Source organism: Solanum dulcamara, chromosome 7, assembly GCF_947179165.1.
Source record: "Solanum dulcamara chromosome 7, daSolDulc1.2, whole genome shotgun sequence".
NCBI lineage: Eukaryota > Viridiplantae > Streptophyta > Magnoliopsida > Solanales > Solanaceae > Solanum > Solanum dulcamara.
This window is the reverse complement of record NC_077243.1, coordinates 32,844,672-32,916,760: the sequence shown is the minus strand read 5'-3', so window position 1 is coordinate 32,916,760 and position 72,089 is coordinate 32,844,672. Positions and strand designations below refer to the sequence as shown.

The 72,089-nt window shown below is 36.3% G+C and overlaps 1 long non-coding RNA gene across 1 annotated transcript; it reads right to left on the bottom strand.

The window, feature by feature from the left end:
- Positions 1-46,162: 46,162 nt before the first annotated feature.
- Positions 46,163-47,597, bottom strand: LOC129895182 (uncharacterized). Its single transcript, XR_008767724.1, has 2 exons — positions 47,315-47,597; positions 46,163-46,519 (listed from the first exon to the last, which is right to left on the bottom strand). It is a non-coding gene; the product is annotated as an uncharacterized LOC129895182 (long non-coding RNA).
- Between the last annotated feature and the right edge of the window lie 24,492 nt (positions 47,598-72,089).

Below are 72,089 nucleotides of genomic sequence, written 5' to 3'. Positions count from 1 at the left end.
TCTATTCTAAGGTATGTAAGTCTATCCAAAACATGGGTTGAGTCCACCCATGTGCCCTACTCTTTCTTTGAGGTTAGATGTTCATGAAAATGGAGTTTCTTGGTATGGTTTAAGTTTAAATGAGTTTTGTCCCCTAATTATTTGATTCTATATGTATTGATGTTTTTGAGCTAAGAAGTACCTAAAATGGGCCTTTATGTGAGTATGAGTTGATAAGGATGAATTGTTAAATATGTTTTATTGACTTTTTTAATTATTTAGATTGTGATAAAGGATGTTATTTTCCTAAAAATGTTGTCGATTTTAAAATGTCAATTTAAAGTCTTGAAGTTGTGATGAGTTACAAAGATTTTTTCAAATGGATGGAGGTAATGATTGATTATATCTATATGTTGCTATAAATATGTATTTAATTTTTTTTTGAAGAGATGATTGAGACTGATCGGATAGTGCGATTGGAAGAGATTTGATTGTGATAGAGTTTATGAGTTGACAAGGTTATAATGAGACTTGTCGATATGAGTTGATTGAGTTTATTGGATGGAGTTTTATGGGCATTGAGTCTTGGGAGGAGTATCGAGCACCGAATTGGGCAAGAGTATAGTCCATACTCAAACCCAATACTTGTGTTGCCAAACGTAGGGGGGATTGAATCGTTAAAGTCGGATGCTTCCCCGAGAGGTTTGTCCTGACATTATAGGACTTGGTTGGATTGGATCCATTATTGGTTGACTCGTTCATGCCCTGGCAAAGTATGAACGGATGCGGCAACAACGTCGGCTTGTTGTACTGTCACTGGCTCATAAGTGATGGTTGTCGGATAAGAGAAACTCCCAAATAGGTCTTGATAGTACTCTGAGTCAGACTAAGTTAAATGATATGTGATTGGTCCCGTCTAAATCATATTCTTGTTTAGACTTAGGACATTTGAGTGAGTTGTCCTGTATATATATATATATATATATATATATATATATATATATATATATATATATATATATATATATATATAAGTTGAGATTCCGAGTAGATTGATTCTTCCATGATGTTCGTTGTATTCAGCCATTTTACATACTCGTACATTCTATGTGCTGATGCCAGTTGGCCTGCATCGTTTCATGATGCAGAGACAGGTACTAGAGATTATCAACCGGCGCTCCGTTGAAGATCCACATACACTTCCCGCTAGTTGGTGAGTCCTCCTAGTTCCCGGAGGATGTTGAGCCTTCTTGTATGGTTTTGTTGTCATTTCCCTTATTTTGATTGTTGGTATCCATGGACTTGTCATTGGCACCTTTTAGACTTTGATAGAGGCTTCATAGACTGGAGTGTGGGGAGGTTGAACGGTTATTTTGAGGAGTCTTATTATATTTGTTTGTTGAGTTGATGAATGTTTGGCCTTCGGCCCCCATATTGTGAATAGTATCTCATTAATTGAGTTTCCGCTAAGAGAATGTGATTGAATGAATGTGTGATTGGACCAGGTGGTTTACTCAGAGGTCAGAAATGGCCTTCAGGTGTCGGTTACGTCTAGGGTACCCTCCCAGAGCATGAAAAACCATGTCCCGATCAACATGTTGATATTGATAATAAAAAAGATATTATTATTGATGATGCTCCTACTCTTGAAGTTGTGGACGAATCAGATATTCCTCTTTGGAGGTCCATAAGATTGTGTGTTTCTTCCATTCGTTATTCACCTTATGAGTATGTGCAACTCACTAATGGGGGTGAACCTAAATATTATCAGGAGGTTATGGAAGATGAGTACAAGAATGAATGGGTTGAATCCATGCAAGATGAGATTAAATCTCTGCAGGATAACCACACTTATGATTTGGTGAAATTGCCTAAGGGCATGAGAGATTTGAAGAACAACTAGGTGTTCAAAGTTAAAGTTGAAGAACATAGTTTGAAGCCTAGGTGTAAAACTAGACTGGTTTTTTAGGGATTTGGTCAAAGGAAGGGTATTGACTTTCACAAAATATTTTCTCATATTGTGAAAATGTCCTCCATTTGTACAATTCTAGGTTTGGTTGCTAGTCTTAATTTAGAGATTGAGCATATGGATGTGAAGACGACCTTTCTTTATGGTGACCTAGAAGAAGAGATTTATATGGAATAACCTCAGGAATTTAAAGTAAATGGTAAAGAAAAATTTTGTGTGCAAACTAAAAAAGACTCTCTATGGCTTAAATCAAGATCCTAGACTGTGGCACAAGAAGTTCTAATATGTGATGACGGACCAAGGCTACACGAAGACTTCCTCAAATCATTATATATTTGTTCAAAAATTTTTTGACAATTATTTTATAATCCTTTTACTATATGTGAATGATACGTTGATTGTAAGAATGGATACTTCCAAGATTGATGAGTTGAAGAATGAATTATGTAAGTATTTTTCCATCAAAGACTTGAGTCATTCTAAGAAAAGTTTGGGCATGAGGATTACTTGTCTCAGTGATAAAAGAAAGATTTATTTGTGACAAAAGAAGTACATTGAACATATACTGGAGACTTCAATATGAAGAATGCTAAGCTTATTATCACACCTCTTGTTGGTCATATGAACTTGAGCAAGAAGATGTGTCCTACAACTTGGAAGAAAAAAGAGAGCATGACCAAAGTTCCATATTCCTCTATCATCGAAAGCTTAATATATGTAATGGTATGCATTAGATCTTATATTGCTCACACAGTTGGTGTTGTCAATAGATTTCTTGATAATGTTTGGAAAAAGCATAAGAAATATGTAAAGTAGATACTCAAGTATCTAAGAGAAAGCTCAAATGAATGCTTGTATTTTGGAGGATCAAATCCAATCTTGAAGGGCTATACGAATGTTGATATTGAAGGTGACCTTGATAACAGAAAATCCACTAATGGATATTTGTTTACCTTTTTAAGGAGAGCTATATCATGACAGTCGAAGTTGCAAAAGTGTGTTGCATTATCTACAACTAAAGGAGAGTATCTTATGGCTACTGAAGCTAATAAAGAGATGATAAGACTCAAGCAATTCCTTCAAGAACTTGAATTGCAACAGATAGAGTGTATTATCTATTGTGATAGTCAGAGTGAAATAGACTTTAGTAAGAACTCTTTGTATCATGAAAGGACAAAACATATTGGTCTGACATATCATTTAATTCGTGAAAAGTAGAGAGTGAATCATTTCACATCTAAAAGATTCACACAAGTGAAAATCCTGTGAATATGCTGACCAAGACAATATCAAAAGACTAGTTTGATTTGTCTACAGAACTTGTTGGCATGATCTCTCTCTGATAAGACAAAGATACCTTTTTCAGGTAAATAAAAATAAAGAGAGAGATTAGACCACATTCCAAATGATGAAAATCATAATGCGATTAGGGTCGCCAGATCTGATTGCCTAAAATCTCTGCTATGTTTAAAATCCCACCGAAGGCAATAATGGATTTGCAAATGAAGGTAAAGGCAATGTCCAATCTAGAGTTTCCACAATAGGAATTATCTAACAACACTATAATTAAGAACCGAAATGAAAATAATGCGAATGTTATCGGATGCAGCAAGTTGACAGAGATGATGAGGTGTTTGCAAGATTCGAATAGCTGGACCAAAATGAAAAAAAAACGTTCAATGTTTCGATAGATAAAATTCTAGAGACCCACTAATTTAGAAAGTTCCGGACTCAAAAAGATAATCAATAATCATTCCAACCAAGTGTGGCCTTGAAACTAATTAAAAAGATGTTCAATATGGCGGATATCCCAAAATATGATGGTATATCGGATCTTGAAGAGCACGTGATGGCATACACATGTATAGTAAAAGACAACAACATGGAACCAAATGAGATCAAATTAATGTTGCTAATTTTTATTGAGTAAACCTTATCAAAGAGAGAAATGACATGGTACTCTTTAATATATTAACATTGTATTAAATATTTTGATATGGTTGCATATTCTCTTGTGAAAGAATATATCATAGCAAAGAAAGTATAAGATATGAATATTCATATTTTCAAAATTGCTATAAGAGTTTGTGATTTATTTTCAAAAGGAAAGGATGTCGCTTCCACCAGTTTTGAATGAATGAGAGGTTGAAGCTTTCACTAAGTGGCTCAACCCTAGAAGTTCAAGCCCCATTAAATTTAAAGGATAACTTGTTGGAATTCTCAATAAAAATATAGGCTGATGTTCACAACAAATATGAATTAAAAATTTGAGTTGAACATGATAAGTTGTCTCCACCAATATAAGGGGTCAATTGGCCAAAGTCACTCAAAGAGAAACATAGAATGTGATATAAAGCCTCTGAAGGAAACGTATCAGTCATACATATCATCTGAGAGATCTCATGATCGAATAGACCAAGGATCTAACAACCAATACTCTCAAGCATCAGGTAGGCCAAGGTTTGACATACAAAATGACCGAAGTCAAAATGGCAAAGACATACTAAACCAAGGAGAGGCAGGATCATCAACTTTGGAGATGCCACGATCCGAGTCTATATCCTGGATGTGGACCACACTCAAAATCATTGTTCTTCCAAGCGAACCTTGGTCTGAACTGCTACTAACTAAATACTATGGCACTATGCCGAAGTTTATAAAATATGAGCATGCAATTGCTTTAGAAAATAACTCAAGAAGTTTATGTATAAAAATCTAAAATCTATATAATATGTATATGTTTTAAAATGATGGTAAAAGCTATGATTCGACTGGCACGTCTATGAAGCCTCTCACATATTAAAGATACGTTATCGGGATAAGACCCCAGGCTTCTTGAATACTTTACAAACACCATATACTTACTACTAACACTCAAGATAAACTAGAGACTTATGAAATTAAGGAGGTCTCACCAAAGCTAGATGATGGTGATCCTAATGATGTGTCTGTTGTGAATCCTAAATACCTAAATCTATATTATTAAAAGATACAATATCAAATAACGTCAGTACATGGAATATACGGTATGTAAAATAACTTAATAAAATAACTAGCTCAAAATCGAACATATTGAGCTGAATGAATAAGACTGAATATAGACTGAAATAAAGTCAATTGAGTAGAGAAAAATGTTCTTTTCAACTGAAATGCTAAGACATCTACTAAAATTGATTACCTAAAATATGATATCTAAATATATGAGATTTAGAAGAGAAAAACATAAAATAGTATGCAAGTTGTTTTGTAACACTTTCATCATCTAATGATATAAAAATAATTGTATAACTTGAGCTGAAATATGTTGAATACTGTAGATTTAAGAAATCATCATATCTATGAATGCATAAGTAATCATATTAGTTCAAACTATAAAATGCATATATATGTATATATAATATTTAGGTGAGAGATGATACGCATAAATTACACCTCCCTAAAGAAGTATAAAGCGGTCGATGATCAAATATAGAACCTAACAAAGGTTAGGGTCGATCCCACAAGGAATATGATTTAGACTTATGTTATTCATTTGTTATTTGTTTTGGTAATCAAATTATTTCCGTAATGAAAGGGTTTTTCTTTATATAAAAACTAATTAATAAATCAAATAGCAAGCATCAAGTAACAAAGCAACAGTTTAATATGGTTTTAAATAAATATGAAGTGAAACTAGGGTGTGCGTATTCCCCATGAATTCTTAACTATGTCGACCTCTTTTATTAGTAATTATTTTCTAGTGTGTTACATGTAGAATCAGTAAGTTAAGTTCACCTAAGTCCTTGATCCATCAAATAAGGGAATTTCATTATGCAACTTGATCTGTCTACGAGTGTATACTTTACTAACCCTTACTAGTGATCCCATATTTAGCTATTCCTTGATCCGTTTAAGCTAATTATATGAGGATAATTACCCTCAAATCTCATTATTTAATCCCCTTTTTCCATCTGTTAACTCCTTGATCTAGTAAGTAAGGATAAGATGAGTTCTAACGTTGGCCACCATTAAAGCAATCAAAACAAAGGGAAAAATAATACATGCATGCACACTATATAAGATTTACTTTTTATTAAGTCTATGACGTTAATTCTGCATGGTTCCCACAACCCTAGTTGTGGAATTATCTACTCATAACTATGTGATCACAATCAATGATATTTGGGTTAAAAGAAATCGTGCACTTACAATAACGAATGTGAAAATCCAAAATCTTCAAATAAAATCCAAATGTAATAGTTGATAACAAAAATTGGAATTCAAGAATAAAAGCTCAAAAGTTTCAAGTTATATTCTCAAACTCAAAAACGTGCATAATATAAAAATAAACCTTAGGAGTGTATTTATAGACAGCTAATCCTAAGTAAATATGAATTTGGAAAAATAGGAAACTTTAAGTCGGTTGGGTTCTATGACTCATTTCTACGAGTCTCTTGAGTTTGACGATTCGTAGACCCAACTCGTAATCCAGCACTTTGCACTAAGGAACTCTTCTTCTTCAAGACAACTTTCTACGACTCTTAATATCTAGGACGAATCGTAAACTTCAGTCATAGATCAGGTCCTGGTCTTTACGACTCGTAGACTTTTGAATGAGTCGTAGACTTGACTAATAATCTTCATCTATGCCTTTATTCCTCACTTCTGTTTTGACGACTGATACCTACGACCCGTAGAAGTTACTACGACTCGTAGGATGGACTCATAGACTCCAAAAACTCCTAAAATCAGTGTTGTACTTCCTTGATTAATACTCCGACTTAGTTTCCTGCAAAATAAACACAAATGATATCAAATTTACTAACAAAACTCAAAAGACATGCAAATTCTCAAGTTTAAAGTATTAAAAGCACTATAAATCTATGTCACATCAATGCCCTCAACTTAAAATGGTTGCTTGTTCTCAAGCGAAACTACTATACTAAAACGACATAATGCAACATAAGATCAAGAATCTACAGTAATTACAAGGCTATTTTACTCCCGACCCCTTCCAATTTTCAGTTATGATATCCTTGCAATCAATATTTCAAATCAAACTAACTTATGCGGACAATTATGAGACATTTCAATACTAATAGACAAATTCATATACAAAAATTAATATTCACCATTTTATTGACTATTTCAACAATGTCACTTGTGCCCTTATTGAAAAAAATCCCTTTTTCACACATATTGTTGAATCTCGAGGATGCGAAAAACATTCACGCTTATAAAAGAAATATAGACCTTTATGCACAATACCATAGGCTTGCCCTTATTTTCAATACTTAGACTTTTTCAAAATTTGAATTAGAATCACTATAGGATTGTTTTGGCCTGTAACATAGGATCGGGGATAGGTGTGGTGTATTTGGATTTTAGTGAATTTTGGTCCTCCTAAAACACTACCTTAACCTTGATTCCGCATCTTACAACTCACAATTTGCTTTACTCATATTCTTCACTTTTACTTTGGGTGTTACTTTTTGTTTTTGTGTTTCTCAATATTTTTCTTATGATTCATGCTTTTCATTGATAATGTTTACTAAGTTGTTTGTTCATCTCAGCCACTCACCCTCTTTTTACTTCTTTTCGCTCCTATTTATCGCACATCTCTTTTTTACACCTTTCCTTTTCTTGCTTTTCTTTTCTCATACCCCTTCTCTGCTTGCTTTCCTCTTATAGTAGCCACCCTCAACTTAGGATTTTAGCCTAAGTTGAGGTGCACATTGTCCTAGGAGAGAATAGGTCCTAAAAACAAATGATTACAATTTGGGATAGGGACATTTGAAGTATGCGTTATTACATTAAAAAGGGTCTTTTAAGAGGCTCAAATCTTTGGTTCAAAAGGGTAAAACAATATTGGTTAGTTATTTTAAGTATAAGTGGACTAATTCAATGATGGCCTATGATTCTTTCCTAATCAACAGTTTAATTATTATAGTACAACCAACGGGGCAAATTCTATATTGACACGAATTAGTCAAAACACACAAATACCTCGCACACACTTGGCCTCAAGTTTTATTGTCAATTATCAATCTCTGGTTCATGTTTTAGTCTAAGTAATATGTTATCATATCAGTTTACACCATGTCACACAAGATCATACATAGTCAATATATCAAAAAAATAGTCACAATTCTTCAATTAGATTTTGGAGGGTCTGTTTTTCCATTTTCAAACTTTCTAGCCATCATTCCATAGGTCCCTACTCTTATCTCATAGTTTACATCCTAAACATGTTGGTTCAACATAAATAAAAAGGATCCTATGGGGAAAAATAACACAAGCAAAAAAACCCAAGGATTTAATCGAGTGTCTAGGTTACTCAGACTTTGCCTATATACTTGTACAGTAATACCACCCCACCCCTAATCAAAAAAAATTACATTGTACTAAATAGCATACAAATATAAGTAAAATGTAAGAGGTAAAGGAAAAGAACCTGTGGTGCATAAGCGCCGAAGTCTATATAGTGGCATCCGGGTCCATAAGTGTGGATCCCGATGTGGTAGCATGTGGCACCATGGCAGTCTGTGAGTTATCATAGGTGTCGACTCGTGAGGTCGAAGCTCCAATGACACGCTACCTTTCCTCCCCTTGTTGCAGCTCCTTGATTAGTATAGATGCCTTTGTGGCCTCCTCTAGATCATGACGCTCCTTCTTCTTCCTCTTCCTAGCCTCAACCATGTACAGAGTGTAATCATTAGTATGAGGTCTCTTGTTTCTTGACACCTTATAATCATCATCCTCAAATAAATCAAACAGGTATGGTGGCTGGACAGCTGATACAATAATTGGTATAGGGGATGGTGTAGTTAAGGATGAAACCTCGACACATAGTAGGCCAAACTCTGTGTAGATGGTTGCGATATTAGCAGTCGACGAACATTGCAGCCTCTTATTCACTCTAAGCTCAAAAACATCAATGTTTGCATGAATTTAACGGTCTAGATCTGCCAAGGCAGCCTTGAACATAGCTGCAATGCGCTCCTTCAATTCAATGATAGATTTTTTGACCCACGGTTTGAGTTGTTGAATCAAGTGTCCAAGTTGGGCCTCTGTCTAAGCCTACCGCTGCATCAAGCTATGTAATACTTTAGTAGAGATGGTGACCAATCCATTGGGAAGTTGATGCGGCGTGCTAGTAGATGTGACTGCAGAGATAGTCAAGGCAGCCTCAGATAACTCCATGAAGGGTCTATCATTGTTCGAAATAGTTACAGGGTTAACTTGGGTAGGATGCTGAATTCTCAAAGTGGGGTAGCCTCACCTCCGGATGTGGAGCACGCTGCTGGCCGAGAGGATTTGTATCATCCCGAATGAGCCCAACATCTTGTGTCCTATTCACTCTGATTAGTGGGTCAACCCCTACAAGAAATAGGACTATGACCTCATGACACAATGCAAAAATAAGGCAAGGGAAGGAAATTGTGGTATTCTTCCTAATGGACCACTCATGTATCTCGGTGATAATGATCTTGACAAAATCAACCTCATATCTAGCCATCAAACTAGCAACTATCACGGTTCAGTCCGGAGTTAAGTGATAATCGACATTGGTCGGGCAAAGTTAGTGTTGAACAATAGCCCACCAAAACTTGGCTGTAAAATTTTAGAGAATCTCTCTTGATTGGAGTCGGGTGGGATGTCTAATCCGCAGCTATTCCCTTCTCAACAATGTAACCGGCAACCCATCTCAGTAGTTCTCCACGTTGCACCGGATCTTTCATGGCATTTTTGTCCCAAACTACTTTTATCTTGAGATCAAACTCAGCCATCGGGAATGCCCTTGGAAAGTTTGGGCCGTAGATAACCCATCAGACCATCTTCTTGGAAAAATCAATTGAGATATCCCGAACTAGTACGGTAAACATGATAGGGTGCCCTAATTTTTTTGCCTTGGATTGAGCTGTCTTCTTAATGGTTTACCGATTACGATACATATAACTCACACATCATAGTATTACTATTTCTTTTCAGATACTCTGCCATTCACTCACATCTATGGCATTACAATAGATCAAGGATCTCTAGGACTGCTTTAAGGTCAGTTGTGATGACCCGCGACTCCTCAATAATAGGCCATCTTAAGTTTTGGCAGTCGTTCCTTTCTCATCCCTTCATATAGAAGTCAAACCCCTTCCACACACCATCGTTTTAGTTCCCCGCGGATTTGAAATGGTATGGATGGTTTCTTGGGCGTTAATCCACCTTCGGACATAAACCTAAAGGCATATTGGGCCACCGAATCATCGTCGCTCTCCTCTAACTCAGCTGAATCCCCCTCGTCAAATTGGAGGGATGTGGATGGTACTACTATGTGAGGAGGAGGAGATCCTCTGCTCGAATCCAAAACAGGGAAAATTTGTTTGGAGCAGGTAGATTTGGGCTGTCGAACAAGCAATGTCTCAGAGTCAATGGAGTATTCCTCCTCGAACCCACTGATCTTGGCATCCATCGGTTCATTTCGTATCCATTGTTTCAAAATCTCTATGGACTCCTTCTTTGAACCTTTTTTCTTTCCACCACCCTTCTTTGGGACTTGTTTGGGAGGCATTGTACCAGTGGGAGTTAGTACACATATGTAGCAAAAAGAACCAAAAAGAGAAAGAAAAAAATTAACTAGAAATCTAATGTTTTTGGTTCTACGAGAAGGTATCTACAGGTCATAGAAGAGTCTACGACTCATAGAACCAGACTTGTAATTTTTAGTCTCTAAATCTAGTCTACAAGTTTACTCTATGATTCATAGAAGTTTCTATGGATCGTAAAGTCATTCGTAGACTCGATTCTATGCCAATTGAGTTTGGGTACTTGACTTATACGGGTCAATCATACGATTCGTATAAAACTCTACGACTCAGAGGATATACTCGTACAAGATAAGTGCCCAAACTTGTAGTTATTGGAAATCTACCTATTATATTGATGAGTCCAATTGATGAGGCGTAGAATATTTTACGACTCTTAATTAGACTTATAAAAGTTTTGCTGCTTTTGAAGGTTAAATCACTGATCTTTAGGTATTGTGTGCAAAGGGTAACTACGTATCATAGATTAACCTACGATTCATAGAAAAACCTCGATTGGAAAAAACTTTAAGACCAATAACCTTCACAAAGCTGGCACACAAAACACAAGTTCAATATCCCTCGACTTATTTCAATATCACAGACTTCAATTTATTGATTTTAACCTCAAGTTCAGTTTTCCAATTCACAAATTAGTTCAAAAATTTAATTTCAAAATCAGATAAAACCAAGCTTCTCACCGCAAACACTTACTTTGCCGATTCTGAGAACTTCTATATTCAATGAATGTGGGGAGATAAAACTTACCAAATTTGTGTGAAGAGTGATTGATTGAGCTGGCTTGGGAGTTTTGACTCTGGACTGGTATAGTGAGATGCTTGGGGGAGTTTTGGGAATTGGGAAAATATGCTAGGTTTCTGTTATGGAAGTGGTAGATGATGGTGAAGATGATGAGGTAAAGTTTATGGTAGTGGAAGGAGATAAAAAAAAAGGTTCTTTGGTGTTTGAACGAATTTGGGGGAAATTTGAGCGTTTTGTCATTTTATTCTGTTGGCCGTAGATCAGGTCAGTTTAATAGAATTTAGAATAAAAATAGCTTGTTATGACCCATAGAAGTTACAACGAGTCGTAAACAAGATTCTTCATTTGCCTTTATAATTGAGAAAGTTCAGCAAACATACCTGGAGTCCACGACTATAGGCTACGAGTTGTAAAGGTTTCTACAAGTCATAGAGTACACTCATAGATTTAAAGTTGCTTCATGTCTGACATTTTTGAAATCAACAAGTTGAGTTTATGAGCTGTAGAATTTTCTATGACCCATAGAAATAACTCATATGCCTCTCTGATCTTTTTAGTTTACAGTATTTGCATTTGACATGCGCACGTACTCATCTTTTGGCCTAATATTTTTTTATTTTTTAGTGACTCTACTTTGACATGGACCCTAACAAAGTCTATGCCATCCTAAAAACTAACAAGTGAATTAAAAAAGAAACAACAAAATAAACAAAACAAAAAGAAAAAATAGCTTGGGTTGCCTACCAAGTAGAACTTGATTTGATGTCGAGGAACGACGTAAAGTTTCCTACTTACTCAGACTTCATTAAGATTCCATGCTTCCACAGTTTTGGTCTCATCCTCTGTGCCCATATATGCTTTGATACTTTTACCATTTACTTTGAATTTTATTCCATCCTTCTTTTCTAGCTCTCTTGCTCCATGTGGAAAAACTTAACTCACTCGGAGTGGTCCAAATTATTTTGACTTGAGTTTTCCAGGAAATAAATGCATCCTTGAATTGAAAAGAAGGAATAGATCTCTGAGTGCAAATGTTTATTTTTAAATCTTTTAGTCGTGGTACTTCTTCATTTGCTCTTTGTAAAAGGTTGCTCTCTCATATGCATTTTGGTGGAACTCATCAAACTCATTTATTTAATTTATCCTTTGCTTTGATAAGGCATCCCAATCCATATTCAACTTCTTTAATGCCCATATGGCTTTCTGTTCCAGCTCTATGGGTAGATGACAAGATTTCCCAAAGACAAGTTGATAAGGTGACATATCTATGGGAGTCTTGAATACAGTGCAATAAGCCTATAGAGCGTCATCAAGCTTCTTTGACCAATCCTTCCTATTTGCATTCAAAGTCTTTGCAAGTATTTGCTTGATTTAGCGATTGGATCCCTCGACTTGTCGAACCCCATACTTTTCAAGTAATGTTTTAAACAATCAATTGCAAAAGAGAAAACCTCCACAACTAATTATTTCTCTTGGTGTACCAAATCTTGACAAGATATTTTGCTTGAAGAAGGTGGTGACACTCCTTGCTTCATTGTTGGGAAGTGTGATGACTTCTACCCATTTAGATACACAGTCAACCGCAATAAGGATATACTTCATTCTACTTGAACTCACAAAAGGACCCATAAAGTCAATTCCTCATACATCGAATAATTTAATGACTAGAATAAGAGTGAGTGGGAGTTTATGTTTCCTTGAAATTCCTCCTTCTCTTTGACAACGATTACAAGACTTGGCGATATCATGAGCATCTTGATGAATTGTTGGCCAGTAGTACCCATATTGTAGAATTTTTTAGGCTGTTCGGATACCACGATGATGACCTCCAATAGGCAATGAATATCATACCTCCAAAATACTCATCATCTCATCTTCGGTTACTTAGCGAAGCTCCGCTGCAGGTTGACCTCTAGAAGAATTATAATCCATGTGCAAGCTGCTGCAACCGCCTAGTGGTCGTTTATTCCATGGTCTATTGGATGGTCGGTGCAAGGACAGAAATTAGAATACATTGATTTTGCTTATTCCCGTTCTTCGCTTCAGGGCTTATCCCTCAGTGTGGTCAGTACTCCATACTGTCGGGCAGTTCTAAGAGAAGTGAGGCATTCGGAACCTATTCTAGTAGAGTAACCAACCCTGGAAAACCTAACCAAAATATAGCTAAGTTTCCATCACTAACCTTACTTCTGACTATATGGCGGATCCACTGCGAAAAGATACTTTTTTGCTTTGCACCTTTCCTGCATCTTTCTTTCTATCCATAGGTCAGCTTCTCACAGATAGATCTTTGTCGGAGGAGATTGGTGCCCCTTATGCCCTTATGGTGGGTTGTTCCATTATCTGTCCTTTCCATTCAGTGTCCGCACTGCATCAGAAAATCTTCATCTTCGATCTCTCTTCGCAATGCATTTTAAGGGCTAATACTTTCCCTCGACATCTTTCTTTTATTTAAGTCCTTGATCTCATATCTATAAGAGGAGGGTCTGTGTTCACTATTAAGCTTACGCCCATCCATTCCTTTCAAGCTTGATCCTTCCTTTAGACTCATTACCTTATTTGACTGAACTCGTTGGTTCTGCATTGGTTGTAATTCGGTTCGAGAACCTTATCTCATAGATTCCCTTCATTAAGTCATCGCCAGCAATCAACTCTTATTCCTTGGTGTCAAATAGTGAGTTCCTTTCTTGTCAGGTTAGACTAACTATCGAAATAAGCAAATTTCCCTTTAACCACTCATGAATGGGCATCAAAAAGGAACTCTCACTAAAACCTCAAGGAAGATTGAACCCTCTAGGTGCAAGGTAAATATCAACTCAAGAAAGCGATATGCGAATGAGGATAGGCATGGAAGTGAAGCACCCTTTGAAAATCTTCTATCTGATGGGAGGAAGTACTCAACTAGTGAATGAAAGGAAAGATCACGCCCAGGAGAAGTCAATTTATGAAATAGTCCTCTTTAATTCAGGTAACTAATTAAGCGCATCTACGAATGATCCCATCAGCACAAATACGGAACAAGTATGGTTTTTTCCAAAAGAACTTCTTTACATCAGACATAAACCTGAGGTGTTGGTGAATATTCAATTCAGATGGCACTATATCACTTAACAAGTAGTTAGCAACATTGGAAAATCATAGAATCAAGTCGTGTGATGCTGCCAATATTGTTCATCTGAAAAGGTGTCATCTATCTCAACTCCATCCTGCAACTTTAACATTACCTCTTCTTCAAGTCTAGAAAGATGATCAGCAACCTATTTTCAGTCCATTTTTGGTCTTTCGCTTTGAAATCAAACTTTTACAATAATAATATCCAATAAATTAGTCTCGGCTTAGCATCCTTCATTGCCATGAGGTATCTCAATGCTGCAGATCTGTATGTATAATGAATTTGGTGCTGAGTAGGTAGGATCAAACTTCTCGAAAGCGAATACTACAGTAAGCAACACTTGTTTGGCCACAATGTAGTTTTTTGAGCAATATTAAGGGTTCTGCTAGCTTAGTATATTGGGTGTAGAATCTTCTTGCACCTTTGTCCTAATACCACTCTAAGTGCTACTCCACTTGCATCACATATGATCTTAAACAACTGCTCCCAATTCGGTGCAATGATGATAAGAGCTGATACTAGCCTTTGTTTCAACTCCTCAAATTCTTTTAGATAGGCCTCATCGAGAATGAATGTCATCTCCTTCTCAAGTAATTTGCATAATGAATGTGCTATTTTGGAGAAGTCTTTGATGAAGCGGTAATAAAATCCAGCGTGTCCCAAAAGGCTTCTAATGCATTTGACAGAGATGGGAGGGGAAACTTTTCGATTACCTTAATCTTTGCTCGATCCACTTCTATGCCTTTACTAGAGATGTTGTGACCAACACTATGCTCTTTTACCATAAAGTGACACTTCTCCTAGTTGAGCACAAGGTTGCACTCTTCATACCTTTGGAGTACATCTTAGAGATGGGCCAAGCAATTCTTGAATGAGTCGTCAACCAAGGAAAAATCATCCATGAAAACTTTAATTGTATCCTCCACCATATTTGAAAAGATAGACATCATAAAATGTTGAAAGGGTGTTGGTGAATTACACAATCGAAATGATATCCTTTTAAAAGTGAATGTCCTATATGGACATGTGGTGGTGGTTTTTTCTTAGTCTTCAGGTGTTATAGAAATTTGATTGTGACTTGAATAACCATCAATAAAATAATATCATCTTTTTCCAGTGAGATAGTCCAGCATCTGATCTATGAAAGGCATTGGAAAGTGATCTTTGTTCTTTCCACGAGTTTAGCTTGCGATAGTCCATACACACCCTCTAATGCCTCATTGGAATGAACTCGTTCTTTGCGTTTGACACCATAGTAATACCACTCTTCTTTGGCACATATTGGACAGGACTTACCGAATTACTATCGGTGATCGGATAAACAACTCTAGCATCTAACCACTTAATGATCTCCTTTTTAACTACCTCTTACATAGGTGGGTTGAATCACCTTTGGTGCTCAATTCTTAGTTTGGAGTATGGCATGAGTTGGATTTTATGAGTATATACGCTTGGGGGATGCTTATGATATCAGCTATGGACTATCATATTGCTCATTTGAAACATATCAAGACAAATGTTAGAGCTTCCACTTGCCATTAGTGAAGATCGGCAGCTATTGTGACTGGCAGCATGTTGTTGGACCCCAAGAATGTATATTGCAAGTGAAATGACAGCATTTTGAGTTCTAAATAGGAGGTTCCTTGGTGGATGGTTTTGTAAGCGGGGTTGCTCTATTCTTTAAGTATAGAGCAACCCCGCTTACAAAACCATCCACCAAGGAACCTCCTATTTAGAACTCAATAGGAACCTCCTATTTATGTAATTATCCAATAATAATATCTACTGTTTTTTTGTGTTTTGATTATACTATTGTTTGGACCATTTTCGTTGTTTACTTATTTACTCTAATATTCTTGTCTGACCTTTTTCTATGCTTTTATTGAGCCGAGGGTCTTTCGGAAACAGCCGTCCTACATTGGTAGGAGTCAGGTCTGCGTACACTCTACCCTCCCCAGACCCCACAGTGTGGGATTTCACTGGGTTGTTGTTGTTGTTGTTGGTTGCTCTATTCTTTAAGTCTAAGTGAAGCTTCTTAGTATGTGATTGAACATCCCAAGGCCATTGAGTGCACAAACCATCTCCTCATACTCCCCAATGTGATTGCTATCGAAGTTCATGATGACAATAGCTAGAGCTTCAACACCCAATCTCTCCTCAATGGGTATTTCTGGTTGCATATCATCAACAACATCTATCACGAACACTACTTGTAGCTCATTATGATGCTTCATTTCTCAGCATACATTGAAAAGCACTTTTTTATTATTTAATTGAAGCTTCAGTTGACCAGTTTCCATGTCCACCAAAGCACGTCTAGTTGCCAAGAATGGTCTACCCAGAATGATAGCAACATCAAAATCTACCTCGAAGTCAATAATGATAAAGTCAGTAGGGAATATAAATGATTCTACCTTCTCTAGAACATCATAAATAATGCCCACGGGCTTCTTCATAGTACGATCTTCCGTCAAGATCCGCATTGAAGTCGATTTGGGGTCTTCTAAGCCCAGGTTTCAAAATACTACTAACAGCATTAAATTTATGCTAGCACCCAAGTCACACAATGCTTTTACAAAGTTGAATACAACAATGGTACATGGTATGGTGAATGATCTGAGTCCTTTTTTTTCTGCATAAGTGAGCGAGTAGTTATTGCACTACAATGTTGCAAGTTATTGGCCGGTTAAAAAATTCACCATTCTCTTCTTTGTAATAAGATCCTTCATAAACTTTGCATACCTAGGCATTTTCTCTAACACCTTTATCAAAGGAACATTGATAGAAAGTTATTTCAACATAAAGATAAACTTAAGAAATTTCCCATCTTTGGCTTTCTTTTTCAATCTTTGTAGAAAGGGCGGAGGAGGCCGTGGCATTGCAATTAGAGTTGGAGTAGATTCTTTCTCTTTTATAGCCTTCTCATCATGCTTAGTATCTCCTTTCTTGGGTTGTTTAGTGCTTATCTTTTCACCCACTGTTTCTTCCTCATTTTTTCTTTCTATTTCATCCTCATTAACAACAGAGTCGTGTATATCATCCTCAAGTTCTGGCATTGGAGTATCCCCTGTTTGAATGTCATTTTGAGGGGTCACATCCATGCATTTCCCGTTGTTCTTTGGATAATGGATTATATTACTTGAGAGAGTTCCTTTCTATTATGGATTCAAAGACGATAAAATTTGTCCCAATTGTTACTCAATAAGCTTTATGGATGTAGAATATGACTCAACTTTTTGATTCATTCCTGAAATATCATTGCGTATCTCCTTAAGATTATCCTTTGTTGTGTCATACATTTTCATTATATTTTTCATCATATCTTGGATTCTAGCAAGTTCAGATCCCATCTCGATTTTTGGGTGGGATGTATGCACCACTCTTATTGTTAGCTCTCCTTCCCCAATCACCTTCTTTGTCTTTCATGCGATTGCGATCATTGAAACCATTCCTGATTATAGTTATTCTCATGATTGTAGTTCCCTTCACAATTATAGTTGTTGTCGCAATTATAATTGGCCCTCTCGATTAAAGTTGGTAAAGTTCCGACCTTGATTTCCTTGACCTTGGCGCCAAGAATCCTGATTGGATGGCCATTAGTCCAGAAACCCCCGCTTGATCATTCATATATTATGCATCTTTCTCATATCCATAGTCATCATGACTTGGGGCTATACCTTGATGGTCAATTGCATTGATCTTCTTTAGTTCCAAGTTCTTGAATGCCAGTTTTAATTCAGTTCTTAATTGAGCGATCTCTTGCAGTACCTCTTCATTTGGTATCTTGGAACCATGATTTTACCAACAGTAAGAGAGCCTTTTGAAGTTTTGGTCTCCCTAGTGCTCCAAGCTTGGTTAGTCTTTCCAATATGATCTAGTTCCTCTCCAGCCTTTTGAAAAGTGTTGGCCAAGAGTGCTCCTCCAGTAATGGTGTCTGCAACAACTTTTCCATTATCATCAAGTGCGTGATAGAATAGCTCAATTTTTGACTCATCGGCTATTCTATGATTCGGCACACTTCGTAGATACTTCACAAATCTTTCCTAAGCTCCAATAATTGATTCTCTGGGTATATGTTGGAAATTGTTGATCCGGTCTCTTATCTTCAACTTCTTTGACAATGGGAAATACTTTTCGACGAGTGACTCATGTAATTCATCCCACGTTGTGATTGAGTTTTATGAAAGCTTAGTCAACTAAGTTGTAGCTTCACCAATAAGTGATAATGGAAAAACACGCAGTCAGATGAAATACATGGTTAGCTCTGGGTTGCCAACACTACTCTTGGAAACGTACATCATATTATTGAGATGGGTGTGAAGGTCCTCAGATGCTACGCCAACAAATAGTCCTCGACTATAAAGCATTTGAATCAGGCCGCTTATAATGCAAAACTTAGTTTCAGGCGGCAATAAAGGTAACACGATAGCACCAATAGCTCAAATGGCGTCATGGTTGACCCCATAGTAATTCCATACATCGAATTCAGGTCACTTTCTAACTGGAGGACGTGCTCCTACTATTGGTTGATTGTTAACAACATTCTGGTTGATGTTGCGGAGGGTTTTACGGTAAATTATCTTGTTGCCCTCTAAGACGTTCTGTGTCATCACCAATATCGTGTCCATCATTGTTACTGTTGTTGTTCGCCATCCTACGTAGTTCTCTTTCGATTTCAAGACTAAAGAGACTCAAGAGAATGCATTGACTTCTCGTATTTGGCATGCACTATGAATCAAAACTTCTTTTAGCACAAACAAAAAAATGAAAAGAAAGTAAAATAAAGAAATAATGACTACAAATCAAATAATAAAAATTAATCTAATCTAAAAGCCTTATTCCCCGGCAATGGCGCCAAAAAATTGATACGCCCATAGTACACCTCCCTAAAGAAGTATAAAGCGGTCGTTGATCAAATATAGAATATAACAAACGTTAGGATCGATCCCACGAGGAATATGGTTTAGACTTAGGTTAATCATTTATTATTTATTTTGGTAATCAAATTATTTCTGTAATGAAGGGTTTTTTATTTATAAAAACTAATTAACAAATCAAATAGCAAGCATCAAGTAACAAAGCAACAGTTTAATGTGGTTTTAAATTAATATGAAGTGAAACTAGGGTTTACGTGTTCCCCACGAATCCTTAACTATGTAGACTTTTTTTATTAGTAATCATTTTCTAGTGTTTTATATATAGAATCAGTAAGTTAAGTCCACCTAAGTCCTTGATCCGGTAAATAAGTGAATTTCACTATACAACTTGATCCGTCTACGAGTGTATGCTTTACTAACCCTTATCAGTGATCCCATATTTAGCTATTCCTTGATCCATTCAAGCTAATTAGATGAAGATAATTAGCTTCAAATCTCATTGTTTAATCCCTTTTCCCATCCGTTACCTCTTTGATCCGGAAAGTAAGGATAAGGTGAGTTCTAACGTTGGTCATCGTTAAAAAGAAATCAAAACAAAGGGAAAAAATAATACATACATGCACACTATTCAAGAATTACTTTTATTAAGTCTGCGTCATTAATTCTTCATGGTTCCTACAATCCTAGTTGTGGAATTAGCTAGTCATAACTACGTGATCATAATCAATAATATTTGGGTTATAGGAAATCATGCACTTACAATAACGAATGTGAGAATCCAAAATTTTCAAATAAAATCCAAACGTAATTGTTGATAACAAAAACCAGAATTCAAGAATAAAAGCTCAAAAGTAGTTCAAGTTATATTCTCAAACTCAAAAACGTGCATAATGTAAAAATAAACCTAAGGAGTGTATTTATATACAACTAATCCTAAGTAAATATGAATTTGAAAAAATAAGAAACTTTAAGTCGGTTGGGTTCTACGACTCGTTTCCACGAGTCGTCTTTTGTTTGACGAGTCATAGATCCAACTCGTAATCCAGCACTTTGCATTGAGGAACTCTTCTTCTTCACGACAACTTTCTACAACTCATAATATCTAGGACGAGTCATAAACTTCAGTCGTAGATCAAGTCCTGGCTTTCAACTACGGTAGTCTCTTCTACGGATGGTCTTTACGACTAGTAGACTTTTGAACGAATCGTAGACTTGACTCATAATCTTTAGCTTTGCCTTTATTCCTCACTTCTGTTTTGACGACTAATACCTACGACCCCGTAGAAGTTACTATGACTCGTAGAATGGACTCATAGACTCCAAAAATTCCTGAAATCAGTGTTGTACTTCCTCGATTAATACTCCGACTTAGTTTCCTGCAAAATAAACATAAATGACATCAAATGTACTAACAACCACTCAAAATACATGAAAATTCCCTAGTTTAAAGTATTAAAAGTACCATAAATCCGCAGTACATCAAGAGTTTCTTATGGCCGACATTAAACCATGTGAGCAACATGGAATCCTATGTACAACCCCAGTTAGAAGGGTTTCCTATACTTTGCTAAGGGTATAGATCCTGTCTACTGTGGATCCAATAATTGAGACCATTGGGATAAATGTATCAACCTCAATTGACAAAAGACCCTTATCCTGCAGCGGCAACGTAGTTTTGATAGTTGAGTTATTTGAACCCGTGTCCACTCGGTGCTAAATATTCCTCCTAAAATTGTATTACTATTTGCTCATAATATACTATGAAAACTATAACTGAAATCATAGTATGAGTCGTTGATCAAATATGTAAACCTATACGGTTGGTGAGGCTATGCTCGCAACGATCTGAAACATACTAATGTTATGAGTTTTCATGATAAAAGACAATCCTCTTTGAAAATCATATCTATCTGCAATGAAAAGTTTTAAATATTCGTAATGAATCTTTCAAGTAACTAAACTTTCTTTGAAACATAATCTTTAAAACAGGTATAAAGAAATTTTATTAAAATATACTAGTTTGAAGCACTTTCTTGAAATAATGCAGTTGAAGCTAAATATACTTTCTTGAATTCTTTTATGAAGTTAAAAATGCTTTCTTAAAATACTTCTTGAAAATCTTGAAACTTGTTTTATTTATGAAACTAATGCATGTTAATATTATCACAATATTTTAGATAACTTTAGCAAAATGGGTCTATTAGTAGTATATGCATGAACCATCAATCAAGAATCATCAATGAATAAGAAAAACAAGAGTTTCAATAGTAGAATTTAACAATAAGAAGTTTGAAATAGAGGGAATTTGAAATCATAGAGTTTCAGGTTAAAACCCTAGCTTTGATCTTACTAACTGAAAGGGTAGATACAAGAAGTGAGGAAGAACTAAGTTTCTCACTATGATAGGCTTACATAACTTGAGCTCTCTACAAATCTTGACAAAGAATCGTGACTTGATGAAGAACGATCAAGAAATCTTTTCTTGAAATTCTTGAATTCGCTTCTTGAAAATCCTACGGCCAAGAATTTCAAATTTTATTAATAATTCATGATTAGATGATGGAATTTGATTTGAAAACATGAAATCCTTAGAGAAGGACTTAACTTGATGAAGAACCTTGAAAGAGAAACCCTAACTTGGTGATTCTTGAGAATTCTTGAGTGTTGAAGTTTGGGGGAGAGAATGAGAGGGCTTTTAATAATGAAAATTGATTGTCTAACCCTCCAAAGATGTTTTAAGGTCATTTAGATATAAACCCCAAAGGGTTTAGGACAAAAATGCCCTAATTTGACACAAAATCGGCCATTCTCATAAGAATGAGTGACAACCTCAATTGATGGACCGTCGCTCAAGTGACAGATCATCGTTCTGGCCATCAATTTTGGCATACTCGAGCGTCTTTAGTAATATGATCATAACCTTTTACTTCGGATGCGAATTTACACACGGTTGGTGGCATTGAAAAGAAGACTCAATGACCTTTAATTAGATAGATAATGGAACACATACCTCTTTATATTCTAAGAGATATGCTCATTCACAATTGACCCAAGTAAAAACTTATATCAACACTCAATCGATAAAGGATCTTTCAATTCAACTTTATGCTAGAAGATTGTTATGACCCAAACTCATCTGCTAAAGTCTTCCCACAATAAAGAATTAGACTTAGTCCCTATAAACAATTAGGAATCATCTGGTTCGACCTTTATACGTACACGAAGAATATTTTGGATCTTAGCATATAAATTTTTGAGTTATTACAGGGGTGAACAACATGGGGCTTTGGGTTATCCGTATAGTGTTTCAATGTTAACTTAGTCAAGATAGTAGTAGCAACTAGACAAACTAAGGATGCAAGGTATCCAAAACCTATTAGGTTCGACCCAAACCAATGTGACTACCACTAAACACATGGACACAATACTGGGGACTGCCGCCATTTATGAGAGGAGGTTGCCCAGTTATTAAAATAAGGTGAGTCACCAAAAGTAACTACAGTAGGATCAGAGATGCAAATATATCGGTCAAACTAGCGACACCTAATCATGTGATTAACATGATAGGTGATGGAATGGATGACAACGGGGTAACTTTCACAATAACAATGAAAACAAAGGAGTCAATTACTAGGGAAAAGAGAGACCCTGAGATTTTCAGAGGGAAGAAGAAATACTTATCTTAAACGATGAAGACCTACAACCTCACAACGACGGTCTGGTAATTACTGTTAATATTGTACATTTTCAGTATAAACATGTTTTAGTTGATTCAGGGAGCTCAACCAATGTCATTTGATGAAAAGTAGTCGAGCAAATGGAGATACTTGATAAAATAATCTCGGGAAGTAAAGTTCTTTTCAGATTTTGTATGTAGAGTGAAACTACCAGAGACGAGATCATGTTGCCGAGATAAAGAAAACTCAATTCTACGTGATTGAGGAGATATAAGGTACAAACACGATTTTTGTAAGGCCATGAGTTAACAACATGAAAGCACTACCTTCAACAATTCATTTATTATTAAAGTTGCCAACATTGAATGGGACTAGACAAATTTGAGATGAACAACCCACAACGAAGGGAATATTTGCTATAGATGAAGCGACAAGGATGACAAATATTGAATAAAAACGGTATAAAACTGGAAACTTCTGGTTAAAGTCAACAGTGAAGAGGAAATGGAAATGGTTTAGATTTTGGGGTCATTCATAGTATTGAAAGAATCAGACGCTACTATGTAATACTGTTCGTGTAATCACAAGAAAGGAAAGTATACCTGGGTACTAGATTAATGGAAAAACTAATGAAATTTCTTAAATCTAATGCAGATCCCATTTTAATATTATTCTGTTTGTTTTCTCTTCCATTTCCTTTACTATGAGTAAGTAAATTTCAATTCTAGGGTGGCAAACCAACCCAAGTCTGTGATTCCTAATGGGTAACTAATTAAATGCTTGAATATGATAGTTATTTATCTAATTTCATGCTTAATTTGTAAATTTGTGGTTGCGGGCATATATTTATGTCCTGATTGCCTAAGTTTTTGCTTGAGGAAGATGAACTAAGGTTGGGTTAATTAGTTAACAAGAAATTAGGTGAATCAAGAGATTGATCTTGGGCCACTAATCAATTGCCTAATTTCAACTATTTCGTCTTGAGAAAGTGATTTTGAGAGACAACTTAATATTGACAAATATTCGGTGGGCGTTTAAGTTATTAACGACCATAACTAGACCAATCTCCTATCAAGCTAATTTAGTTTATTCAATTGGAATTACACCTAGGTGAGAGACGCAATTCTAGATCTTAACTCATATTAGTCACAACTCTTATTTTATTAATTACTTAGCTAATTGTTCCTTTCAACTCTTATATATATTTGTGAGGTATTACATAAAAGCGAATTTACCTTGTGTGAATTTTACCGAAAACTTTCAAAGAAAAAGTACATAATAATTCCTTCGTCTGAATTTTTAAAAAAAGAGATGCAATTTGGCCAAGTTGACCGAGTTTGATCCTGAATGTCACTTTTGCAGGCTGCTGCTTTAATTTCAACTAATTTCAGAATCATCCTTTTCTTTCTTTTGGAATCGTCATGTTCTGTTCACAGTAGGTTCCACGTAAGAGTGTTTGTTACTATTACCGCGGAATTTCGTCTGGTATTATTCTTACGCTATTTTTCCTATTATTAAGAGTGATGAAATGGCAAATCATTTTAATTTATTTGTTTTATTTTTCTTCTTGGTCTGTTTCTAAAAAGATTTCTCTCCTTTTTTTTGGCAATTTTTTAGTTTTAATTTACCATATGTCATGTTTAAAAGCTACGAGATTAAATGTCAGACATTTTAATACATTCTACATATTTTTAATTTAAGATCACATGATTTAAATTTTTTTAATTTTTAAAATTCCGTATCTAATAAAAATCAGATCAACATAGTAGATTACGCGGCTATAATATTCCTAAAGTAGCACTTCGAGGTGACAAATGTGTAGAAATATGCTGAATAGTCGGATCAAAGTTCACTGGATTGATACGAACAAGTCAAGAGAGCTAAACACAAGGAGTTTTTATGGTGCAGTCTTTTGAAAGGGTTATCATATCAGAATAACGTTTGAAGTGAGTGATATTGAACTTTAGACATCACTTATTTTATTGAGGGAAAATGGTTAAAAATACCTTTGAACTATAGGAAAAGGTTTTAAAATATCCTCTATTCATTTTTTGGTTTAAAAATATCGTTATATTCATCTTTTTAGTCTAAAAATACCTTTTCATCCATGTTTTTAACCAACTTTAACCCTTGAAACTAACAACCCTCTTTTTATTTTTTAAAATATTTATTATGTGTCATTTTCTTATTGGATGATGTCGAAATGGAAGCTGCAGAGAAGATTGAATCGGAGAAGAAGAGAGGATGACCTAATGGATTTTGGGAGGAACTTTTGACTGCGATTTTATTCTGAAGAAAGAGTAAAGTGAAGTCTTAAACTTTTCCTTCACTACTGTACATATATATATATATAGTGTGTGGTTAGTTTATAATTAACCACAGTTAGCCATATCTAACTACCAATTAACAAACTAACTACTCTTTAACAGAAATTATTAACAGAATAACAACTACACATTTACATCACTAACTACTAACTAATTGTTGTTGTGTTTACTGTTATGTGTCAATACTCCCCCTCAAGTTGGAGGGTGCATAACATCTAGCACTCCCAACTTGTTTATCAAATACACATGTTGCTGCTTGTTCAGTCCCTTTGTCATCAAGTCGGCCTGTTGATCATTTGTCTTTACAAATTCAGTTTTGACGATTCCCTCCTTTATCTTGTCCCTTATAAAGTGACAGTCAATTTCTATATGTTTCGTTCTCTCATGATAGACTGGATTTGCTGCAAGTTGGATCGCTGCCTTGCTATCACTCCAAATAGCTACTGGCTGATGAACCTTTACCCCAAGCTCACTGAACAAGCCTAGCAGCCAAGTAACTTCTGCAACAACTGCTGCCATGCTTCTATATTCAGCTTCAGCTGAGCTTTTGGACACTGTTTGCTGCTTCTTTGATTTCTAAGAGATCAGAGACTCTCCAAACTTTACTGCATATCCTGTAATAGATCTCCTTGTATTGGGACATGCTGCCCAGTCTGAGTCACACCAACATGTAATTTCATGTGCAAGTTGTGCTCTGAAATAGAGGCCCTGACCTAGTGCATTCTTCAGGTATTTGACTACTCTTATAGCTGCTTCCCAATGTGAGACTTTGGGCTCTTGCATGAATTGACTTAGTGTTTGGACTTCAAAGCTGATATCTGGCCTAGTGATGGTTACATACAGTAGCCTTCCTATCAACCTTTGGTACTTTGAAACATCCTTCAAGGCTGCATCTCTTTTAACTCCAACAACCTTGTCATATTCCACAGTGGTTAGTTTGTTTCCAGCTTCCAATGGAGTGACAGCTGGCTTTGTGCTAGCTAAGCCCATCTCTGATATGAGCTCCAATGTATATTTTCTTTGATTAAGGATGATGCCATGTTGGGATCTCAGAACTTCTATACCAAGAAAGTACTTGAGTTCCCCCAAGTCCTTCACCTTGAAGTCATGCTGCAGGATCTGTTTGACTGCTTCTATGAGACTGCTGCTGTCTCCAGTGATAAGGAGGTCATCTACATATACAAGTATTATGACAATGTTGTTACCTGATTTTTTTGTAAATAGTGAGTAATCATGAAGGCTTTGTATGAATCCTGCAGGTATCAATGCATTAGTTAGCTTGATGTTCCATTGTCTTGATGCCTGTTTCAGGCCATATAAAGACTTCAGCAATCTGCATACCTTGGTCTCCCCCTGTCTCTTGAACCCTTCTGGCATCTCCATATAGACTTCCTCATAAAGGTCCCCTTGCAAGAATGCATTGTATACATCCATTTGATGAAGCTTCCACCCTCTTGAGGCTGCCAGTGCAATCACTGATCTCACAGTGACCATTTTTTCTACTGGAGAGAAGGTCTCATGGTAATCAAGGCCTTCCTTCTGACTGTATCCTTTTGCTATCAGCCTTGCCTTGAATCTTTCTACCTCCCCATTTACCCTATATTTGATCTTGTATACCCACTTGGAGCCAACAGCATTCTTTCCATGTGGAAGATCAACAATTTGCCAAGTGTGATTGTCCTCAAGAGCCTTGATCTCCTGTTGCATAGCTTCTATCCACCTTGCATCCCTTGAATCCTCCTTAAAGTTTCTTGGTTCAGCTGAGTCTGAGAACTTAGCCAAGTAACTTCTATAGTTTTCTGATGTGCCTGCATATGACAAATATTTGTTTATAGAATAGATGTGGTCATGACTAGTGTTGACAACATAGTCATTCAACCACTCAGGTTGCTTGGTTGATCTGGCTGGTCTATTGCCAGTGACAGCAGGAGGAGCAACAACCAATGGATTTTGTACTTGTACATTCTCCTGTGCAGTATCATCAGCATCAGGTTCTTCAGCATCAGCAACATCCTCTTCAGTATCAGCAACATCCTTGTCAATGTCAGTAGCATAGTGTATCCCCCTTGCTCCTACTGGTGGAGACTGGCAAGGATGAGCAGGGGCAGGGGAATCATATGCAACATCAGTATGGTTCAATTGGAGAATTGTGCTATCTGTTGAGTCTGCAATGTGACTAAAAGGAAATGTATTTTCATGAAACACCACATCCCTGCTAATAAAGAATTTGTTAGTAGACAAATCAAGCACAATGTAGCCCTTTTGAGTTTCAGAGTACCCCATGAGTGCAGCTTCTTTGGCTCTATATGCAAATTTGTCTGATTTAGGTAAGGTAGTAACAAAGCATAAACAGCCAGGTACTCTTAGATGATCAAGGGATGCCTTCTTGTGATGTAGCATCTCATAAGGAGTATTGCTTTTCAGGGCACTTGATGGTAACCTATTCATGAGGTATACTGCATTTTTAATACAGAAGCCCCAGAATTTTGTTGGAAAAGAAGCCTGAAATTTGATAGCTCTTGCCATCTCCAAAATTTGCTTGTGCTTCCTCTCCACCACCCCATTTTGTTGAGGTGTATAAGGACAACTGCTTTGGGGAAGTATTCCCAGGGTCTGCAAAAGCTCACAGGTTTGAGAGTTAAAGAACTCAGTACCATTGTCAGACCTAATGGTCTTGACCCTGCAGTTAAACTGAGTATTCACAAGTGCAAGAAACTGTTTCAAAACCACAATCACTTCAGTCTTCAGCTGCAATAAATGGACCCAAGTGTATCTGGTATGATCATCAACAATAGTGAGAAAGTAATTCTTCTTATCAAAAGTAGGAGTTTTATAAGGACCCCACAAATCTAAGTGAATCAATTCAAAAGAGTGTTTTGTTCTGGAGATATTTGAAGGAAATTGTAATCTAGTTTGTTTTGCTAATGGACAGATTCTACAATTGTTATGCACATTTTTGTCAATCTTGTTTTGGAATTCCATCATATTCTTCATTGTGGATATAGAAGGATGGCCCAGTCTTCTATGTCATAGGCTGCATCTTTCTTCAGCATCTGCTAAGTAAACCTGTCTCACTTCTTCTTTTCCTTGTTCATCAGAACCTTCAGCTGCCCCCTGGAAAATGTATAGTCCTCCTTGCAATCTACCAATCCCCTTCACCCTGCCATTGTAGAGATCCTGAAAGATACAGTGATCAGGAAAGAAATTCACTGAGCAACATAACTCCTTGGTTAATTGTGACACAGACAGTAAATTATATTTAAAATTAGGCACAAATAACACATTAGTGATTCTCTCCTGTCCAAATAATTCCGCACTTCCTGTGTGTGTAATTGGCACTGTACTTCCATTTGGCAGGTGCATCCATAATTCTTTATTGGCTTGCAGATTATGAATGCTCTTAAGCATTTTGTCACTTGCAGTGACATGGTGTGAAGCACCTGAATCTACTATCCATTCACTTTTTTCTAGTTGGGACAGTAGACAGGTTACAATACCTGTCATGTGGGCTTGATATTCCTCAGAATCATGGCCATGATGCCTGTACTGGTATTCTGAATTATGATGGTTACTTTTGTCATCACTTCTTCTGTTGTCTTCAGTATATTGTCTTCCATTATCATCCTTACCTGCATTACCTGCATGTTTTCCTTGGCAGCAATATGCATTATTTGCCACTGCAACATGTGCTTCCTTCTTCCATCCTTCATTGTTATCTCTCTTGTATCTTTCTCTGTATCTATCCTTCCTCCATCCTTCACGATAGTTGTTATCCTTCCTGTACCCATCATATGCACCTTCCACCTTTCTGTTGGTTTTGTTATCCCTTTCTGAAGGATATCCAACGAGCTTGTAACATTCCTTCTTTGTATGATTTCGCATGTGACAATGCTCACAATACACTGGACTGCCTCCTTTATAACTATCATTTCTTTTGACTTGCATTGCTATGGGATTGGATTTCTCAGCACTTAACTGTTGACTTTCATCTTGCACCATTAGGGCATATGCCTAATTTACAGATGGTGCACTGGACTTCATCAGAATTTGCCGCTTAGCCTGATCGTAAGATTCGTTCAAACCACTCAGAAACTGCATTAGCCTCTGTTCTTGTAGATATTCGATATAGTCCCTGGACTTTGGACAACCATAGTTTGGAGAAGGGGCTATCAAGTCGTATTCACTCCATAACTCCTTCAGCTTGGAGAAATACACCAACACTGGGCTTGTTACTTGTTTGAGACTCGCAATAGCTGTGTACATCTGGAAAACTCGCACTCGATTTACCTTGTCAAAGCTCTCCTTCAGATCCTCCCAGACTAAACGTGCGTCTGATGCATACACGATGCCGCTTAACAAGCTCTCCGATACCGTGTTCATGATCCACGACAGTACAATTGCATTTACCGTCTCCCACTATTCATGAAGCGATTCGTCAAACGAATCCTTCGTGCATGTGCCAGTTACGAACCCTAGCTTCTTCTTGGCCAAAAGAGATATCCTCATAGCTCGACTCCATACCCCATAATTTTCAGATCCGGTGAGTTTCACCGGTGCTAAGACACATCCCGATGTGTCCGATGGATGCACATACAAGGGATGGTCGTGCTCTATAACTATTCTTTCAATCGATGCTTGTGATTGTGAGAGTTCACCCATGATTTTCAGTTCTGAACTTCAATGGTGATATTAGGCCTTTCCGACGAATTCCAGTTTCCGACAAACTCCAGCTCTTCAATCGTTTCTCCAACAGACTTCAGCTTCTCTGATCGAAGACCCGCTCTGATACCATGTCGAAATGGAAGCTGCAGAGAAGATTGAATCGGAGAAGAAGAGAGGATGACCTAATGGATTTTGGGAGGAACTTTTGACTGCGATTTTATTCTGAAGAAAGAGTAAAGTGAAGTCTTAAACTTTCCCTTCACTACTATACATATATATATATATATATAGTGTGGTTAGTTTATAATTAACCACAGTTAGCCATATCTAACTACCAATTAACAAACTAACTACTCTTTAACAGAAATTATTAACAGAATAACAACTACACATTTACATCACTAACTACTAACTAATTGTTGTTGTGTTTACTGTTATGTGTCAATAGATGAAACTAACAACCCTCTTGAAGATGTATATTATTTTTGGCTTAGATAAAATTATGAAAAAAAATTTAGTGTAGGTGAGATTTTTATTTCATCCAATAAAAAAAGACACATGATAAATACTTCTAAAAAAAAGTTTGTTAGTTTCAAGGATTAAAGTTAGCCAAAAAGGTGGATGTAAGGATAATTTTAGACCAAAAAAATAAGTAAAAGAGTATTTTTAAACCAAAAGGTAGATGAAGAATATTTTTAAACCTTTTGATACAGTTAGAGGTATTTTTGACACTTTTATGTTTTATTGATAAAACTTTTGATTTTTAACATTAAAAGTTGTGTCTACTCTCCCTCTCATTCTTCTCAAGGAAATGTAACCGGTGTTTATGATGTAATTTAATTTGTTGAGCTTGTCTGTAGAAGAAGACAAAATAACATTGATTTTGAAGGTTTGAGTTGAATTTAACAATTGAAAATTATTGCAATTGATCACATCAGAAGGCTGAATATCAAATTCAAAGTTGATTTTGAACACTTTGGTTCAATTTTGAAATAAAAACGTGTTGCTAAAACTTTTGTACAAATTATGGTGATCGCCATGACGTTGACTATGAATCTTGATGGATTCCCAAGATTTTAGCTATCAATACTGAAAAAATCCAGATAATCTATCAAGATTTGCCGCCAAAATTTTGATCACCATAAATTTATTAAAAAAAGTTTTGTTACTGAAAATTTGATGATTCATCAAGATTTATGATTAAAATTTCTGATGATTATCATAACTTACGGTTAAAGCCAGTCTTATCACAAATCAAATAAGATATTGAGCCGACCTAGCAAAATTTTGCTCCAAATTCCGACGAAATGATATTTTTTAATGAGGCCAAAATTTATATTATGGCACTGAAGATCTATTTGTGTAAATCACCTGCTAAAACAATGAATTATAATTCAAAATGCACAACTTTTATACATTTTGAGCAACTAAAAATGTCAATATAGTCAACAGCAGCAATGTAGCATGGGTAAAATTTACGGATTAACTCTTAAAGCTCATGTAAATGAATTTGAGTAGAATTACAACAATAACATATCCAAGTAAAATTTAGAGAAGGTAAAATATATACAGATCTTATGTCTATTTTTGTGGGAATAGAAAAACTGTTTTTTTGTAGACCCCGACTCTAAAGAAAAGTTATTCAGAGAAGGATTGAAAAAATAAACAAATTGTAGAAACACATTAAAAAAAGTGTTTATCTAGAGAAGCAACATATAGTTGAAACACAGAGAAAAATAATTAAGAAACTACGCGATAACTAAATTCTTCTACTACAATAAGGGGAAGAGGAAATGGGGCAAGCTCCCTGCCTCTCCACCTAACGGCCAACCATACTTGACTACTACTAATCTTCTATCATAATTCTCAACCTTCATACCTTTCTATCTAGGGTCATATCCTCAGTAAACGAAAGTTGTGGCATATCTTGTCTAATCACCTCCCTCAGATTTTTTCCGACTTACCTCTACCGCTCATAATTTCTACTACAACCAACCTCTCACACCTCCTAATTGGAGCATCCGCGTATCTCCTCTTCACATGTTTGAAGCATCTCTACCTCACATCCTTCATCTTATCCACCACAGAGGTCACTCCCAACTTTGTCTCATATAACTTTGTTCCTAATCATATCTTTCTTAATATGCCCACACATCCATTTGACATCCTCATGATCTCTGCTACATTTATCTAACCACCACTCTATAGAACTTACCGTTAAGCCTTGGGGCCACATTCTTATCGCATAGTACCCTGTATGCGATAAGAATTAATCTTGCTTATGGGAGTCATCTCAAAAATTAATGTTTCTTGTGAAAGTTAATAAAGGCCCCTTGCGAATTCCATGTTATAAAAGTAAGTATAGCTCCACCAGTTGAGGAGATTCGTATCCAGGAAAATGTCCAATGATTCTGATTGATGTCCATTACAATGATGGTTCAACATAGACTACTCAACTTTGGTAAATGACAAAGAGACGGGTTAGTATTACAAGAGCAGCACCTTTTGCAACTTGCAAAAAAGAAGCACAACAGGGAATTCCTTTTTAACTTTGATCAAACTTTTTATGAGATTTAGACCCCAGATAAATATAAAGTCCCATAATTAGATTCATCTATTATTGGCCTTTTTGTGTGTGTATATGTCGGGAGGGCAAGGTGGTGCTCTATAGACTTGCTATTAAAAATTGGAAAAGAAGTGAATATCAAATAATATTTTTGTTTATATAATTTTGGTAAATTGGGGTTCTTACGTAATTGTACAAATGATAAAAACAATTTCAATTAAAATGATAATATGTATATGCAATATATCGATATTATATAAATAATTTATAATCAGATATATATAATGTATAACTATTTATTAAGATATATATACATACATTCATATACACTTTTTATACAATATTTATATATTATAACAGTTCTTTTTTCTCAACGAATTGATTGCGAAATAAAACAAAATTGAGGGAGTAGAAAAAAGGTGTGTGGGTGCCCAAAAGGCGTAAATGGTGCATGTTTCTAGAATCTAGATTACTACTCGTTACTCTCTGAACTTTATATAATAGATCTAGGTCAATTTATAAGTGGATTAAATTATCAAATTTTCTATCCAAGTAGACACATTAATTAATAATTATATATAGACGTCTTAGACTTGGAGAAAATTACGTTTTAGCCATAGTTAGTATACCAGTACATATGTGTTCTCTTTCTAGCAACTCATATATTGGATAAGAATGAAGAAATGCAAGCAAAGGGAAAAGGCAACAATCATTAGAGAAGGAAGATAGAAGAAGTAAAGTAGTGGGTCGAAATACACTTCGCTTGCAAGAAAACTGATCGAATAATCATTTTAGGTAACAAATAGTAATTGAGTTATTTTGGGTAAGGAATGTTGACCCAGTGAATATTTTGTTTAATTTACCCTTTTTTACTGGAAGTTGCATTAGAAATATTTAAAAAACATATACAAGGTAAGTGGGCATTATTTGCCTCATCCAGTTGTCAATGCCCAAACTAGGTCCTAGGCACGACACGGCGATCGGAATTCTGAAGAACTCTAACCAAGCCTTTTAGCATATCATTCAAGAGCATACATAAGGTAAATAAGAAAAATAAGCTAAAGAATAAACACGGAAGCATAGTCTCAAAATACGGAAAGGAAGACAACATGGACTCTACACATCTAACCGCCTCTACTAGTATAGATGGGGGCATAAGACAAGCTCCTAGCTCACACAAAATACGAAAGTAAAAATCGTGAGGAACAATGAAAATATAAGTTTCTTTTCCTCGGAGCATGAAGACTCACTAACAATAAAAGTAGTACTAAATTCTAGCCACAAGTGGAATGGGCATGATCGTCCGACCCTATATTATGATACAATGTAAGTAAAAAATATGTGTTAGTACATGGAATGCAATAAGTATGTGAGAAGTACGCAATGCATGGCATAAAATATGATAATACACTGACCAAGCTTAAAACATAATAAAAATCCTTTTTAAAAACATCATAAGACAAAAGACATGGTCAATGCATCACTCATAAGTAAACCATAGGAAGGATGTGAGGTAGTCATGTCATAAGCTTTTGTGGGAGAGAACACCAACCGGCATATAACCATGTGAGGTATAACATGAAGTCCGATACTGTGACACCCCAAAAAAATTTTCGCTAAGATTCGAACATTTCTTCACGTGAGTGTAGACTCGGACCGGAGGACTTGAAATTTTTCACATGAGTTAGGATGAGTTCCTAAGTAATTAAAGAGCGTTAGAGGTGATGTGGGGTCATGAAGGACCCCTAGGTCCAAACCAAGCCAAAAGGTTCGTCGTGGCTAAGTTTGAAGAGGAGTTTGCATGAGGGGTTGACTTCTAACGACCCTATCTTTTGATATATGATGATCTCGGTAGCCCACGACCTATTAAATCAATGGTCGTCGAGTCTTCTTTGCAACGCCACCACGAATGTAAATTTTGGAGTTCAGAGTCAAAAGATATGACGATCCTAAGATGAACGAGCACAGTAGAGATTTTCAGGCCTGGGTTGCAATTGTTGGAAAACTGGGCTTGGCGCCGTAATGGCGCGACGCGCCACTATCGTGCTAGGAACATGCCTCAGTAGTTTGGCCCCTGGCGCGACGCGCCGCTAAAAGTTGACCAGGGTTTCTCAGGCCAATTTTCCAGAACCCAGAAATTTTGGCCTTGGCGCTGTAAGGGCGCGACGCGCCACTATCGCGCTTGAAACATGCCTCAATAGTTTGGTCTCTGGCGCGGCGTGCCACTGCGAGGTGTGCAGGTTTTAGGCGTAATTGTCCTGGCGCTACAATGGCGCGATGCGCCACTATCGCGCCAGGTGCATTTTTAGCCTATTTTCAGAACTTTTAAGGAGGGGTAATTTTGGAACTTACCCAAATTATATATGTATCACCCTAGACCATTTTGGGATCATATTATTGCAGCCTCTCTCTCTCTAAAAAGCCCTAGGAGCTTCTCTCTCTCTCTCTTCTTCTTCTCCATTTTCAACAAAAAGAGTCCAAGAGCTTCAAGATTTGAGTCCTCCATTGAAGACTCAACCACAAGGTTTTCTTCAAGTCTTCACTAAGGTATGTAAGGCTAACCCAAAATATGGATTGAGTTCTTCCATATGCCCATAGATGTATTGGTTAGGAGTTGTGAAAGAGTTGCACCTTCTAGAAAGATTTTCTTGAAAGTTTCCCTAAACTATGGAATGTTTTTAAGTACTATTAGTTGATTGATGTTTTTAATGACTTGAGTTACTAAATAGTTATCTTTTATATTATTGATTTCAAATGTACCTTTGTATATAGATTTATAGATGTTAACGATATTCTTGAGTTGAGTCTTGTTGAGAGTATGGATTCATGTTTCATTCATATGAACCCAAGATGAGATTTTTTGTCATAAATGTCTTGAGGTTGAGATAGATAGTTGTGTGTATATATGTATTGATTGGAATGAAAAGAATGAATTGGTTAGTTAAGAATGTCTCTTTGCTTCTATAAAATGAACATGGACTAAAATAAGGATTTTGGAGCGGATATTTGACAATGATGTGATGATAATGTTTGATGATGATGTGAATGATGATATATGATGATGATGTGATGATGATGTTTGATGACGATGTGAATGATGATATTTGACGATGATGTGAATGAAGAGGTTATGTTGATGAGGATGTTGTGTGATGAAGTGGATTGGAGTCTAATGTGATTTTGTGGTATATGATGTGCATAATTTGAGTTGATTGGAGTCTTAAAAATATTTTGAAAATAAATAATCTTTTGAGGAGGAGCTTTAAATAAATTATTTATGAACCTTTTTGCATAAACTATTTATACACTACTTTGAGTCTAAAGAACTATTAGTTTCATCTTTGATTTAGAAAGGAGTTTTAAGTATGAGTTGAGTATGAGGAGCCTTTAAATGAGTTGAGTATTTTTACATTAAAGTATCTATTTTGAGTTTGAGTTGAGGAGTTGAAATTACATTTTAATGTACATAATATTTACTGCATTCATTGAGTTGAGATTGTATAATTTTTTTTTAAAAGAGAAGAGTTTGATGATTTAAGATGAGTCAATTTGAAAGAAGGTCCAATGAGACTTGTCATTATGAGTTAATTAAGTTGAAATGAGAACAGAGTTGATGAGGTGGCAATGTTCCACATGAAACTAGCCGTGAGGGCTTGTTTGAGATGATTGGAGGAGTTTTATGAGCATAGAGTCATGGGAGGAGTATCGAGCACCAAGGCGGGTGAGAGTATAGTCCATACTCAAACCCCAGAAAACTACGCCGCCAATGTAGGTAGGGATGGAACCGTTAAAGTCGGATGCTTCCCGTGGGATCGAACCGTTAAAGTCGGATGTTTCCCATTTTTATTGTCCTGAAATGATAGGACTTGACTAATCGATGGTATCCATGATTAGGGAGGCGTTCATGCCCTGGCAAGGTATGGACGGATGTGGCAACGACGTCTGATTGTTGTACTATCACTGGCTCATAAGTGATGATTGTCGGATAAGAGAAACTCCCATTTAGGTCTTGATAGCGCTCCGAGTCAGTTGAGTTGAGTGGGTTGTGAGTTGGTCCTGTCTAAACTATTTTTTGTTAGACTTAGGACACTTGAATGAGTTGTTACATATTTAGTGAGTTGAGTCCTTTGAGTTGAATTGTAAAACGTTGCATAATTTAATTTGCATATTTACTGAGTTGAGTTCTTTGAGCTGATTGTTGAGTTGAATGTTGAGTAGATTGTATATGGTCGGATTAGAATAGATGAATTATGATTGGATTGAATAAAATGGTATGTGACTAGATCTGATTTGATTATTGAGTTGATTGTTGAGTTGAGTGTATATAATTGGATTGTACATGATTGAAAGGGATCAAATTGTAAATGATTTGGTTGAACTGTATTATACATAATTGGATTGGATTGTATGGTATATGATTGGTCTCTGTCTAAACTGTATCCTTACTTTAGATTTACGACGCTTTATTTGAGTCCCTCTTATCTTCTTGAGTTGAGATATTTGAACCAGCGTTACTCTTCCTTAAGGTATGTTTCATTCTGCCATATTACATACTCGTACATTCTACGTACTGACGTCCATTTGGACCTGCATCATTTCATGATGCAGAGACAGGCTTAAGAGATCGTCAATAGGAGCATCATTGGGGATCTATTCTCACTCAGCGTATTGGTGAGTCCTCCCCTATTTTCGGAGGACACCGCTTATGAAATCTTGCATCGAGTTAGCCTTTTTATTTTGAGTCGAGGTAGCCATGAACATGTCATTGGCACCAACTAAATAGTAATGATAGAGGCTTCATAGACTAGATAGTGAAGGGTCGATTGAGTATTTCTTTCCTTAAATTATTCTTGTCAAACTATTTTTAATGACAAATATTTTAGTTGAATTATTGGCCCATGGCCTTTATTCTTTGAGTTATATTGATGTTTTGAGTTGCCCGCTAAATTATTGTTTATTTTGAAACTTTCCGCTGATTGAAATAATGAACGGATGTGCGATCACGCTATGTGGTTCGCTTGGGAGCCAGAAATGGTTTTTGAGTGCCGGTTACGTCTAGGGTACCCTCCTGGGTGTGACAAACATGGTATCAAAGCACAGAGTTCAAGTGTCCTCGGGAGTCTATGAAGACGTGTCTAGTAGAGTCTTGCTTATGGGTGTGTTATGCACCACACTTATAATGAGGAGGCTATAGGACAATAAGAATTTGTTTCCCTTCTTTCATATTTTGAGTTCATGCGATAGAGTTTGACTCTATGAATGTTCCCTTCTAATTTGTGCGTTGCTCGAATTCATTTGACTACCCCTCATACTCAAGGTAGTTAAAACGGTAGATATGAGATTCTTGTTGATGAGTTAAGATAAAGTCTTGAGGAAGGGAAGAGACGGCACAAGGATTGAGAGGAGCCGATTACTGTGCTTAACTCTATTAATTTGGAAGGATGTACTCTCATTCGTATGGATCGTGCGTTGAGTCAGAGCGAGATGTATCCTAGAATCTTATCCCTACATCTTGATTCGAATGTCACCTTCGAGGGGGAAGTTGTGTATCTAAGTGATAAGTGTCACCATCCTATGGAGTGTAATCCGAGGCATGAAGAGCTATGGTTGATAGGATGATTGTAGAGTTAGAAAGAGGGAGTTAGAGGAGTAGAACTGAAGTAGTAAGAATGGTGGTTGATTGAGGCCTACAACTAGAGTGGAGTATCTATAGGGTAAGTAATGAGGTGTAATAAATAATTGTGATAGTTCTAGTTTTAAGATTTTATTTAGTAGGCTTGACATGACGTATGCGAGAGATTAAGATATTAACTTGCGAGGAGTGTGTGTTATGAATGGAGGGGTTATGTGACCCTCGGATATAAATAGTGAATTTAGTCTAAGTCATATGGTAAGAAGAGGCTTAAGAGGTGTATATGAAACAGTATAGAGTTATAAGAGGTTCTAAATTGTGAGTTGCTCTAAGTGACTAGTTAGTATTCTTTAGTTGATGCCTTTAAGCTAAGGGGGAGATGATAGGGTAATGAGCCAAAGTAAGTCTTGAGCTTCTGATAGTGATGAGTTGGCCAAGATGATAGTGGACGGAGTTGAGTGAGAGTAGATGAGAGAGAGTGAGTGTTTCCCAATTATAATAGTTGTGTTATACTTGTCTAGTTGAGGATAAATGTGTGAAAGAGGAGCGAGGTGAGACCTTATGGGGCGCGATAGATAGTTAAGAGTATGTTAGTGTGTCTCTGGGTGAGAGCTCATATAATAATGGAGGTAGAAGTATTAAGGTAAGCCCGGGAATCCTTAGATGTGAGTGAGGTAGTTAGAGTGATAAGCTTGAGAGTATGATTGTCACTGTGAGAGTGATGGTAGTAGGCTAACGATTGCATTTGGGGGAAAGATTGGAGGTTCATGAAGGGTGTTATGAGGCTTGTAAAGGAGGGGAAGTTTGGACACCGATATATTGACCTTATGAAATTATGAAGAGGATTAGGAATGCCGCTCATGAGTTGGAGTTCGACAATTGATGATCTAGAGGTTGGAATGATTCGGTTGATAGAGTTTCGATGTTCTATTTGTGCCTAATGATGAGAATGTTGAGGATAATGTTCCTATTCTTGACTTGAAGTGGTTTGCCTATTCTTGAGTCGAAATAGTTGATTGTCTAGATTGATTAATATGATCAATTGGTTGATTTGATTGAGTATAGATTTTTATTCGTGCCTCGATTCCACCATTGGTTTACTCATCATTCGAGGACGAATGATCCCAAGGGGGAGATAATGTGACACCCCGGGATTTTTTTCGCTAAGATTCGAACATTTCTTCACGTGAGTGTAGACTCAGACTGGAGGACTTGAAATTTTTCACATGAGTTAGGATGAGTTCCTAAGTAATTAAAGAGCGTTAGAGGTGATGTGGGGTCATGAAGGACCCCTAGGACAAAACCAAGCCAAAAGGTTCATCGTGGCTAAGTTTGAGGAGTAGTTTGCATGAGAGGTTGACTTCTAACGACCCTATCTTTTGATATATGATGATCTGGGTAGCCCACGACCTATTAAATCAATGGTCGTCGAGTCTTCTTTCCAACGCCACCAAGAATGTAAATTTTGGAGTTCGGAGTCGAAAGATATGGCGATCTTGAGATGAACGAGCACAGTAGAGATTTTCAGGAATGGGTTGCAATTGCTGGAAAACTGGGCTTGGCGCTGTAATGGCGCGACGCGCCACTATCGCGCCAGGAACATGCCTTAGTAGTTTGGCCCCTCGCGCGATGCGCCGCTAAAAGTTGGGCAGGGTTTCTCAGGCCAATTTTCCAGAACCCAGAAATTTTGGCCTTGGCGCTGTAAGGGCGCGATGCGTCACTATCGCGCCTAAAACATGCCTCAATAGTTTGGTCTCTGGGGCTGCGTGCCACTACGAGGTATGCAGGTTTTAGGCGTAATTGGCCTGGCGCTGCAATGGCGCGATGCGCCACTATCGCGCCAGGTGCATTTTTAGCCTATTTTCAGAACTTTTAAGGAGGGGTAATTTTGGAACTTACCCAAATTATATATGTATCACCCTAGACCATTTTGGGATCATATTATTGCAGACTCTCTCTCTCTAAAAAGCCCTAGGAGCTTCTCTCTCTCTCTCTCTTCTTCTTCTTCTCCATTTCCAACAAAAAGAGTCCAAGAGCTTCAAGATTTGAGTCCTCCATTGAAGACTCAACCACAAGGTTTTCTTCAAGTCTTCACTAAGGTATGTAAGGCTAACCCAAAATAGGGATTGAGTTCTTCCATATGCCCATAGATGTGTTGGTTAGGAGTTGTGAAAGAGTTGCACCTTCTAGAAAGATTTTCTTGAAAGTTTCCCTAAACTATGGAATGTTTTTAAGTACTATTAGTTGATTGATGTTTTTAATGACTTGAGTTACTAAATAGTTATCTTTTATATTATTGATTTCAAATGTACCTTTGTATATAGATTTATAGATGTTAACGATATTCTTGAGTTGAGTCTTGTTGAGAGTATGGATTCATGTTTCATTCATATGAACCCAAGATGAGATTTTTTGTCATAAATGTCTTGAGGTTGAGATAGATAGTTGTGTGTATATATGTATTGATTGGAATGAAAAGAATGAATTGGTTAGTTAAGAATGTCTCTTTGCTTCTATAAAATGAACATGGACTAAAATAAGGATTTTGGAGTGGATATTTGACAATGATGTGATGATAATGTTTGATGATGATGTGAATGATGATATATGATGATGATGTGATGATGATGTTTGATGACGATGTGAATGATGATATTTGACGATGATGTGAATGAAGAGGTTATGTTGATGAGGATGTTGTGTGATGAAGTGGATTGGAGTCTAATGTGATTTTGTGGTATATGATGTGCATAATTTGAGTTGATTGGAGTCTTAAAAATATTTTGAAAATAAATAATCTTTTGAGGAGGAGCTTTAAATAAATTATTTATGAACCTTTTTGCATAAACTATTTATACACTACTTTGAGTCTAAAGAACTATTAGTTTCATCTTTGATTTAGAAAGGAGTTTTAAGTATGAGTTGAGTATGAGGAGCCTTTAAATGAGTTGAGTATTTTTACATTAAAGTATCTATTTTGAGTTTGAGTTGAGGAGTTGAAATTACATTTTAATGTACATAATATTTACTGCATTCATTGAGTTGAGATTGTATAATTTTTTTTTAAAAGAGAAGAGTTTGATGATTTAAGATGAGTCAATTTGAAAGAAGGTCCAATGAGACTTGTCATTATGAGTTAATTAAGTTGAAATGAGAACAGAGTTGATGAGGTGGCAATGTTCCACATGAAACTAGCCGTGAGGGCTTGTTTGAGATGATTGGAGGAGTTTTATGAGCATAGAGTCATGGGAGGAGTATCGAGCACCAAGGCGGGTGAGAGTATAGTCCATACTCAAACCCCAGAAAACTACGCCGCCAATGTAGGTAGGGATGGAACCGTTAAAGTCGGATGCTTCCCGTGGGATCGAACCGTTAAAGTCGGATGTTTCCCATTTTTATTGTCCTGAAATGATAGGACTTGACTAATCGATGGTATCCATGATTAGGGAGGCGTTCATGCCCTGGCAAGGTATGGACGGATGTGGCAACGACGTCTGATTGTTGTACTATCACTGGCTCATAAGTGATGATTGTCGGATAAGAGAAACTCCCATTTAGGTCTTGATAGCGCTCCGAGTCAGTTGAGTTGAGTGGGTTGTGAGTTGGTCCTGTCTAAACTATTTTTTGTTAGACTTAGGACACTTGAATGAGTTGTTACATATTTAGTGAGTTGAGTCCTTTGAGTTGAATTGTAAAACGTTGCATAATTTAATTTGCATATTTACTGAGTTGAGTTCTTTGAGCTGATTGTTGAGTTGAATGTTGAGTAGATTGTATATGGTCGGATTAGAATAGATGAATTATGATTGGATTGAATAAAATGGTATGTGACTAGATCTGATTTGATTATTGAGTTGATTGTTGAGTTGAGTGTATATAATTGGATTGTACATGATTGAAAGGGATCAAATTGTAAATGATTTGGTTGAACTGTATTATACATAATTGGATTGGATTGTATGGTATATGATTGGTCTCTGTCTAAACTGTATCCTTACTTTAGATTTACGACGCTTTATTTGAGTCCCTCTTATCTTCTTGAGTTGAGATATTTGAACCAGCGTTACTCTTCCTTAAGGTATGTTTCATTCTGCCATATTACATACTCGTACATTCTACGTACTGACGTCCATTTGGACCTGCATCATTTCATGATGCAGAGACAGGCTTAAGAGATCGTCAATAGGAGCATCATTGGGGATCTATTCTCACTCAGCGTATTGGTGAGTCCTCCCCTATTTTCGGAGGACACCGCTTATGAAATCTTGCATCGAGTTAGCCTTTTTATTTTGAGTCGAGGTAGCCATGAACATGTCATTGGCACCAACTAAATAGTAATGATAGAGGCTTCATAGACTAGATAGTGAAGGGTCGATTGAGTATTTCTTTCCTTAAATTATTCTTGTCAAACTATTTTTAATGACAAATATTTTAGTTGAATTATTGGCCCATGGCCTTTATTCTTTGAGTTATATTGATGTTTTGAGTTGCCCGCTAAATTATTGTTTATTTTGAAACTTTCCGCTGATTGAAATAATGAACGGATGTGCGATCACGCTATGTGGTTCGCTTGGGAGCCAGAAATGGTTTTTGAGTGCCGGTTACGTCTAGGGTACCCTCTCGGGGCATGACAGATACATTGCCCCATCGAAGTGGGCCCAATATATCTTGCCAGGATATAAAGGCATTATCATCATAAGAATCGGGTACTCGCCTCTAGTTCTTAGACTAGGTACTCACCTCTAGTGTTTGAGATTGGGTACTCGCCTTTAATCTCCTTGAGATTGACTACTCACCTCTAATCTCCTTTAATCCTATGGTGACACGTAGTTATGGGACATGGGTAATCGCAACTAACTCACTCGAACAAAAACATTTCAAATAATTAAAGTAGGAGAGGAATCAAAAACATATCAGAAGAGCATAACTCCCTGCACCTACTTCAAATGGAACAATCTCCATTCATCAAGATAAGTAGGATTTCTATTGAGCTCACAACAAGGTACATCACATGTGAGAGAAGGATACTATATATCTCTCCTATACAAAATAAGAAGCCACATCAAAGTTATAGATCCTATACAAGTTTCTATCCCAACAAAAAGAATATTTATTGAATTTTATTTTAAAAGAAGGAAATTGTAGTCAATCATTGATATCCCCTTTTACCTCTCTTGTTAGTGAGTTTAAATTCGAGGTGTGAAAGGCATAGAAGTTTCCAGTTTGCTAGTTTATCAACTATCGTATTACCCTCAATGAAGCATTAATTAATGATGTATACATCAATCATCTAATTGAGGCAACAATCACTGTATATAGATGATAATGTCCCAAATTTTACAAGGAAAATGATTCTCATTAGAGATTAAATTAGTCAAAAGCATAAAATCACACTCTATCTCTATCTTCACAATACCAATTCTGTTACACCACTCTAATCTAGTCTTCAGAGTTATAGACTCCGATTATTATTTGTCATATCACCAAAGGAAACAACATAAGTATTCACCATGTTACTCTTATCATTCCTTATGCTGCCACCTCCTGTACTCAATTCAGGAATACCTTTTGAGCAGTTGTCTAAATTAATTTTCATATAGCCTTCGTTAGAAAAACGTCATTTTACATAAATTCATAGTGTTTATGCTTTGAATAAGAGTCATAAAATCGTAAATCATGCTTTTTATGAAATATTTCATGAACTATTTTGATTCTTCCAAGTTTATGTAATTTCCTCCATAAAAGGTATTTTGATTCAAGTTATGTACGTACAACAAGTCATATTTCTCATGATGAATCTTTATGGGCTCATGAATGCCTATGATATCATCCATTCTTTTATGAAATCTTATTCCAAGAGTCTGTCCATTTTTTACCATGAGGTTTCAAAAGCATGATTTACGATTTTACGACTCTTATTCAAAGGATAAAAACAATGAATTTTTGTTAAAATATACAAATCCTATGATTTATGACATGATTTTAAATTATGGATTATGATTAATGAACTTCAAGAGATTTTCAATGATTTTGCCATATGAATTAGCAAACATGTATTTCTCGTAATCTCTACAAGATATGTGTATGATTCATGTTATGACTTATGGGCTTTCAAGAAAAACATGTATCTCTCATAATCTCTACAATATATGTATATGATTCATGTTATGACATATGAACTTGATCTGGGTGTAGTTATGCATTCAAACACCATATTTTAGCTAAGTTTTGAGTTTAATGTTATGAATATCCTTGCATTTATTGATGAAGCTAATAGACACGATTAGGTTGATTCAGGCCAAAAACATCAAGAAAAGACCCATATGATGGATTGGAATGCAAAATGAAGTGATTCAGGCTAAAATAAAGAAAAATAGCTCCATAAAGGACCATGATATAAGCCTCGCATCATACCTATATGAAAACTAAATTTTAGAGACTCAACAACAGGAGGTCAAGTACGAGATGGATCTGATGTGCCCAAAATACAGTCCGATAAAGAAGTATAACACGATCATTGTCAAATATAGAACTCGACAAGGTTGGAGTCGAATCACATAGAAAATAAGGAGAGTGGATCGAGGAAGAAGTGGAACTCAGATGAGAACGTAGTCTTCGCGATTATTTACAATTAGCTACTTATTTCTAAAGGAACATTTTGGGGGGATTTGAATTATTTGTAGTATTAACTAGTAACTTGTAACCTCATTAATGTTAATTTGAACTGGGAAATTTATAAAGAAAGAAACTAGGATTGTGTTCATTAAGACTATTTGACTTATTTTGGATTAATACCGAATTCAACCTTGCAGTGCTATTATACTAGTTGATCAATCTCATACTATATTTAATTGTTTCTCTACCATTGTATGTCACTGTTATTCTTCCGAACTAAAAGTGTTCATCTCAAAGCAGTGACATTTATTCGGAGTTGGTTAATTTTGTTACAACATCAACCATTAGACGAGTTTTAAATTTCAAATCCTTGTTATTAACTCTTTACCTAAATTTTACACATTTTTTACTTAAACAAGTCAAATTAAGGACAGATTCTAATAATTGCATCCATAAGAAATTGATTAAGATAAAAGAACTATAAGATATACACTCACAATACATGTTTTATTCTGCAAACATCGTTTGTTTAGGTTAAATCATCAGGAATTCCATAACCCTTGATTGTGGTTTTAGCCACTCATGATAATTGAAATAAAGTACTGAATTGTATTCATCGAATCAGAATTTACTTACAAAATTTGAACCAATCAAACAAGCTTTGATTTCTAAAACTAATTAATCTTTGCTTAAAACTTTCATTCAAGTGTACACCTTTCTTTGCAAAAAAAAAAGATAAAATAAACCCTCGAAAATACTATTTATAATTTCAAAAAAATTGAAATTTAAAATAGAAAAAGCTGGCCCTTCGAAGTTTGTTAGACGATTTGCCTGATGGCCCACCATAGGTGTGACAGTTTGTTGCCTGACGGCCCATTGCATGTGTGACGGTCCGTTGCATGCGTGACGGTCAATTGCTATGTCGTGATTTTTCTTCTTTTGGAAAATTACTTTTGAAATGTTCTAAGTATAAAAATATTTAAGAAACATACTTAGAAAGAGTCGTCACTTAATTTTTTAAAATAAATTAAGAAAACTCAATTTAAAAAAGATCTAACAGATTAAGACTTTAAAATTTTAGAGAAAATGAGTAAAAGGTTCATGTTTTCACTTTGAGAAGGTGTTAGCGTTCAAAATGTCCGCTATCATGCAGTTATCCAATGATTTAAATTATTTGACTAAAATATTGACTAACTTTGAGAAAATTATTAAGAAAGATAATTTGAGTCTTTTTGAAAAAGGAACTTAATTAAAACATTCAGAATAATTTAAAAATAAATAAAATTTAATCAAAATGACTTAAGTAAGAAAAATGTCTATGATTCATTTGAAAATAAAACTATCTTGAAATAATGTGACTGATTAAAGATAGACAGCGGTTTGGCTAAAGATTTGATCAACTAAATAAAAAATAAAGTTGATAAAATTGTTTAAACAAATAAACTAACACAAAAGAGATTAGTTCCTCTAATGGACAATTTAATTAATTTAAACTAGAATAATGTTAGACAACTAAATTATAATCAAAGAGAACAACAAAGGAAAAACAATCATAAACTTGGGCCCTTGCCCAAATTTCAAACTGTTGGGCTGACAGACCCAAATTCCCTGTATATTCAGTTTATATAAGTTGTATATCTGTATATATCAACTCCTACGATTTGGTATTTTTGCCCATTTTCTCTTGATCAACACCTGTAATTTAGCTTCCCTTTTTTTTTGACGATCCAATTTGACGAGGCTGACTCGAAGAATGTAACACTTGGGCCTCTGTGGCTCACTATGAAATGCAAGGGAGATGAAAGAGTCCAGTGGACTCAACGAGCAGATCATATCCAAGCAAACAAGAAAATGAAATTAGCCTCTAAAATACAAAAATCTAATTTTGTAAAAAAAAAAAAAAAAACTACCAAAGCTAACTACTGTAATCAACAAATATAAATGATCATGGTTAGAGAAAAACAAGGGAAACAATGTCATCATTACAGTAGCCGTAACCGGGTAGCAAATAGAACATTAACATTCCTCTATTGTTGGTGCACAATTATATATATATATATATACACACACGCTAATGGAGAGAAAATAGTAAACCATGATAAAAATTTTGAGGAAATTTAAGCCAATCTACTTGACTTAACACAAGCAGTTGCCAGACTCATGTTGGAAAAGAATCGTTTCAAACAGAGGAAAGCATAATGAGTAATAGATCACAAGGAAAAATAAAAATTCAGATCCATATCAAGCTAAAACAAAAAAAGATGCTAGAACAAACCATGGTAACCAAAGATATGCATCACTACAAGATTCCCAAACTAAAGCATTCAACATATTCACATTTTCCTCAAATTTTTCAGACAGGCTAAAAGGAAGAAAACTTAGTTCTATATTGAGAAAATATAAAATCAATGTTACTGCATATCAATGCTACTATAAAAAATATTCACAATAGGAACCACAAGATCGAATACATATTTTAAGAGAGCTACAATTAGACAGAAACCTAAAGAAAAGCCTAAAATCAGACTAATCAAATAACTAACTGAAATGACTAAAGACTAGAAAGAGATTTTACCTTCTTCGTAGAAGCAAACTAGGATTACGAATCCAGGGTGATGAGATTTCCACCATCACCAGCTTGATTCAAACAAGCAGAGGATCCACAAAAGAAAACTAGTTTTTAACTTTTTAATGCAATTTTCATATATTTCAACAGGAGGGTCCCAAAACGTGTCCTTTTTTTGACAAACGATACCACCTATTTATAGCCATTTTTTTTTTAATTCTAATTTAGTTGTTTGAGAGGAAGATGATAGATTGATTGGAAAGGAGGAAGGAGAAGTCAAAGTAAGAGGAAAACATACCATCAAAAATTCGAATTCAATTGTGATGGCTTTTGATTCTGATTAGATATGGGCAACAAAATATGCAATATGAGTCAACAATAATGGCTCTAAAAAATCTCAGAGATGGAGGAGGGGGGGGGGGGGGAAGAGAGCAATTCATGGAGTTGATAGGGGCGGTGGATTTGAAATTGGAGCATCTGGAGTTGTTGAAATTGTAGTTGATGATTTCATTTGTGTATATTGGATAAGGGAGTTTTGTATGTATATGTTGAGGTGGGTGAGTTATATTTTTATAAGTAGTGGAAATTGGGGTCAGTTGTTGGATGGAAATTGTAAAGGGATTGGGTAGTGGAAATCTGTAAGTATAGGATGTGTGTATTATTTTGCTGGGTTGGGGAATTAAGTTAGTGGGAAATCTGTAAAGTTGGGTGGAAAAGAGTGTAGTGGATGAAGGAATTGGGTAAATTGGAGAATGTATTGTATTGTGGGAATTGGGAGGAGAAAAATTGGTTAGAATTGCAATTAGGAAAGGGCTGCATGATTTCAATTATAGCCAAAATAAATTCAGAATTTAACCAATTTTTGAAATTAATTTGTGAATCGGCTAAAAATTAAATAAGATGAATTAATACTAATTAACTAACGAGCTTCTTAATTCTAACAAATAAAGTAATTAACATAATTATGAACTCATTAATTCAAAAATATAAACTACTAATTTACGAAATAATTAATTAACTAAAAAAAAATCTTTCTGAGATCATTTTCGAATATTTATAAAAGCAAATAATTATGTAAAACTATATATATCACTAAATGTTATAAAAATGAAAAAATTACCTTAAAATGACTTGAAAATATTTTGAATTTTATAAAAGTTAATTATTTCAATTTGGTTGAAATTGAAGAAACTTAAGAATTAATACATGTTGTGGAAGATCAAATTGAGTGTCAACAACTTGCCCCTTTGTTTGGCTAGGATCGATGAAAGAGATCCTGGACAAAGACAATTGACCAATCCAACTTTTGTCCGACCACATCTTCATTTTTCTGAAAAAGAATTTGGTACAAACTTTGAAAAATTATAGATGGACCTCGATATCAGGTTTCTTACATATCTCAGTCTTTGTGAGAATTTAGGCCAATTGTAACTCGAAATGCTTGATCATAAGCATGATTTTGAAGATTTCAAAAGCTATTTTGCTATTGAAATATGGATCAAAAAACTTGAGAATGGAATAAGAAGAGGTTTGTTGGAGTACAACCGAGTTTTCAACATCAAGCCCACCTACATATATAAGGAATCAGGTGTCACAATCTGAAATCGGGCGTGATGACACATATCATTTTCCACCAGGCAAGTCAGCCTAAACCCACTAAATGCGGAAGATAAAAGTGGAAAATAGTTTAGATAGATAAATATAGATAAAGCAAAAACTTAGTCAACTACAAAATTCCCCACAGACTGGTTGTCACATGTACAAACCTTCTAATTACAAGATACAAAGTAAATACAAGTCTCCATCTTTGTCTCTCGAATAGAACAAAGTAATAAGTAAGGAGGAATAGAAAAGACGGTCGACGTCAATAGCTACCTCTCGAATAGCCTCAGAAAGCCATAGATGAAAATAAGAAAAGCTGGGTCACTATCCGGGCTCAGAACCTACACAAGTGTAGTTAGCAAAGAGTGGGTACCAACAATGTGGTACCCAGTAAGTAAACAACTAAGACTAAGCAAAGCTAGTAAAATAAACGTACTCATGTCACACCATCCAACCCCAGACTACAACCTACACAGAAATCAGCCCAGTCTAACTATTCCAATAGCACAGTATTCATACATATCAACAATAGTACAATTAAATTCGCAAGCGAATTAGTACAATCAGTAATATAAATCAAGGGAATATCAGGGGTAAAATAGTCCACATTGGCAAGCGATGAATAATTCAATGGAATGTCTGCCCTAAATGATATACATCTGCTGATCACCTCAGATCATAACTCATGGGGCCTCACTTGGTCCATGTATCTACCGAAAGAGACCTCAATTATAATATCCACAGGAAAAGACCTCGACTGCCGGAAAAGACCTCGGCTATAAAATCCGTCGGAAAAGACCTCGGCAAATCACCTCGATTGGTAGAAACCTCGGCCCCAATATCCAACATCATGCTTACATCCATTATCTCAGCCATCACAGACAGATATATGCACAAGTAATGAGTTAGTATAGAATGAATATTCACATATAATTTCATATAGTCCACAATCATCCAATAGTCAATATCATAACAACGACATATAAATATGTCTAAATATCCATAACAAGCCCAATGTTCTATCATATCAAACACAACATGTTATCTCATCTCAAATTTCCATTTATTACCCCACTCTTTATCATCAAGTTCATTTGAATATCAATTGTTCTTAAAACCACTTTCTATCAATCCTCAACACATAAGACACGAATACATGATCCTACAAGCTTAAGAATAGGTTTAGAAATTCACCTGTCTCGAATCAAATTTCACTAGTCCAAAACTTGAGCCTTGCCCATACTATGGCACTCTAAATCAAGATAATGTATTTAAATATGCAATCCCAATAAGAACATGAGTCTAATAATACCCAAATAAATATTTTTAAAAACTAGGCCAAATCTGGCCCGAAACACCTGAAAAACTCAATTTCATAAATAAATAGAAAATTCAAAAATTCTTACATGAAAATGATTCTTGAAGTATTTAGAAATTAATGTTGAAAACCAATTTGAATTTGGAGTTGAAATCAACCCTCAAACACTAATTTTATAAAAAATCATGTTCTTGAGAAAACTCTCAATATTTGGATCCGAAATTCCAATTCAAATATGAAATATTTCTTGAAAAATATCTTACCCTTGTTTAGGAAAGTTTAAATATGAAATTTTATCAAAAATGGAGTTAAAATCGACCTTGAAATCCTCAATTTAGCAAACTTTAACTTTATCGAAAAATCTAAATTATACGCGGTTAATATGATAAAAATAATTGATGAACCAATAAATTTATGCCAAAATCTGATTATCCATAACATAATGATCCTAAATATACCTTTTTCATCGATAATGGAGTCTAAATCGATAAAACCACAATTTTCCCCAAAATATTTATGGATAGAGAAAGAATACCAGATGAAAAATCATTAAAAAATATCAAATTGAGGATCGAATACTAATCCCCATATTTATTAGAGAAGAATCCCGCCAGTTCACTAAAGTGAAGGATCGCGAAAGCGACCATTGCTCTACTAAAGCGAAGCCCGTGTTTTGGAGGAGGTCGCTTGCGACACCTGAGAGGTCCAAAAACAAGATTTGAGTCTTTTCTTTCATATTTGATTTTCAAGATCTTGGAGGGCAATTTGTGAAGTAGATTTTCAGAGAATTCCATTTGGCTAAGTATTTATAACCTAAATCCTTCTAATTCCTTACATTATGTTGTGATTTCACCTTGAAATTCATGGTTTTGAACTCAAACCTTGGGAGTTTTTTATGAAACTTTAAATGATGATTTATACCTCAAATCTTACTCTATTTTGATGGGGTTTTCAACATAAATTCCTTATTTTTAGTAGAACGTATTTTTGAAAGAAATTTTCAGATTTGACCCTTTTTAAATATGATCAATTTTTGGACTATTTTACCCTCGGTTTTGAAATCTATCAATATGGGTGTCATTGGAATCTCGATGACACGTATGTTCAATTTTTGATAGTAGGTTATTATTTCGGGTGTTGAATTCAAAGGTTGTTCATCTAGTAAATCATTCGAGTGCGGTTTTGACAATTGAGATAGGTTTGACTATCCTTCTTAGGGCTTAGTAGAGGTGATTAGTTAAATTCTTTATTGTAGACTTTGGAATGGGGTCGTAGTGTAGTTTGAGACTGATAAGTTATATTATAATGCCCCTGTGAGGGCTTATATGTGATGTGTAGCCTATGTGGAGGCCTTATATGATACTTTATCTGTGACTGAGATTGTGCAATCAATGACTTAACTGAGTTAGAGATGTGAAAAGATTATTTGAATTGTAATGTCGCCTGAGGGGTTGAGTTGGGGGTTTTGAGCATACCTAAGTATTGAAATATTGTTGAGTAAGGGGTGAACACTTAATTTGAAGTATTTCCTTCCCATTATAGTCTATTAAGGGTGAATATCATATTTAGGTTAAGTTTTGAGAACGTTGAACCTGGTACTACATATTGAGTTGAATATTACCTCCATGCCAATTATGTTTGAATGCATTCATATTATCATTGATTATTGAAAAGTTGAGAACATTGGAGATTCTTTTTGAGAAAGAAAATGTGACATATTTTGTATCATTGACCACAAGATAGATGGCAAGCTAATAAGACATTAGTATCATGAATCCTTTGCCATGATCTGGGTGGTGAGTTAGTTGATATGTTGATATTGTGATGAGGTATATGGTCTGCTAGACCCATATGGGTCCTGCTTGATAGCACATTTTGATAGGTGTATACGACAAGTTGTGCAATGACCTTGATTTCACCATACCATCATTTCATTGCCTTCATCATAATTCATTGCATTGCATTGATACTTGTAATATTTGACCTATCTATTTTACTGTGATATTGAACTATAATTATGTGTTTAATTTAATCGCGTTGTTTTATATAAATTGATGACAACGTAGCCGAAATAGACTTTTTTGCATGTAGATGGAAGTGTTTCTTAGTTTATTTTATAGTTTTTGATTAATTCCTTATACTTAATCGGTTAAATCTACTGAGTACATCTAGATTGTACTCACCCTTAATTCTGTGTCCCTTTTGATGCAGATCCTAGTCAAGATATCCTGTACGACAATTGTTCTCGTCCTCTTGCGGATATTTACTATTCAGATTAGTGGTGAGATCTTGGAATCTAGATCGCCGCTAGTCCATCTTTTATTTACTGTATTTTCTATATTTAGAGACTTATATCGTGTATTCAGACTCAGATTTGTATTTAGATGATTCTAAACTTATGACACCAGGTTTTGAGATAATTTTATTATTGTCCTTTATTTTGGGTTTACTAATGGTCTAACTTCCCTTTGGGAGTCTTATATGGTTTTAATTTTTGGCTTACACATCGGGATGAGGTTTGGTATGTATGCTACCATGAACTCAATTTTTGGGTCATGACAAATTGGTATCAGAGTGCTAGGTTTACCGGTCTCATGAGTAGAGTCTTGCGGATCAGTACGTAGAAGTCCGTACTTATCTTCGAGAGGCTACAAGATACTTATTAGGATAAATTCCGTCTTTTGATTCCTTTCGTTCGAGTTATTCATATCAAGTGTTGTACACATCTAATCAATTCCTTCTGTGTAGATAGTGAGGACTAAAGTCAAAGTCGCCGAGACTGAGGCATCACCTTCTACCCAAGCCCTAGTTCTAGGGTGAGGCAGAGGACACAAAGGAGTCAAGGGACAAAGCTGAGCTAGGGGAGCATCACCTGTTTGTGGTCGAGCTAGAGATCCATCGCCTAAGATGGTGTATGAGCACGAGGATAATTATGAGTAGCAGACTAAGGAGCAGAGGCTAGCCCAGCCTCCAACAGTCTCTGATAGTACTTCGATGCTTCAGGAATTATTGATTAGACTATTGTCTAGATTAGATGGTGCTCCGACTCCTGATTTTCTTCCAAACACTTCAGTCTCTCCTATCGCAGTTGGTACTACATCACTAGTTTAGGAACCTAGTGTTGGGTTTCAGATTCCTGGATCTTCTTCTATGCCTTCTATCATACACTGGAGATTTGCAGCTCCACTAGTTTCTGCTAGCGTTGCTATGTTGGTAGTTGAGAAAAAGATCTTTGAGAGATTTATTAGGTTAGCGCCTCCCAAATTTGATAGTATGGCCGGGGAGAAAGCCTATGATATTTTGACTAATTGCCAGGATAGGTTGTTCAATCTGTCTATTCTTGAGGGACATGGAGTAGCCTATACTTCGTATCAGTTTACAAGGGTGGCCAAGGAGTGACGGAGATCGGTTATTGCTTGTAGGCCTTCTGGTTCCCCTATGATGTGTTGGGAATAGTTTTCCGAGGTGTTTCTTGAGAGGTTTGTTCCTTATAGCCTCCGTGACTAGCACAGAGACAAGTTTGACAGATTGGAGCAGGGTTCCCTATCCTTATCTGAGTACGAGGCTCGCTTCCATTAGTTGTCTCTTTATGCCATGTCTAGTATTCCTACTGAGTTTGAGAGAATCCGCAAGCTGGTGGAAGGATTTTTAGGTTATCTTCAGGAGGCTACAACTTCCCTTGTACTATCTGGTGGTACCTTCCAGAGTGTTATTGACCATGCTAGGATAATAGAGAGAATTTGATATGCTAGATAGGGTGGGGCGAAGAGGTTCCTTCGGCAGGGACTATTTAGTGGTCACTCTTGTAGAGGTAGAGTGTATTCGGGTTCAAGTACCCATGGTTATCAAGGCAGACCAGTCCAGGCAGCTTTTCAGGGCGCATATGGTACAAGTGGATCTAGATTGGGTCAGACTGGTTATAGTGGTTCTTCGTGCTCCGGATGACATATTGACACTTTTGGTTATCCTCTAAGGAGTTTAGGACATCGAGGCTGCTTTGTGTGTGATGAGTTTGGGCATAAGGCCCAAGACTGCCCCAGATATGTTCCTTCTACTGGGCGACCTAGGACACCGACTGTTCATTCGACTCCTACTCCATCTATGTAAGGTACATCGCAGGGAACTAGAGGTGGAACCAAGACTGCCAAGGGGGAAGCTAGAAGTGGCACTCGTGGTGGGTCGTAGGCTAGAGGTGACCATCAAATATGCTATGCTATACCAACCAGATCTGAGGCCAAGGCCTCTGATGCAGTTATTATATGTATATTTTTGGTTTTCCAATATCTTGTCTCTATATTATTTGATCCAGGGTCTACCTATTCTTATATGTCGAGATATTTTTATGTGGGTAGTGATTATGTGTGTGAGACTCTTACTGTACCTATTACTGTTTCTACCCTAGTAGGTGAGTCCTTAGTGGTGGATCAGGTATATCGGGGGTGTTTGATGGTAATTTTGGGTAGAGAGACCCGTACAGACTTGATTTAATTAGACATTCTTGATTTTGATATGATATTAGGTATGGATTGGTTATCTCCTTATCATGATATATTAGATTGTTATGTAAAGACCGTGACCTTAGCTTATCCCGATTTGCCTAGCTTGGTATGGAAGAGTAATTCGAGTTCATACCTTAAGGGGGTGATATCTTATATTTGTGCTCGTCGTCTGATGGATAAGGTTTGTTTGTCTTATTTAGCTTATGTATGTTATCTCACCACGGAGTCACCTCATTTAGAGACTACGGGAGTGGTAAGAGAGTTTATGGATATGTTCACATAGACTTCCCGGGTGTTCCTCCTGACCGTGATATCAATTTTGTAAATGATTTGGAGCCGAGCACCAAGCCCATCTCTATGTCTCCAAATGGGATGGATCCGACAGAGTTGAAGGAGTTGAAAGAATATTAAGAAGATTTGTTGAAGAAGGGGTATATTCGGCCTAGTAAATCGCCATGGGGTGCATCAGTCTTATTTTCGAAGAAGAAGAATGGTACTATGAGGATGTGTATTGACTATCGACAGTTGAACAAAGTTGCCATCAAGAACAAGTACCCTCTTTCTCGCATTGATGATTTATTTGACCATCTTCAGGGTGCATCAGTGTTCTCTAAAATTGATTTGAGGTTGGGTTATCATCAATTGAGAGTTGGAGAATTTGATATCTCATAGACTATGTTTAGGACTTGTTATGGGCATTATGAGTTTGTGGTTATGTCCTTCGGGTTGACTAATGCCCCGACTGCTTTTATGGAATTGATGAATCAGGTATTCTGGCCTTATTTAGATATATTTGTGATTGTGTTTATTGATGACATCTTGGTTTATTCCAAGAATGAGGCAGACCATGTTAGTCACTTGAGCACAGTCCTTCAGAAATTGAGAGAGGAGAAGTTGTATGCAAAATTCTCCAAATGTGAGTTTTGGCTCGAGTCCGTGGCATTCTTGGGTTATGTGGGACCAAGGATGGTATTATGGTCAATTTATCCAAGGTTGCAGCAGTTCGTGATTGGGTCAGGCCTACTTCAATTACAGAGATTCAGAGTTTTATTGGGTTGGTAGTCTATTATCATAGTTTTATTTAGGTTTTCTCTTCTATTGAGTTTAGAATTTCATACCAAGACCAATAGCCAGTCCGAATGGACTATTCAGGTGTTGGAGGATATTCTTAGGGCCTGTGTGATTGATTTTGGTGCCTGATGGGACCAACACTTGGCCTTAGTGGAGTTTGCCTATAATAAAAGTTATCACTCCAGCATTCAGATGGCACCATATGAGGCATTGTATGGTCGTAGGTATCGATCACCCATAGGGTGGTTTGATTCAGTTGTGGTTGATGCATTGGATACTAACTTACTCAGGAATGCTATGGAGAGGGTACGTTTGATTCAGGGTCGATTATTAACAGCCCAAAGTCATCAAAAGAGTTATGATGACAGGACGGTTCATCCCTTAGAGTTCATGGTGGGTTATTGTGTGTGGCTTAAAATATCGCCCATGAAAAGGGTGATGAGGTTCGGATAAAAGGGCAAGTTTAGCCCAAGGTTTGTTATCCTATTAGATATTCTTGAGGAGAGTGGGTGGAGTGGCTTATGAGTTGTCCTTACCCCTTAAACTTTTAGCTGTCCATCCGGTGTTTCATGTCTCTATGATTCACAAGTATATACCAGATGTATCCCATATGATGTCTTATGATGTGGTGGAGTTGGGTCCAAATTTGACTTATGAGAAGGAACTGGCAGCTATCCTAGACAGGCAGCTTTGTAGGCTCAGGACCAAAGAGATTGCTTCGGTCAAGGTGTAGTGGTGGCATCGGCCTGTTCAAGAGGCGACTTGAGAGTTAGAGTCTGATATGCGGGCTCGGTATCCTCAGCCTTTTGAGACTCCAGGTACTTTTCTTTATCTTATATTCGAGGACGAACATCATTTTTAGTAGTGGATGTTGTAATGACCTTGAGGGTCATTTTTAGAAATTTGTGTGAAATTATGATTTTACCCCTATATTAGTGCCCTCGAATATTATTTGTTCCGTTTGTGTAGTTGAATGTGTTCAAATCTTAATAGTTAGTGAATTGGGTAAATTCTTAAGTTTTATAGAGTTAAGAGGTGAAAAAGTAGTTTTGGGACCAATCAAAGCTACGAGTCTCGAAACAGGATTCCTTCAGTTCCATCAGCTCCGGAATGTGGAAATTGGTGCAGGGGGGTCATTGTAATCAGATTTGGGGTTGATATGTGAATTTGAGGTCTTAAGTTTGAAAGTTAATTTTAAATGAGTTAAGTTTGACTTTGGTCAACAAATCGAGTTCGGAGACTTGGATTGGATTTCTAATGATTCCAATCATTTCGGGGGTGATTCTAACTCTAGAAATGGCTTTGTTATAATATTTAAAGGTTCTGAGTGTATTTTGGGTAATTCAAGTATCAAAATTAATTTAGTTGTGACTTATCAGATTTTGGGTCAAGGAGACCTCAAATTCGAATTTATATAGTTCCATTGAGTTCGAAACGATAAATTTAGTAGGAGTGCATATATAGTTTGTGTGTGCGCGATTCTGAATGAATCGTGAGGGTCTGATCGGAGATTTGGAATGTGGATTTTGAGCTAGTGCTAGGCCTTGCTAAAGCGAACCTAGGTTGCTTAAGCGATTATCGCTAAAGCGAACTGGGTTTGCTATAGCAAAGGGTCGCGAATGTGACCTTTGCTCCGCTAAAGCAAAGCCCGTATTTTGGAGGAGGTCGCTTAAGCGACCCATTGGTCGCTTTAGCGACACCTGAGAGGTCCCAAAATGGGATTTGAGTCTTGTTTTCCATATTTGATTTCCAAGAGCTTAAAGGGGCGATTTATGAAGTAGAGTTTAAGAGAATTTCATTTGGGTAAGTATTTATAACCTAAATCCTTCGAATTCCTTCCATTATCTTGTAATTTCACCTTGAAATTTATGGTTTTGAATCCAAACCTTGGGGGTTTTACATGAAACTTTAAATAATGATTTCTAACTCAAATATTACTCTATTTTGATGAGTTTTTCAATCATAAATTCCTTATTACTAGTAGAACGTATTTTTGAAAGAAATTTCCAGATTTGACCCTTTTTGAAAATGATTAATTTTTAGACTATTTGTCACGACCCGATCTAGGCCTAGTCGTAACACGGCGATCGAAACCCCAAAGGTCTCCAACTAAGCCTCTTGTACATATCATAAGCGTACATAAGGTAAACTAAAAGTGGAAACATCATAAGAGAGTCTAAACCATGATTAGTAAATGAAGAATGTCACATGACAACATAGACTCGAAATAATTGTCCAACTACATGCCTCTACATATGAGTATGGGAGGGGGCTAAAAAATGTCTCTAGCTCACCCTCAATATAAAACATAACAAAAGTCTTTGAAAATAGTAACCAACTTGATAACTAGTCCCCGATAAATGAGGACTCATCACACACCGCCGGATAGAAAAACTTACTAGCTACGTGGACAAATATGATCTTCAACCTCAATCCATACATTATGAGACAATGTAGGCAAAAGTATGCATTAGTACATTGAAATGTACTAAGTATGTAGGCAATGCAATAATAGAAAATGATGTTTGTACAAATGACCATTTTACATAGCATGATAGGAGAAGTAGTCGAAAATCATAAGTAGTCTGTAAGAAGGACCAATGCATAATAAATCATAAGAGTATCATGTAAAGTAAAAGATAGGATTAGTCATTTAAAAACATAAAAAGACCATACATATGTGGGATAAGAACCATAACCGACAATAAGACCATGTGAGCTATAACATGGAATCCCAATGTTGCCCCTACATCAGAGGAAAGGGGAATCTACTTGCCAAGGTAGACTCTACCCCTCTAGGCGGGTCATGCATATGCTATATGTGGATCCACTAGCTAGGTCATGAAGGCAATCCTATGGTGACACGTAGTTATGAGACAAGAGACTTTATATAAGGACCCTGTATTTCAAGCCCCCACCTCAAATCCACATTCGGTGTTAAGTCAAATCCCACGGAATACAAACATAGCATAAAAATCATAATTTTATGTGTCATAGTCATTATCATAGGTTTAAAAATCATAGAGTAGTTCATTTTCATAACATAAGTGCAATGCGGGTATTGTTCTTCCACATTACAAATCATACATACATAGACATATTTCATACTTTGAAATTCATGATCATAGTTTATACTTGAAATTAGGGTAAGACATGAATGCACGATCAATTGACTTGAAAATCATGAAATTGACTTGAAAACATGCATGATCATAAACTTTCTTTAAGACCATACATAATTCATATAGATAATATCATTAGGAGGTATAATTGAAAATACTCATATTTTACATAATGAACCTTAGAAATCAAAATAGGAGAATTCATGAAAAAACTCTTCAATTTAATGCAATAACCATCAATTTATATTAAAATAAACTCATTATCATACTTTGAATCATAATTCACGCAATAGGAATAGATATCATAAAACTCATAAAATATCATGCTTTAATTTGATAGAAAATCCTGAGAAATTGATTGGGCTTCATGTACGAAAGAATCCATGAATCAATACCCACATACCTTAAGGGAGAACACCAAATAATTTGGAAGAACTTGAGAGTTTTGATGGAGAGCTTGTGTGAATTTACTTGAAGTCTCTTCAATGGAGCCATTGAGAGTCTTTTGTAGAGAGAAAAATATTTGAGTAGGTGAATTATAGAAGAATGAATAGAATTAAGGGTTTAGGTTAATTTATAGAGTTGAATTAAGTCCTAAAAATGTCTAGGTTAATTATCTAATAATGTAGGAAAAGTCTAAAACGCCCTTACTAAAAATCCAACTCGGCCAAAAAATCCTTGCCAGGTCCGTGACGCGGACTTGTCACGGACCTTTCTATTTTGTGCAGTTTCTTGAGAAATCTATCTTTCGATCTATGGGTCCTAAAAATCCACCGAAGCTATTTTTCTAGAGGTTTTGACCCCTTGATCGATATTTCGAACTCAGATTTTTCAAAAAGATTAAGGATAATACGTTACATGAGCAACCTAATCCCAAGGCATTCTTGAGGCACTTGTGAGCATTTTTGAGGGATGTTATACTATTTTACTCCGATTTTGAAATCTATCAATATGGGTTTCATTGGACTCCTTTTGTTTAAGGGAACAGACCTTACACAAGGCTCCCACCTCTCGTACGCGGCCAGGGGTTGAGCCGCTCATCCCCAAGCTGTATTATACATAAAAACAAAAAAATACACGGAGGGGGACATAAACCTAACCTCCAATCCTATGGTGGTTCATAAGCCGACCATTCTACTAAGGGCAGCCAACTCATCCCCGATACAAACACATGAGAAGAAAACCTAGAAACTATGCACCTAAAGGAAATGACTCCTCTCGATACAAAGAAACTAGGAAAGCATAAATAAGGGAGACTCTCCCTTTAGATAAAATAAAGGAAAAATCTAAATAAAACTGGGGATGAATCCTCATAAATGCTATATATACAACAAAATTAGCATAGACGAGGAACATCAAATAACATGGCTAAGATATAACATGGAAAATCACAAACACTGCAATTGAGTGCTCAATCCAAGGATGCAACACAAAATAGTAGATCATGGAGGCTTTTTAATCCATTTGGTCTTCCTCCATCTGAAGCTGGGCAGGCCGACTCTATCTAGCATGTAGTAACCTCGAGTACCACGAGGTAGCTGCTGGAGGGTGGTGTAGTGGCCTGGAGTGGTAAGAGTGTGACTGTGCTTGGAGAGAGCATCCGCAGTGAAGTTTGCCTCCCTGTATACATGCCTACAAGAAAAGTGAACAAATAATTTAGAAATACCAACAAGGTCCTGAGTTACCTGGTGAAGGCTCCACAGAGGTTTAGTCTGATGATTGATCCATTTAGTGAGCAACTCCGAGTCAACTTCTAGGATAACGTGCTGAAAACCCTGTTGAATGCACCATTTAAGCCTATAAACTGCCACCTCTAGTTCAGCTTGATTGTTGGTTCCCTCCCCTAACGGTATGGCGTAGGCGAATATGAATTTACCTATGTGATCTCTTAAGATTCCACCCCCCCCAATTGCCTCCGGATTACCCAACGCGCTGCCGTCAGTGTTCAGCTTGACGAAACCGAGTTGTGGCTTAATCCATGACACTTGGGTGATCTTCATCTCATGAGTACACTTATCTATGCAGGAGATGGTGTGGATCCAGTTTGAGGGACAATGGATATAGGGGTACGCGACTCTAAGAAGATTTAAGATGTCCTTGAGAACTGCAAATTTCACTCTCGCCAAGCTAGAACTCTTCCCCCCATATTTGCTCGCGCACCTATTCTTTCATAAATTCCAACATATAAATATTGGGGTGGAATGGAGGATAAGTTTGTGAGCTTCTGTGCGGTACTTGCGAAGACACCAGCTCATAACAAGAGGTTTGAGGGGTGTGGCTTCATGCCTTATGCCTAGGGAATCTGAGAAGTAGTGCCAAATATTCCTAGCAAAATGGCCAGTGCTGAAAATGTGCTCTATGGTGTCCGGACCTGGACTGTGGCAGCAATAGCATGGTGTGGAAACATAGCCAAATGCAGTGATCTTTTCCTCCGTTGGCAGCTTGCCTCTAAAAGCCCTCCACAACAATAAAGAGCATTTAAAGGGGATGTTTTTGTGCCAAGTGTAGTGGTCGAAAAGTGTCTTGGTCCGGTGTTCCCTCACAAGATGCCATGCCGAGGAACATGTGAAGTTCCCATTGGTAGTCAGCTTCAAAATGGCCTGATCCGGTGTGTTTCCTTGCAGGTGAAGTGTGGAAGAAGTAATGAGAGGAACGAGCTGCGCTGGTGCCAACTGATTTAGCATATCGATGTTCCATTGGCCCTCTATACGAAAATCAGCCACCCTTGCATTGTTTTCTCTTCCCAACTCCTGTCTATAGTTGGCTAAGGGCCCGATACCTAGTAAATCGTCCCACCAAAAACAGCACGAACCCGAGTGAAGCCTCCATTGAATGTGAGGTTCGGCAATGTGTTTGTTGTGCATCATGTGTTTCCACACAAGCGACTGGCCAGTATGGAATTTTTTGATGATGGGATTCGCTCTCTGACAGTATTTGGCTCTAAGGAAATCACCCCACAATGTTGGTTTAGCTCTAAAGATCCACCATTGCTTTAATTGGAGAGATTTGCACACATCTGTAGTTCTCCTCAACCCAATACCTCCTTCTTCATAAGGGTAACAAAGTTTCTTCGATGAAGCCCAATGGTATTTTTTCTTGTTATCCTTCCACCTCCAGAAAAAATCAGCGGTGACTCTCTCAATCTGTTTGAGAGTAGTACGGAGGGGAGTAATGGCCGAAAGAAGGTGAATGAGGAGCGATTGAAGTACGTATTACATGAGTGTAGCTCTACCGCCGTAGCTAAGGATTTTGGAGTGCCACCCTCTAATTCTGTTGACAACCTTAGAGACCATGTCCGTGTAGTACATGACTCTCTAGATGCCAATGTACAGCGGGCATCCTAAGTAGGTGATGGGACTATGCTTCTGAGTAAAGTTTCATTGGACTCCTGATGACACATATGTTTCATTCTTGGTAGTGGGTTATTATTTCGGGTGTTGAATTCAAAGGTTATTCTTCTGGTAGAGCATTCGAGTGTGGTTTTGCTAATTGAGATAGATTTGGCTATCCTTCTTGGGGATGAGTTGAGCTGATTAGTTAAATTATATGTTTTATACTTTGGGATGGGGCTATAGTGTAGTTAGAGACTAATAAGTTATATTATGATGCCCGTGTGGGGGCTTATATATGTTTTGTAGCCCGTGTGGGGGCCTTATGTGATACTTTATCTGCGATTGAGACTATGCAATCCATGACTTAACTGAGTTAGAGATGTGAAGAGGTTATTTGACTTATAATATCGCCTGAGGGGTTGAGTTGTGGATTTTAAGCATGCATGAGTATTGAAATATTGTTTAGTAAGGGGTGAACACTTAATTTGAAGTATTTCCTTCCCATTACTGTCTATTAATGGTAAACATCATGTTTAGTTAAGTTTTGAGAACATTGAACCTTGTACTATATGTTGAGTTGAATATTACCTCCATGCCTATTATGTTGTGAATGCATTCAACCTCATTCATATATAAATTGGCGGTAGCGTAGCTGGAGTGGGACTTTTCTGGCAGAAGGTGGAAGCGTTCCTTAGTTTATTTCATAGTTTTTGATTAATTCCTTATACTAAGTCAGTTAAACCTACTGAGTACATGTGGATTGTACTCACTCCTATTTTTGTGTCCCTTTTGATATAGATCCTAATAAGGGTATCCCTCGCGGCAGTTGATATCCTCCTCTTGCAGATATTTACTATTCAGATCAGTGGTGAGATGTTGGGATCCAGATCGCCAATAGTCCATTTTTTATTTACAGTAGTTTTTATATTCGGAGACTTATACCGTGTATTCAGACTCAAATTTATATTTAGATGCTCCTAAACTTATGACACTAGATTTTGGGATATTTTTATTATTGTACTTTATTTTATGTTTATTCGTGGCCTGACTTCCTTTTGGGAGTCTCATATGGTTTTACTTTTTTGCTTACTTATGGGATGGGGTTTGGGATGCGTGTCATCATGATGTCAGTTTTTGGATCGTGAAAGAATCACTCCATTTCAAGCTCTAGAACTCGTAATATGCTCAAAATACCAAATAAACACAATTTTAAATTTTAAATATCAGCACCAGCTGTGTTTATGCACCAGATCAGCATCTAATTCTTTACTAAAAAGGCTGTAACTTCTTCATACGATAGTGAAATGACTCGATTCCTTTTCTAAATATTTTAAATAATGGTACGGGCCTGCTGTTTTAATCGAAGCTCAATTTTGAACTTGTTTTCCTAGTCAAATATTATTTTTGTTTGGTAAATAATTATTTCTTAATTTGCAATACAAGTCCAATCTCGGCTTAGCAAAAATGCATCAAACTTTGCAAAGAAGTCTTATAATTCATGTTCAAAATTTTAGAAGGTTTAGAATTATTTTTAGATCCTTAAAATTAATAATGAATATGATGAAATAGTGTCAAAGTATCCAAGAAACTTAAAAAACTCATTTGGCACTTCCCGAAGACAAACCAAATATGCTACTACCTTAAAAATGACATTTCAGACTCAATGGAATCATGAGAAATTGAATTCGGGGTCTCTTTGCCTGAAATCCGATAATTCACAACTAAACTAACTTAGGCATTTCTAATACCTAAAATATCCTCAGAACCTCCAAAAATTACAACGAAGCTCATTCTAACGTTAGATTCATCCCCTGAAACCATTAGAACCATAGAAAAATCTGATCCGAGTTTCCGAATACCAAATATTGATCAAAGTCAAACTTGAACCAAATTTTAAGTAATTTTCCAACTTCGAACCTAAAATCCACATTTCAACTCCAAATCTGATTCCGACAAGCCTTCTAGACCAATTTATCCATTCTAGAACTGATGGAATCGATAAAATTCCATTCCAATACTCGACACTCAAAATGACTCTGAAACTCAAAATTTGGTAGCTTAAAGCCTTTAAAATTCCTTTATTTAGAAAAACCTCAACTTTTTACAAGATTTGCAAACACCAACCTTCAAATCTAGTATAATATGACTAGAGGCAACTGACGGGAGGGATAAAATGATAATTTTATCAAAACTACCAAAAATGACTTTCATAGTTATTGTATCATCCACCACTAAAAACCATGTTTGTGCTCGAACATAAGGCAAAGAAGATACCTGAGGTGTCAAAAAGTTGAGGGTAACGAGACTGCATATCAGACTCGATCTCCCAAGTAGCCTTTTCCACAGGCTGATGCCACAACTAAACCTTTACTGAAGCTATCTCCTTCGTTCTCAACTTTCTGACCTATCTATCAAAAATGGCCACAGGCTCATCCTCATAGGTTCAATCTAGGATCAACTCCATGGAATCAATGGAAATCACATGAGACTCACCCAAAGATATAACGTCGTAGCATAAAGACTTGAAACACTAGATGTACAGAGAATAGACTAGATGGCAAGGCAAGTCTATAGGCCACCTCTCCCTCTCAATCTAGGATCTCAAAAGGGCCAATGTACCTAGGGTTGAGCTTTTCCTTCTTCCCGAACCTCATTAAAATTTTGATAGGTGAAATCCCCACCGCATACGGTCATCTACCATAAATTCCAAGGGTCGAACCTATCTATCAACATAACTTTTTTGGTGACTCTGGGTTGTAACAACCTACTTTGAATCAACCGAACCTGCTTCATGGAATCTCTAAACATGTACGTATCAAGGCTATCCACCTCAACAGAATTAAACCAACCATAAACCACTTGTAATATACAAACCATCGCAAGTCTCAGCCAAGCTCCATTTTCCTAACATATTCCTCCCCCGAGTTTATGCTGAAAAGAAAATCTAATCTTTAAACAATGAATATTCATAAGACAAAACCCAAGTAATCTGACCCAAAAAAGGTGACGATCAGGTAACCAGCCAGTGAATGATACTCTCAAGCATATAAAACACCCTAATAATACTATCGGGATGCTGAAAAAGTAGTTGTAATTATAGACAACTCATGAAAATGGTAAAAAACATAGGCCCAATAATCCTAAAAGTCAATCAAAAATAGCCCAAACATATTTTCATCGACAGGATAACTACCAAGACTATTGAGAAAGTGCAATTCTCCAAGATAAACCTCATACAAGAACTCTCAATAGGATTCACACTTGTACTAGTATACCCTGATTGTCAAACATTCTCTTTTTCCTTACTCAAAGTATTTCCTTTCTAGTTTTTACAGTCAAAACTCCTCCAATTATCTGATTCCCATCGTTTGACTTTTCTCTACATAGGATTTCTTATTTGATTACCGACATAGCATGAAATATACTCAACTTATTAAAACCAAACATATTCACCATAATCTGATATCTGAAATCAAAAAATCTAATTCCAACATAATATCATGACCTTACTAATTCTTTACTCATGCTTCAAAGACTATGATTGTACCAAAATTTCTTGAAAATTACACTGTCACTATCTGTAACTCTAAATTATGACTTCACTTTTTTTCCAAATAAAGTATTACTATCTATCTCAAGCCAATGCTAAACACTCCATATTGAAAACTTGTCTTACCCAAGGCCAATAACACTAATTTCAAATCGGATTGTGCTTTCCCCATGAGCTACACTATTGAATCAAAAACCAATCTCAATCACATGCAACCATTCACATGACATGCCTTAGCCTCCATTCAAATACTTGTACTCTCATATCAAAACTTAAAGAAATTCTTAATCACCACAAGAATTCTGTATACCTTAAGTGCATAACCTTTATTCACCATCAAGTGCCTATGTAACTCATCATAATGGTCTGTGTAGCCTCATCAACAAAGTAGTATAAACCCATTTGAAATTCCTCAATAACCATGTAGAACTCTAAGTCCTTCCTGTAGTGCACCCATAAGTCACCTACTGTAATTTGAACAATGCAACCCAACAAAAAAATGCAGAATCTCTCATACATCACCATTTATCACCCAAACCAAAACCAAACCTTAAGAAAAGTCATTGTTACAACTCCCATAAGTCTATGCCAAACCAGTCTACGTTGTATAGTCATATCTGAATTGACAGGCAAAAACCCATACAACATTCAACTTTGGTGAATAACTAACCGAAAGAGATGAGATATTCACTAAATGTCTCAACTATTACTCATCTTCCAATACCATATCCTCAAAACATATCATAGAACCACAACCTCACTCATTCTTTCTGGATCACAGAGCATTCCAAGTCTGACCACACATCATTTTCATAAGTATAGTGTTTTTGCCTCAATACCAAATCTAATACTAACACCAATCGAAGACATCTTAACTGCACATATATAGGACCAAGCACGAGTAATCACTATAAGTGAGAATGGAGTGAAGTGATAGAAATTAGACCAGATCAAAGACGCACGATAGGGAATCAACAAATGAATATTATTTCTAACAATCTTTATAGTCTCTAGAAGAGAAGTACATGCATCTCCATATCGATCCTTGAGACTCTACTTAGACTTGACTTATACATGTGGGATGTGTGAACTTGGAGCTCTGATACCATTTTTTCATGACCCAAAATCGGACGTGATAGCACTTATCCTTTTTCGTTGTACAAGTCAGCCTAAACCCACTAAATGCGGAAGATAAAAGCAAAAAACAGTTTAGATAGATAAATATAGAGAAAGCAGAAAGTTAGTCAATAACAAAAATTCTTTACGGACTAGTTGTCACATATATAAGACTTCTAATTATAAGATACAAAGTAAATACAAGTCTCAATCATTGTCTCTAGAATAGAACAAAGTAATAAGTAAAGAGGAATAAGAAAAAATGGTCGGCGTCAACACATACCTCTCGAATCGCCTCAGAAAGCCTCAAATAAAAATAAGAAAAGCTGGATCACTATTCGGGCTTAGAACCTAGACAAGTGTAGTTATCAAGGTGTGAGTACCAACAACATTATACCCAGCAAGTAAACAACTAAGACTAAGCCAAACTAGTAAAATACACGTACTACTGTCACACCATCCAACCCCCAGACTATAACCTGTACAGAGATCAGCCCAGTCTAACAGTTCTAAAAGCCCAATATTCATATACCTCAACAATCTTACAACTCACTTCGCAAGCGAATTAGTACAGTCAGTAATACATATCAGGGGAATATCAAGGTAAAACAGTCCACATTGGCAAAAGATATATGATGCAATGGAATGTAATGCAATGTCAGAGCATCTAAGAAGCTTAAAAATTCACCCAAAAGTCATTTGGCACTTCCCGAATACAAACCAAATATGCTACTATCTTGGAAATAACATTTCAAACTCAATGGAATCATCAGAAATCGAATCTGAGGTCTTCTTGACCCAAAATCTGATAAGTCGCAACTAAACTAACTCAGTCACTTGAAATACCCAAAATAGCATTAGTACCATTGAAAATTACAACGAAACCCATTCTAACGTTAGATTTATCCCCTGAAATGATTGAAACCATGAGAAATCCGATATGAGTACCCGAACCCCAAATGTTGACCAAAGTCAAACTTGAACTAAACTTTAACCAATTTTCCAACTTCAGACCTAAAATCCATGTTTCAACTCCAAATATGATTTCGACAACTCTCGTATACTAATTTATCCATTTTAGAACTGATGGAATCGATAAAATTTTGTTCTGAGACTCAAAACTCAAAATGAATCTGAAACTCAAAATTTGGCAACTTAAGCCTTTAAAACTCATTTTTTTAGCAAAATCTCAACTTTTCACAAGATTTCTATAAATCAACCTTAAAATCCAATCTAATATGACTCGAAGCAACTAACGAGAGGGGTAAAATGATAATTTTATTGAAAATATCAAAAATAACTTTCAGGGTCATTACATCAGACTCTTGTAGTTTAGCTCAATCAGTTGAAAAAGTGACCTATTATGCTAACATATCCTTTGGCTTGATAAGAGTGACAAATAAGTTGAGTTATAAAAATAAAAAAGCTTGCAACCTCTTAGTCATGAGTGTGGAGCTCGTCACATCCATAAGTACGAAAATACACTAATATAATTTTAAAAACTCTTGTTATATTGCCACTCGGATTTGAAGATTTGCTTCCAATTGGAGTTCAAAATTGCACCGGATGTGAAAATAAAACTATAAGACCCTAAGAAATACCCACATGCCTTCATATAGGGGTGTGGTTTGATTGTGGTGGAAGTCGTTCCTCAACTAGTGTCTTAAGAGTTTGATACTCCTCTTCAGACTATGTCTAGTTTACTGGTATGAAAAAACTCCACGTTGTGCTACATCCTTTTTATGATGTACGCACTTGTGTTTTAATTTGAGAATACCTCCTTTAGGATGTTCTGGACAAAGAATGATAAAACTCATTAGTAGAAACTTGTAATGAACTTGAGGGTCATTATTAGAGAATTTGTGTGAAATTATTATTTTACCCCTATCATTTGTGCCCTAATTTTTATTTGTTTAGTTTGTGTGGTTGATTTTGTTAAAGTCTTAATAGTTAGTGAATTGAGAAAATTCTTGAGTTTTATAGTGTTAATATGTGAAAAAGTGATTTTTGGGACTAATCAGAGATGTGGGTCTCGAAATGGGATTTTGTTAGTTTCATCAACTCCAGGATATGAAAATTGGTCTAGGGGAGTTGTCGAAATCAGATTTGGGGTTGATATATAAATTTGAAATCTCAAGTTGGAAAGTTAGTTTTAAATGAGTTAAGTTTGACTTTGGTCAACAAACTGAGTTCGGAGACTTGGATTAGATTTATGATGATTCCAATAGTTTTGTAGGGGTGATTCTAATGCTAGAATTGACTTTGTTGTAATTTTTAGAGGTTCTGAGGGTAGTTTGGGTATTTTAAGTATCGAAACTAGTTAAGTTGTGACTTATCGAATTTTGGTTCAAGGAGACCTCAAATTTAAATTTTGATAGTTTCATTGAGTCAAGAATATCAAATTTAGTGGGAGTGCATATATGGTTTGTGTGTACAGGATTCTAAACGAATCCAAAGGGTCCGATCAAAGATATGGAAATTTGGTTTTTGAGCTATTGCTGTGTTGCTGGTGCAGGGGTCCGCTTAAGCGGACCAGGTTCGCTAAAGAGAACCTTCTATTTAGTGAGACCCATTTCTTAAGAGAAGGGGATCACTTAAGAGGGGTTCGCAAAAGCGAACCTCTACTATAACGACCCTAAGTCATTTCTGCGACACCTAAGAGGTCCACAAACGAGATTTGGGTCTTTTCTTCAATATTTGATTTTCAAGAGCTTGGAGAGGCAATTTGTGAAGTCGATGTTTGGAGAATATCGTTTGGGTAAGTATTTATAACTTAAATCCTTCGATTTCCTTCCATTATCTTGTGATTTCACCTTGAAATTTATGGTTTTGAACTCAAACTTTGGGGGATTTTCATGAAACTTTAAATGGTGATTTCTACCTCAAATCTTACTCTATTTTGATGGGGCTTTCAACTATAAATTTCTTATTACTAGTAGGATGTGTTTTTAAAAGTAATTTCCAAATTCGACCATTTTTGAAATTTGTTGATTTTTTGGACTATTTTACCCTCAATTCTAAAACCTATCAATATGGGTGTCGTTGGAGTTCTTGTGATGTGTATGTTTTATTACTTATATTGTTTTGTTAAGTCAAATATTAAATTCAAGGGTTGATCATCCGGTAGAAGTGTTCGAGTGCAGTTTTGGCAACTTTCTCAGAGCTGAGTTGGGGTGATTAATCAAATTCTATGTTGTAGACTTTGGGATAGGGTCATAGTATAAATTAAGTCTGTTGAATTAGTTTGATATGTCGTGTAGGGGCTTATATATATTGTGATGCCTGTGTAGAGGCTTATATATTTTACGATGCCCGTGTGGGAGCTTGTTTGTGTTGTGTAGCTCGTGTGAGGCCTTATTTTCTAACTTTTCTATTTTGAGTATGTGTGATTCTTAAATTGCCTGTGAGAGAGGCATGAGGAGACTATTTGATTTGAAATGCCCGTCTGAGGGATTAATTTGGGGGTTTTGATTATACATGAGTATTGAAATATTGTAGAAAATAGGTGTATACTTAATCTGAGATATTTTCTTCCTATTACTGTCTATTTAGGGTAAATATCATATTTTGGTTAAGTTTTGAGAATATTGAACCTTGTATTACATATTGAGTTGAATATTGCCTCCATGCCTTATGTGTTGTGAATGCATTCATCCCTTAACCCTTTGTATCTTGAGTCCCTGACTAAGGCAGTTTTATGGTAGGGTAGTGGATACACTATGATCCCTTGAGCACGAGTTAGGCGGCAAGCGAATGAGACATTAGTATCATGAGTCCTTGGCTGCAAGCTAGGTGGTGATATAGTTGATACATTGAGATTGTGATGTGTTATATGGTTTGTGAGTCCTCCATAGGTCCTGCTTAGTTGTACAGTTCAGCATGTGTATATGACAAGTTGTGCGACAACCTTAATCCTACTGTACCATCATTTACATCATCATAGTTCATTGCATTGCATTGATATATTTGATAATTATTCTATATGTTTAATTGTGATATTGAACTATAATTATGTGTTTACTTTATTCATGCCATTCTATATAAATTGGCGGTAGTGTAGTCGGAGTAAGATTTTTTTGCATGCTGGTTGAATAGTTCCTTAGTTTATTTCATAGTTTTTGATTAATTCCTTATACTCAGTCGGTTAAACCTACTGAGTGCATATGGATTGTACTCACCCTTACTTCTATGTCCCTTTTTGATACAGTAGCTTATCAGGGTATCTCGCATGGCGGTTGATCTTCTTCTCTCACAGATATTTTATCATTCAGATTAGTGATGAGTTTTGGGATTTAGATCGCCATTATTTCTAGCTTTTATTTAGAGTCTTTACTATAACTTAAAGACATATGATGTATATCAAACTCGATTATTGTACTTGATGCTCTTTATACTTATGACACTAGGTTTTGGAATATTTTATTTATGTCCAACTTTTGGTCATTTTGTGGCTTGAATTCTCCTTTGGCAGTCTCGTATGGTTTTGGTTTTAGGCTTATACATCAGGATAGAGTTTGGGATGTGTACCATAATGACCTTAATTTTTAAGTCATGAAAAATTGGTATCAGAGCGCTAGATTCATTAGTATCATAAGTTTAAGAGTAGGGTGTCTATTAGAGTCTTGCGGATCGGTACGTAGATATTCGTACTTATCTTTGAGAGGCTCAAGATACCTAATAGGAGAAACCCTTTCCATTTATTCCTTTCGTGTGAGTTATTCATATAAAGTGTTGTAAACCTATTCATTTTTGTGTTAAAGGTAATGGCTGATCTTGAGAGGGAAGCTCCTGCTCGAGGATGATTTAGTAAGGCCCAACTTAAGCCCATTTAAGAGTATGGGAATATGAAGCATTGGGCTGAAGAAGTAGAGAAGTGATCAGTTAGACCTTGAGTGTTTGGATTTTAGATTTTGGGTATCCATTCAGCCCCACTTTTTATTCCTCCAAGATCTGTGACTTCACCTATTTTTTCTACTAGTGTTGATATGTCTCTATCGGAACAAAAGAGTTTTGAGAGATTCATCAGATCTTTGCCTCCCAAGTTTGATGGTATAACTTGTGAGAAGGCTTTTCACTTTTTGATCGAATGTTAGGACAGGTTGTTCAATTTGGGTATTTTTGAGGCACATGAAGTATATTGCACCTCTTACTGAAGTGTCCTCAAGAGGTTCATG